Below are 60948 nucleotides of genomic sequence, written 5' to 3'. Positions count from 1 at the left end.
TCTAAGCCCCCCACATTCTGGCTTCCTGACCGCTATTACAGATGAATCATCTGTGGTCCTGTCAAAGCCCAACCCTCTGCTCATGACCTCGATCCCATTCCCCTCTCATCACTCGAGGATATCACTCAGCAACTTGCCCCTCTCTCTGCTACATCCATTTCTTGCTGTCTGCTAGATCATCCTCATTAGAATACAAGTAAGACAGTTTTTCTTCCACCTTTGGCCTTCTGTTGACCACACATTACGTGTTATATACTCCCCCATTTCTTTGCTCCCTTTTGAAGCAAAACACTTTCAAAAGAATGGTCTGTACTTTCTATCTCCAATTCCCTTTCTCCCATTCTCTGTTTAAAAAAAAAAATGTAGGGCTTCCCTGGTGGCACAGTGGTTGAGAGTCCGCCTGCCGAGGTAGGGGACACAGGTTCGTGCCCCGGTCCGGGAAGGTCCCACATGCCGCGGAGCGGCTGGGCCGTTGAGCTTGCGCGTCTGGAGCCTGTGCTCCACAACGGGAGAGGCCACAACAGTGAGAGGCCCGCGTACAAAAATAAAAAAAAAAATTAAAAAAAAAAAATAAAAAAAATGTATTTATTTAGGCTGCGTCTGGTCTTAGTTGTGGCACACAGGATCTTCATTGCAGCATGCAGGATCTTTTAGTTGCAGCACGTGGATTCCTAGTTGTAGCATGCGGGAGCTAGTTCCCCCACCAGGGATCGAACCTGGGCCCCTGCGTTGGGACCCCGGAGTCTTAGCCACTGGACCACCAGGGAAGTCCCTCTCCCATTCCCTTTATTTTTTTCCCCCATTCCCTTTTAAATCCACTCCAATCTCACATTGACTCAATCTCTCCACAAAAACTTTTCCTCTCCAAGTCACCATGAACTCCATGTTACTAGAAAGAAAAGTCAGTCCTCTGTCCTCCACTTTCTTGATCCAGCAGCAGTATCTGAGACAACTGACCACCACCTCTTTCCTGGGCAGCTAAGATCCCACAAGCTGCATGGCCAAAAAAAATGAAAAACCTGAAGCAAATATGAAATAAAGAACATTTTCAAAATCTATCTATCTATCTATCTATTATCTCCTGTACTCAAGGAGAAGTTTTGTTTTGTTTGTTATTGTTTTGGCTGCCCTGCATGGGATGTGGGATCTTAGTTCCCCAACCAGGGATCGAACCCGTGCTCCCTGCAGGGTAGGCATGGAGTCTTAACCACTGGACCACCAGGGAAGTCCTCAAGGAAAAGTTTTTAAAAATATTCAAAGATGGGGCTTCCCTGGTGGCACAATGGTTGAGAGCCCGCCTGCCGATGCAGTGGACGGGGGTTCGTGCCCCGGTGCGGGAAGATCCCAGGTGCCGCGGAACGGCTGGGCCAGTGAGCCGTGGCCACTGCGCCTGCGCGTCCGGAGCCTGTGCTCTGCAAAGGGAGAGGCCACAACAGTGAGAGGCCCGCGTACCGCAAAAAAATAAATAAATAAATAAATTTTTTTTTTTTTTTAAAGCCACTTTCTCCTTCTCCCAGCACTCAGTTTACAAAGACCTTTTCACCAGTAGAGATAAGCTCAGCAACAGATAAGAGAAGTGACAAGTGCCCTTCCCAGTCAACAACACTTCCATTTGCTTTGCATAGGATCTCAAAGCTGAACTTAATGGGATTTAGGATCCAGTTTAGGAAACAGTTATTTGAAATGTATCCCTGTTCAGTATGGAGAAATTTTCATCTGGCTTCAATCCCCATGAAAAGGCTTTGGTATCAGTGCTTCTAATCACCCCGGGTGCACCGTTGACAGCTAATACCTTCAGTTTATATCACTTTTTTAAAACTGATATTTTGACCTTTGAGGGTAAGTATAAACATCTATAATTCAAAAAAACGGTACTCGTGGAAGTAAACACAAATGATACAGCAATGGGGTCATTTTGTCACGGCTGTTGGCACTGATCTAGATCCTCAGGATGGTGTAAACATACAAATATCGTTAAACGCAAGGTTAGGAAAGTACAACGTTAACAGAAGCCAAGTACTTCAAATCCATTAAAATTTAACTTAGAATCTCATCTTTCATGACAGTAGAATCCTCACAATCACCTCGTCAGACTCTCTGGTTTCAGAATCTTAAATATTATTGGTGACTGTTTTGGGTTGAATTGTGTCCCTCAGAAAAGATATTGAAATCCTAACCCCTGCTACCTCCGAATGTGACCCTGTCTGGAAGAAAAGGTCATTGCAGAGGTAACTAGCTAAGTGAGATCATACTGGAAGATACTGCTTTGGGAAAGATCTCTGGTGTTCTCCTTCCTTGCTGTAAGTACTAATAAATCCTTCCTTCTCTTGGGGAAAAAAAAAAAAGTGAGGTCATACTGGAGTGGGATGGGTACCTAATACAATATGACTGATGTCCTCATAAGAAGATGGGGCCACGTGAAGACACAGACACTCAGGGAGAAAGCCATGGGAAGATGGAAGCAGGGATCTCATGATGTGTCTACAAGCCAAGGATCCCAGGGATTGCTGGCGTTCACCAGAGCTAGAGAGAGGCATGGAACAGAGACCTATCACAGCCCTCTAAAGGAACCAACCTTGCCAACACCTTAATATTGGACTTCTAGCCTCCAGAGCTGCAAGAAAATAAATTTCTGTTGTTTTAAGCCACCAGTTTGTGGCACTTTGTTGCAGCAGCCCTAGAAAACTAATAGAATGACCCCAAGAGCTTTTGTCTAGGTGGGTTTTTACCCTCTGATATTTATTGCATTCGGTGTCTTTGAAACACAAGAATGTACAAATGCACATTCCACTGGCTGTCAGAGCGGTGGCATCGTCACAGGTCACGTAGCCTCTGGAAAACTCCACTGTACACTCATGGCAGGGAGGGAGTGAAAAAGGCAAACTACATCTAATTTTGTTGCAGAAATAGTTTTGACCCCACAGACCCCAAAAAGGGTCCCCAGACCTCACTTTGAGAACTGCTGACTAGTACAAATTTTGTCTTTGTTACTAGAGGAAACTGAGGCTCAATGATGGGGAATTGGCCTCCCTCCTCTTGGCCTAAATAGAGTTCCAGCTTCCAGCCCCAGCTTCCCGAATCCAATGTGGGTGTTCCTAGAATCACAGAGCCATGAACAAATGTTTACGGGGGGTCGGGGGGGAAGACAAGTAACTGGTGTGAAGCCAACTAGTTAGTCCAGACTAGATGCTGCTCTAGACTTTGTTACATCACTAAGCACAGACTCTTTTTATTTTATTTTATTTATTATTATTACTATTATTATTTTTGGCTGAGTTGGGTCTTCATTGCTGCACACGGGCTTTCTCTAGTTGTTGCGAGTGGGGGCTACTCTTCGTTGCAGTGCGCAGGCTTCTCATTGCGGTGGCTTCTCTTGTTGCAGAGCATGGGCTCTAGGCAAATGGGCTTCAGTAGTTGTGGCACACGGGTTTCAGTGCTTGTGGTGCATGGGCTCAGCAATTGTGGTTCGTGGGCTCTAGAGCACAGGCTCAGTAGTTGTGGCACACAGACTTAGTTGGTCCACGGCACGTGGAATCTTCCCAGACCAGGGATCGAACCCGTATCCCCTGCATTCGCAGGCAGAATCTTAACCACTGCGCCACCAGGAAAGTCCCAGCACAGGCTCTTAACTTTTTTTTTCCTTTCAATTTTATTGAAGTATAGATGATTTACAATGTTGTGTTAATTTCTGCCGTGCAGAAAGGTGATTCAGTTATGCATATATTCTTTTTCATCTTCTTTTCCGTTACGGCTTATCACAGGATATTGAATATAGTTCCTATGCTGTACAGCAGCACCTTGTTGTTGATCCATCCCATATATAATAGTTTGCATCCGCTGACCCCACACTCCCAAGCCCCCCCTCCCCATTCATAACCACAAGCTGTTCTCTATATCTGTGAGTCAAGCACAGGTCCTTTAAACGGGCTTGTGCACAGCACTCATTTATTTTAAATAGTGATTTAAAGAGCATGGTCCACATTTTAAGCCAGGAGCAAATGCTTATTCCCAACATTGAAGGACACATCTGACTCTGATGCCATGGAACTCCCGAGATTATATGAAGAAAATGTGTGTGTGTGCATGTGTATACACATGTGTGTGAGCACCTGACACCTGCACTTTTTGCAAGGGAGGAGTATCCATAACACTCGTTTCAAAGGGGGTCCAAGCCTCAAAGAAGGTGACACACCGCTGCAAGAAGTCAGGGCTTCCCCGGTGGCGCGGTGGTTAAGAATCCGCCTGCCAAAAAAAAAAAAAAAACAAAAACAAAAACTCGGGGCTTCCCTGGTGGCGCAGTGGTTGAGAGCCCGCCTGCCGATGCAGGGGACACGGGTTCGTGCCCCAGTCCGGGAGGATCCCACGTGCCGCAGAGCGGCTGGGCCGGGGGGCCGTGGCCGCTGAGCCTGCGCGTCCGGAGCCTATGCTCCGCAATGGGGGAGGCCACACCAGTGAGAGGACCGCATACCGCGAAAAAAAAAAAAAAAAAAAGAATCCTCCTGCCAATGCAGGGGACACGGGTTCGAACCCTGGTCCAGGAAGATCCCACATGCCGCGGAGGAAGTAAGCCCGCGCGCCACAACTACTGAGCCCATGCGCTGCAACTTCTGAAGCCCGCGCACCTAGAGCCCATGCTACTCAACAAGAGAAGCCACCGCAGTGAGAAGCCCGTGCACTGCAACAAAAAGTAGGCCCCGCTCACCACTACTAGAGAAAGCCTGCACACAGCAACGAAGACCCAACACAGCCAAAAAATTTTTTTAATTAAAAACACAGAGGGAAAGGTCATCCAAGGGGTGCTGACTCAGATGCTTTCTCTCTCCACTGAGTGAGGACTTTGAAATCAAGCTGCTTCTCCCTTTTCTGCCCACAGGACAAGGCTTTCTGCACGGCTCTCCACTATGTGTGGATGGGACCTCCCTCAGTCTTGACCCTTTCACTCCACTCTCATGACATGAAAACAGCTGTGCATGAAACAGCCAATTCATTAAAAAGTCATGTGAAGAATGACCTCCACCTGCGGTAGCCATCAAATAACAGAATAATTCAGGGCTGGAGGGGAGGGAGGGGGGAACCAGGAGGCAGAGACTCTGCCCCTTTTGCTCCTTCAGTTTGCCCCAGAATGACAAAATGTTCATATAAACATGAATCCTGGAACAGTGACATTTACAATTCTAAATATTTTAATACTTGAACCCATATATGGTGGACCTTGATGGACTAAATTCAGCTCTAGGTAACTAAAGGAAGCTTTTTCTAATTGGAAATGAACAGTAAATATATATATATATTTAAATATATGTAAAATATATGACATTTACAAATGCTTGTCTTTTTCCCTCCAACGGTGTAAAGTTCAATTTCATGATAATCAAGTATCAGTCATTTGTCTTTGCAAGTTCATTCATCAGCTGCACTTCTCCAAATCACTTTTTTTTTTTTTTTTTTTTTTTTTGTCTACGCTGGGTCTTCTTGCTGCGGATGGGCTTTCTCTAGCTGCGGTGAGCAGGGGCTTCTCTTGTTGTGGAGCATGGGCTCTAGGCACATGGGCTTCAGTAGTTGCAGCACTCAGGCTCAGTAGTTGCTGTGCGTGATCTCTAGAGCGCAGGCCCAGTAGTTGTGTTGCATAGGCTTAGTTGGTCCGCGGCATGTGGGATCTTCCCGGACCAGAGATCGAACCTGTGTCCCCTGCATTGGCAGGCAGATTCTTAACCACCGCACCACCAGGGAAGTCCCAAATCACATTATTTTTGGAGGATTCTGAGCAGTGAAAATTAGCAGCTTGACTTCTCATCTAAACACCAAACTATGCAGCATAAAAACAATTTTTTAAAAACTTCAGTTGAACAAATGTTTGAAATAACGCATCATTTATTTTTGTATATTTTGTGGCACAACAAAAAGAGGTCATGGCTGTTTCTGGAAAAGGAAATTTCTCTTCCAAGAAGTGTATTGGTTCACGTTTAAATTCACAAATGCAGAAACTGCTTCTGGCCAATAAAGGTCTTTCCCCCTGAGTGGTATTTAATTGCATATCCCCCCAGATTCCCTACTTATGAATTCTGTTTATATCTTAAAGCAATAAAAAGTAGTTCATTCTTGGTTTTTATCTGGTAAAATATTACCATTTAACTAAAGTATTTTGGTTTGAGTCCAAAACAGTCTCTTTACAATGTCATGGAAGTTATAGGTTTTCTGATGGATGCCAACACTATTAAGAATTGAACATTATGATCATTATCCATCTCTATATTATGGTCCCCTCTATTTTATAGTTCATTATTTAATAGTGCTTATCTAAAAGGTTAAGATCTTTATAGGATCATTTGGTCATTCTTAACTTGGTTAATTTACAAATAATTTCACAAATATCTTTGTGTCACCATTATTTGTTTACATACCCCACATCCAATCTGTGCATAAATCCTACCTTCAAAAGAGATATAGGGCTTCCCTGGTGACACAGTGGTTAAGAATCCGCCTGCCAATGCAGGGTCCACGGGTTCGAGCCCTGGTCCGGGAAGATCCCACGTGCCGCAGAGCAACTAAATCCATGTGCCACAAATTCTGAGCCCGCGCTCTAGAGCCCACGAGCCACAACTACTGAGCCCATGTGCCACAACTACTGAGCCTGCGCTCTAGAGCCTGCAAGCCTAGAGCCTGTGCTCCACAACAAGAGAAGCCACTGCCACGAGAAGCCCGCACGCCACAACCAAGGGTAGCCCTTGCCGCAACTAGAGAAAGCCTGCACACAGCAACGAAGACCCAACGCAGCCAAAAATAAATAAATAAATAAATAAACATTTATTTAAAAAAAAAAAAAAAGAGAGAGAGAGAGAGAGATAGGCTCTGACCACGTCTAACCACCTCCAGGGCTTCTGACCTGGATCATGGTGTTGGCGTCCTCATATTTGTCTCCTCACCTCTGACAGTCTATTCTTACCAGAGCCACCAGACTGATGGTTTTGAATCTTGTCAGATTTTGCCTTCCTCCCCTCAAACTCCTCCACTGGCCTCCAGGTCAGTCAGAGAAAGCCCAGAGGGTTTACCAGGGGCTGACAAAGTCCTCCACGGTGTACACGCATTTTTTTCTCCAGCTTCAGTCCTTGGTTCTCTCATCCTGGCCCATTGCTTCAGCCACGCTGGCCTCTGGGTTTTTATGCACACAAACCCAGCCCGTGAGATTTGGCACCCCAGGATGTTGGCATTTGTCATCTTCTGCCTGAAGGGCCCTGGTGGGGACTAAGTTGTGTCCCCCCAAAATGTATGTCCAAGTCCCAGCCCCCAGCGCCTGTGACGTGACCTAGTTTGCAAATAGGCTCTTTGCAGATATAGTCAAGTTAAGATGAGGGCATACTACCGTATGATATCGTATGTGGAATTTAAAAAAATGCAACAAATTAATGAATATAACCAAGAAGAAGCAGACTCCGAGATATAGAGAACAAACTAGCAGTTACCAGTGCAGAGAGGGAAGGTGGGAGGGGCAAGATAGGGGCAGGGGGTTAAGAGGTACAAACTGTTATGTGTAAAATAAGGTAAAATAAGGATATATTGTACAACACAGGGAATACAGCCCATATTTTATAATATAACTATAAATGGAGTATAACCTTTAAAAATTACAAACCACTATAACTGTAACTTATACAAGTGCACCTGTAACTTACACAATATTGTATATCAACAGTACTTCAATAGGGCTTCCCTTGTGGTGCAGTGGTTAAGAATCCGTCTGCCAATTCAGGGGACAGGGGTTTGAGGCCTGTGCCGGGAAGATCCCACGTGCCGCGGAGCAACTAAGCCCGTGAGCCACAGCTAGTGAGCCTGCGCTCTAGAGCCCGCGAGCCACAGCTACTGAAGCCCTCGTGCCTAGAGCCCATGCTCCGCAACAAGAGAAGCCACTGCAATGAGAAGCCCGCCCACCACAACGAAGAGTAGCCCCCGCTTGCCGCAACTAGAGAAAGCCCGTGTGCAGCAATGAAGACCCAACACAGCCAAAAAGAAAAAAAGAAAGAAGGAAGGAAGGAAGGAAAGAAAGAAAGAAAGAAAGAGAAAGAGAAAGAGAAAACAAAAACCAATATTTCAATAAAAAAAAATCTTTAGCGACTTTGCTGGCGTCCAATGGTTAAGCCTTCGCCTTCCAATGCAGCGGGTGTGGGTTGGATCCCTGGTCAGGGATTTTAGATCCCACGTGCCTCGTGGCCAAAAAAAACAAAACATAGAACAGGAGCAATGTTGTAACAAATTCAATAAAGTCTTGAAAAATGGTCCACATCAAAAAAATCTTTTAAAAAAATCTTAAATTTTTTTTCCTTTTTTTATTAGTTGCTTCCCCCACCTGCACCCCAATCCTTAAAAAAAATTTTTTTTTTTTTAATGAGGTCATACTAGAATAGGGTGGGCCTTAAATCCAATGACTGGTATTCCTGCAAGAAGAGAGAAATTCAGAAACTCACAGAGAGGCCGCGTGATGAGGCAGGCAGAGGCTGGGGCGATGCAGCTACTCAGCACAAGCCCAGGATCGACAAGGAATGCCAGCCACCAACAGAAACTGCAAGAGGCCAGGAAGGATCCTCCCCTAGAGCCTCGAGAGACCACGGCCCTGCCGACACCTTGATCTCAGACTTCTGGCCTCTAGAACTGTGAGAGAATACATCTTTGTTGCTTGAAGATACCCAGTGAGTGGTCATTTGTTATGGTGGCCCCGGGAAAGTACTATACCCCTCCCCCGAAAGGCAGGCGCTTCACACTGTCACTTGGGGTGGGGTGGGGGAGGGGCACTGGTCGCAGGGCGGGCTCCCGGGGCTAACCCCCTCTGCACCTCTGCTGCACCACCTCTTTGCAGGTCACCCCCAGCGCCATTCTTCCTCCCTGCCCCAGCCCAGGGGACTCTCCCATGGTCTGGGCAGAGGCAAGGGTGATCCTGTTTCTGATTCTCTCCGTGTGACATAAACTCTGCTGCTTCCCTAGCTTTTCCCTGTTGAGTCCCCCCCACCAAGGGGCTATCGATTGCTTCTGCACCTTTACATTCTTACCGCACCTCATACTGTTGAAGCAACGTGGACGCCTTCTCTTAAGATAGGAGGCGCCAAGGAAGCTGGAAAAGGAAAAGCACACATATTAATAGTAGTTCAAGATTTTCAAGATCCTGTCTTGCTTCCTTAACTAGCGGACACGTGGAGCTCACCCGAGGGCAGTGCTCGAGGAAGCACAAGCCTTAACCCCTTGTAACTAACTTAACTCCTTTGTAATTCAACTCCTTTGGCCAATCCTCCGTGATAAAGAAGCAAAAATGGTAGGGATGGTAGGTGCTACTGGTGGGATAAGAACAGGTAGTGTCGTGACTGGGCTTTGTGCCCTGCAAAGATCTGAACAAATCTAAGTCGCGCTTGCTGCTATACCGAGCCCAGAACGTCAAGATCCCTGCTCTGATTTTCATACTGTGTTGTTTCCAGCGTGGTGCCATGGCCTTGCATTCCCACGCCCAACTGCAGGCTGATGACTCGGGTGGCAAAGGGTTAGTGGCAGGTAACCGACGGAAAGCCGAGAAGCCGGTCCCAAGACCAACAGTCAGAGGGACAGAGGGCTGAGTCCTCTGGGAGCCGTATTCCAGGGTCAGACACAGAGCTCAGCAGAGCAAAGACCACTTAGTGGCTGGAATGAGAAGGGTGGTCAGTTTTTTCATTTCTTTCTTTCTTTTTTTTTTTTTAAATTGTGGTAAAAGTCACGTAATATAAAACATACCGTTTTAACCATATTTAATGGTCCAGTTCAGTGGCACAAACACATTCACATTGTTGTGCAGCTCTCAGCATCGTCCATCTCCTGAATTTTCCACCTTCCTAAACCGAAACTCTGTCCCCGTGAAACACCAACTCCCCATTCCCCCTCTCCATCCTCCCCTCCTCCCGGTCCGTTTTTTCTTACTGCAAAATGGTTTATATTACCATACATTTTCTGTTCCATTTTCTTTCTTTCAAAATAAATTTATTTTATTTATTTATTTTTGGCTGCGTTAGGTCTTTGTTGCGCGCAGGCTTTCTCTAGCTGCGGCGAGCGGGGGCTACTCTTCGTTGCGGTGCGCGGGCTTCTCATTGCAGTGGCTTCTCTTGTGGCGGAGCACGGGCTCTAGGCACGCGGGCTTCAGTAGTTGTGGCTCACGGGCTCAGTATTTGTGGCGCACGGGCTTAGTTGCTCCGCGGCATGTGGTATCTTCCCGGACCAGGGCTCGAACCCGTGTCCCCTGCATCGGCAGGCGGATTCTTAACCACTGCGCCACCAGGGAAGCCCCGTCTGTTCCATTTTCAATCGTAGCATGATGGCTTATGACTGCGCAGGAAAGATGGCTCTGCTATACTTTGCGTTTAAAACTCTGTGGGAGGGGAGGGATAAATTGGAAGATTGGGATTGACATCTACACACTACTGTATATAAAATAGATAACTAATAAGGACATACTGTACAGCACAGGGAACCCTACTCAACACTCTGTAATGACCTATTATGGGAAAAATAAATCTAAAAAAGAGTGGATATATGTATATATATAACTGATTCACTTTGCTGTACACCTGAAACTAACACAACATTGTAAATCAGTTATACGCCAATAAAAATTTAAAGACAAAGCAAAACAAAACAACTCTGTACAAAGCTGTGATAAGCATAACAGCCAAGAAACCCTTCTTCTGTAAGTGATGCCAGGAAGAACAGGGCGAGTTTGGGGGGAGTAGCTGGAAGGATCTGGGGCTTTATTCACAGGTCCAGGCAAACCGGTTCAGAGTCACTGGGAAACAGAAGGAAGGACTGGCCACCCTTCACCTCCGCTGAACCAGGATAAATCCAGCCTGGTCACCGGCAGAGCGGTGGCCAGAAATAGGTCAGCTGTCGGCTGCACACGGACCAGCCTCCGGCAGCGCCCTCGGGGCTCCAAGGGAAAGAGACTGCCTTGCATAACTGTGCTCGGACCCTGGCTGTGGATGGGTCCCTGAAATCAACCTGCCGCCTTGTCCAGATGCTGTAAAAACAGGTAAGGACCCCTTTGCTCCAGCCTTTCCCGGAAGAACAGAGGGCCAGGTGGAGGTGCCCGACTCCGTCTCTGCTCAGCCCTGACTGCTCCAAGGCCCCAGAGGGAGAATTGAGGCTCCAACACAAATTCAGACAGGCCAGGACCTTGACAAGGCTGCCTACTCCCCCTGTGCCCTTGAGCTGGGCCTCCTCCTCACCTGAGCTCCACTTCCTCCTTCCCTTTGCTGAACACCTTTAAAGAAACGTAAGGGAAAGCACACCCTGAGGGGTTTACCTATGCCAGTATCATTATTTTCCATTTCTCTTCCTCATCCTTTGCTTATCTGGGCTAAAGGAACTGAATTCTTAATAAATCACCTCGTAATCCATTCCAATGGAAGTTTCCAATACAGTAGGAGCTCCAGGATACCTCTGCCCCATCCCTGTTTTTATAAAGGAAAGGACATTAAACCTGAAGCAAGTTGTGTTTCCAGCTGAGGCTCAGAGAAGTTAAGTGACCTGGACAAAGCCACACAGCCAGGAGGTGGCAGGAGTTGCTGCTCTGAGAGAGCAGGTATGGAGTTTTTGTCTGACTATCATCCATTCACCCTTTTTCTAGTTGCAGCATCCCCGTTCTTCTTTTGGGAAATGTCCCTTCCCTAATTTTAGTTCATATTGTTGAGTGAGGCTAACCTGGCCCCAGAATCTGGGTGTAAGCATGTGACCCAGGCCTAACCAATCAGTGATTTCATCCCCCTTGGCCACAGTGATTGGTTCGAGGATGGGCACGTGACCCAGTTCAAGCCCATGAGAGTCAGGTTTAGGATTTTGGCTAGAACAGTTGTGAGAGAGAAGCTGGGGCAGCTGAGCTGAACATAAAGAGGTGGGGAGGGGCCGCCAAGCCTGGAGAGCCTGCCTGTGGGTAAAAGCCAGCACAGAGGACAGCAGAGTGGAGAGATGGAGAGATACGGAGTCTTGGTGACAGTCTTTCAGCTTCTGGATCCAGCCAGGCCTGAAGCTAAGTGCCAATAAATGTTCTTTTTGGTTTAAGCCCACTTGAATCGGTCACTGCCATTTGCAAATGAAAAGTCCTTAACCAGGTGGACCCCAAATCCATGCCCCCTCCCGACACCAAACTGCCATCAGCCAGTCCTTCAAGCCCCCAGAACACCATTCCAACCCTCCCTGGGGTTTCTACCCCGGCAGTACTTAGCCTCAGCTTGTCTCTGCTCTGTAAACTGTGTTCACCTTTAAAACCCGGCCCCTGACAAGGTCCCAGCCCAGGATAGGTGCGGGCGGGGACAGGGGACCAGGAGGCTGCTGCTTTGCTCTTGTCCCCTCCTTTGGATCAAATTAGCTCCAGGGAGAGTGGGACCCTCAGCAGGGCCCAGGATGCCCTCCGTGCATTTCCTTCTGCCTCCTTTCCAGTCACCCTATGGGCTCTTCATCCTTCTAAAAAGGAGATAATTCGAGACAAGTGAAATGGAAGCTTCCATGTACCATCTCAAAGGAGGCAGGAACCAAGATGGGGACCCATATGTAAAACTTTATAAGCTTTGTATCTTATAAACTTCTGTTATTTTTATTTCACAGATGTTTCCTCATAATATCTGGGGGTGGGGCAGGAGGAGGAGGAGGAGGAGGAGGAGGAGGAGGAGGTGGGAGAAATCCCTTACAGGGAAAAAAAAAAATCACGGTAGGGAGCTAGTCTGTGCCAGTGTCGGCATGAATTTCCAGCATCACTGTTGGTGTGACAAATGCAGCTGCTCTGCTGTGGGCTCATGGGTGACAAACATGGTTTTTGGCAAGAGCTGCACCCCGAGATCTCAAGGGCTGTCTGATGATATGTCACCCCCAGTCTGTGTGCAGTTTCTGGGGGATTTTACTCCAAACGTCACGTGCCAACACCCCTGAGGAAGCTGCGTATCCCCACCCTTCCTCGTGAATGGGGCTCAGGGCACGACACGATATTGTGAATACAGAGGCTGTCGCGCTATTGGGCAGGCATGGTTAGGACAGGGGACACCCACGTGGGCAGGGGCATTTCTTTTTAGCTGCAGCACTTGAGGTCAGTGGTTAATTTCTAAGTCTCCGTACTCAGGGTCACTTGTATTGAGGTGATACGAGTATGGAGACATTAGTCCTGGTGGATCAAGCTGAGCGAGTGGCTTTCTTTCAGGAGCAGGGGCCGCACCCCACAGTACACAGCCTCCCCTGAGGTCGGAGAAGCGAGGGCCAAGCCCTTGCTCTTTCAGCCGGTGTCTCTATTTCTGCTCTAGGATTCACACGCCTCCAGTACTGATATTTCTAGAGCTCCTGGAGGTGCTGGCCAGAGTCTTTTAATGCCACAGTCTCTTTCTGCCAAATACTTCACCTCTGCTCTGGAGGCTGGCTGGATCTGATGCTGGCAGATAATACAGGGCCGACACTCCAGAACAGCAGGGAGAGGCGTGAGCATGATGCCACAGAGGAGAGGCTCGAGGAGGTGATGGCTGCCCCCCGCCCCATCTCGGCCATCCCTCCCCAGACCAGGCCTGCCTGCCTTTCGGGCAATTGCTGACTCTCCCTGGATGGAACCAGAGCAGAACAGAGGACAGGGCAGAGCCAGACTGCAAGGCCAGAGAGCCGACCCCAGAGCAGCCCTGGAAACGGGTGCTGTCACCCGGGGTGTGGGAAATTCCCAGCTCGAGTGGCTGTCTGAGCGCAGAGGTGTCCAGCGAGCAGCGGTGTCCTTGGGAGCAGGGGGCATGTGGACTCACGCACAGCGATGCAGCCGCCTGCGCCCTGCTCCTTGAGAGTCCGCCGGGCCGCCTCCCAGGAAGAGCCACGCCGGCCCTCGGGTGCGGGACCGAGCCCCTGGGAGGCTGGGCAGGCGAGCTGAGGCCCACTGCTTGACCCCAGAGTGTGGTTTTAGGTGCAGCGCAACCAGAACAGGAGGCATGTCCCCCTGCCAGCTTCCTTCTCCTTCCCTTGGTTCCTGGAAAGACTGGACAAAAGTCCTCAACGTGCAAGAAACTGAAGGGCGGGATATGCATCCTGAAAGGCTCAGAGAGCAAAGCAGGCCAGGACCAGCTCCCCTGGGCCATGTCCCCGTGGTGCTGTGGTGGCCTCTGCAGTGGCCGCTTCCTCTGTGCCTCGACACGGCGTCTGTGCGACAGGGGAAGAGCAGGTGTTGACACTGGCCAGGAATTTCCCTTTGTCCTGTGACAGCTCCACTCATCTCACCGAGCTTTGCCCAGAGTTCTGGGCCGCCTTGGCCCTGGCCCCGAGCCCCTGAGAACCACAGGTTCGTGTCAGCTGGGGCTGGAGGGGAGGGTGGGAGGCTGGGAGGCTGTGCCCCGCAGGCAGGGCGAGGCCGGGAGGCCGGGGGGCTCAGGGCAGCTCCCACAGCACCCCCTGGTGGCTAAGGGCTGCCCTAGCGGCCCCGACCCCCCATGAGCCCAGACTGTTAGCCGCTAGCTTACCTTCTGCCCATGAGTAGACAGGACGAGAGAGCCGGAGCGCGCGTCTCCTTACATTTCGTGCCCCACAGGCTTCTCTTGCATCACCCCAGCCCTGGCCCCGACTTTCACCCTAGGATGGTGGACGGAGGGGCACCTTGCTCTCATGCCAGGGCTTGGGGTCCTTCCTATCCCTGTAGCCCCGGGCAGTGCACGCCTGGGGTCCTAGTTCCACATCAGCAGACAGACTGAAGGTTTCAAGCCGATGGGAATTTCGTTTTCCCAGTCCGAGCCAGGTTTGAGCTCAGCTGAGGCAGCAGTTTTGACAGCCCTTACTGTACGCTAAGAGTTCATTTTTTTTTTTTTTTTGAAAGATAGCAAGAAGCACAGCAAAGGGTGAGGCAGGATGCTGGGGGTGACCGTGACATCTGAGAATCAGGTGAAAAGGACATCTTTTCAACAAATGGTGCCAGAACAACTGGATATCCACATACCACAGCTTACACAAAAATGAACTCAAATAGATCACAGACATAAATGTAAGAGCCAAAAATATTAAACTCTTGGAAAGAAACATAGGTGTGAATCTTCAGAACCTTGGATTAGACAATTGTCTCTTAAATATGGCACCAAAAGCACAAGCAAGAAAAGAAAAAAGATAAATTTGACTTCATCCAAATTAAAACATTTTGTGTATCAGAAGACACTATCAAGAAAGTAAAACACAAACTACAGAATGGGGAAAGATATTTGCAAATCATATATATGATAGTAACCAGAATATATAAAGAATTCTCGGGCTTCCCTGGTGGCGCAGGTGGTTGGGCGTCCGCCTGCTGATGCAGGGGACGCGGGTTCGTGCCCCGGTCCGGGAAGATCCCACGTGCCGCGGAGCGGCTGGGCCCGTGAGCCATGGCCGCTGAGCCTGCGCGTCCGGAGCCTGTGCTCCGCAACGGGAGAGGCCACAACAGTGAGAGGCCCGCGTACCACAAAAAAAAAAAAAAAGAATTCTCACAACTCAACAACAGAGACAAATAAAGCAATTAAAAAATGGGCTAATGATCTGAATAGACATTTCTCCAAGAAGATATACGAATTGCTAATAAGCACACTGAAAAGATGTTCAACATCATTAGACATTAATGAAATGCAAATCAGAACCTCAATAAGATACCACTATTCAAAACACCAGAAAGTAAATGTTGGTGAGGATATGGAAAATTCCCAGTTTTACTTTCCCAGTATTGGTGGGAATGTAAAATGGTGCAACCACTGTGGAAAACACTTTGGTAGTTACTCAAAAAGTTAAACATAGAGTTACCATATGACCCAACAATTCCACTAGTAGGTATGTACCCTAGAAAATGGAAGACATATGTCCACACAAAAACTTGTACATGAATGTACACAGCCAGCATTGTTTATAGTAGCCAAAAAGTGGAAACAACCCAAATATCCATCCACTGATGAACAGATAAATATCCACATGCAAAACCTTACACAAAAATTAACTCAGGTGGATCAAAGACCCAACTACAAGAGCTAAAACTATTAAACTCTTAGAAAGAAACAGAAGTGTAAACCTTTGAGACCTTGGATTAGGCAATGGTGGTATATCTGTACAATGGAATGTTGTAAAAACAAGTGACATACTGATACAAGCCACGACCCAGATGAACCTCGAAAACATCACTGCTCCCTGAGGGCCCCAGCAGCCCCAGGCTGACATTTCTTGCCTCACAGCTCAGGGAAGCCCCAGCCTGCAGGATCCAGGAACTCAGGTACTCTCAGGTCCGAGGCGCTACCTTCCTCCTGATCTCACCTTTTGAAAACATCTGATTCCTGGCTGACACCATTCTCCAGGTTTTCCCTCTCCTTCAGCTGATTGCTTCTGAGATCATGCTCTTGGACTTCAACCACTAACTTAAAAAAAAAAAAAATCTCTGTAATTAAAAAAAGTTTTCCTTTCCTTTTTCATCTTAAGCACCCAAGCTTCTGAGCTCAAAGGTCCTCTCAGCAGAGGTGGCTACATTCCTCACATATGGCACCTGGTGTGGCCTGTGTGGACCGCAGGTCTGGTCCACGCACTCATTCACGCCTGAGGCACCTGCTATGTGTCAGGCACTTTTCTCGGCCTCAGACACACTGCAGTCAGCAAAACTAAGTCCCTGCAAGATAAAGTCTCGTGGAATTTACATTCTGATGAAGGAAGACCAAAAAGCAGATGCCGGATATTGTAAGTGATGTCATATACTTTGAAGAAAAATTCAGCAGGGTAGGGGGTCGAGGGTCAGCAGGGGCAGGTGTGTGTGTGTATGTGCGTTTTGGGGGAGATGGCAGCACCCCCTCGTCTTGAAAGTGTTTCTCAAAGTCCCAGCATCCTAATAGGCAGGGAACTCACGAACAGACAGACATGCCCAGACTATAGAGCAGGTCAGAGGGAAACTTCCTTGCAAGACCTGCCCAGAATCGTGGCCAGAGAAAGCAAACCCAAACAGCTCCAGGGTCTCCTTCTTTTAAGGAAAAATTTAGCTGGGGTGCAAAGAGGGCAGCTTCAGCCCTTTGGGCAAAGGGAGTTGGTAAGCAGCCATCTCCAGGAGGGGATCTACGGCCTTTGGGGGGAAGGACCTTCTTGTCCTCACCTTGATCAAAGATGCTCAGGATCACTTTCTTCCTCTTGAAATATCCTGGCTTTGGATCCTAGTTGCTGAAGGCCTGGCTAGACATCACCTGACTATGGAAGTTGTTTTTAAGGTCAAGATACAAGAATTCACTGTTTTTGTATGTCTGTCAACCTGGGAGCACTTGCAATGTCACCTTGCAAAGGATAATACATCCACCAATTTTGTGACGGAGGGTAAGTCACCCTAACCTTTTAGGCCTGACTTTACCCAGCAAGAATGATTATATAATGCCTACTTCAGAGTGTTTGGTGAGGAAGAGATGAAGGGATGTACGTAAAAGGCCAGGTCATGTCCTATAAAGTGAAAGTGATTGCAACAGTGTGGCGTGGCATAAGGACAGACATACAGACCAATAGAATAGAGAACCCAGAAATAAACCCGTATATATAGCGAACTGATTGTCAATAAGAGTGTCCAGACTACTCAGTGGGGAAGAGACAGTCTCTTCAACAAATGGCACATGCAAAAGAATGAAGTTGGACACTTACCTTATGCCACATATAAAAATTAACTGAAAATGGATTAGAAACCTAAATACAGGGACTTCCCTGGTGGCGCAATGGTTAAGAATCCGCCTGCCAACCCAGGGGACACGGATTCGAGCCCTGGTCTGGGAAGATCCCACATGCCGTGGAGTAACTAAGCCCGTGTGACACAACTACTGAGCCTGTGCTCTAGAGTCTGTGCACCTCAACTCTAGAGCCCGCGAGCCACAACTACTGAAGTCTACACACCTAGAGGCTGTGCTCCGCAACAAGAGAAGCCACTGCAATGAGAAACCCACGCATCACAACAAAGAGCAGCCCCCACTTGCTGCAACTAGAAAAAGACTGTGTGCAGAAACGAAGACCCGACGCAGCCAAAACAAAACAAAACCTAAATACAAGGGTTAAAACCATAAAACTCTTAGGAGAAAACACAGGGGCAAATCTTCATAACCTTGGATGTTTAAAAAAAATATTTATTTCTTTATTTAGGCTGAGCTGGGTTTTAGTTGCAGCATGTAGGATCTTTTTTTGTTGTTGTTGTGGCATGCGGGATCTAGTTCCCTGACCAGGGATCAAACCTGGGCCCCCTGCATTCGGAGCATGGAGTCTTACCCACTGGACCATCAGGGAAGTCCCCATAATCTTGGGTTTGACAATGGTTTCTTAAACATGACACCAAAAGCACAGCAACAAAAGGAAAAATAGATAAATTGGACTTCAAGTTAGAAACTTTGTGTATCAAAAGCCACTACAAGTTGGGAATTCCCTGCTGGTCCAGTGGTTAGGATTCCACGCTTTTACTGCTTAGGGCCCAGGTTCAATCCCTGGTCTGGGAACTAAGATCCTGCAAGCTGCGTGGCCTGGCCAAGAAAAAAAAAGTTTAAAAGAGACTACAAGAAAGTGAAAAAACAAACTACAGAATGGGAGAGAATATTTGCAAATCATATATCTAATAGGATCCAAAAAATATAAAGAACTCTATGCCTCAGGAACAAGACAACCCAATTAAAAAAATGGCCAAGTGACTTGGAAAGATTAAAAAACGGCCAATAAGCACATGAAAAGATGTTCAACAGCATTAGACACTCGGGAAATGAAACCAAAACCAAAGTGAGATATCACTTAACACCTACTGGGATGGCCATAATTTAAAAAAAAAAATGGAAAATAACAAGTGTTGATAAGAACGTGGAGAAATTGGAACCTTCATACCTTACTGGTGAGAAGGTAAAACGGTGCAGCTGCGGTGGAAAATGGCTTAGTAGTTCCTCAAAAAGGTAAACATAGAATTACCATGTGACCCAGCAATTCCACTGCTAAGTACATACCAAAAAGAATTGAGAGCAGGGACTGAAACAGATATTTGTACACCCAGGTTCATAGAAGCATTACTAACAATAACCAAAAGGTAGAAACCACCTACGTGTCTATCGACAAATGAATGGATATATGTGGTATATCTATACAATGGAACATTATTCAGCCATAAAAAGGAATGAAGTATTGACACAGGCTCCAATGTGTATAAACCTTGAAAACATTACACCAAGTGAAATAAGCCAGATGACTACTGTATGAATCCCCTCATATAAAATATCTTGAATAGGCAATTTTCACCCAGAGACAGAAAATAGAATAAAAGTTACCAGGAGTTAGGGCGGGGGAGGAGAATGGGGAATTATTGCTTAACAGGGGTAGAATTTGTTTGGGATAATGAAAAACTTCTGGAAATAGATAGTGGTGATGGTTATGAAAGCTTTGGATGTACTTAACGCCAGACAACTGTACACTTAACAATGGTTAAAATGGTAAATTTTGCCACCAAAAAAAAAAAAAAAAAAGCAAAAGACTAAGGCATTGTCTTTCACAGTAACTTGTCCATAATAGCATCAGGGGCCCAACAGAAAGACGGAGCATCTGGGGAAGTAGTCGTGGGGGCAGTCTGGGGGCCAAAAGCGGGGGCCCGAAGGTGACAGTCATTAGCTACAGCCGGTCTCAGAAGTGGTGGCTGTGTGACAGTGACGTTGGAGGGTTTTAATTGCTCCTGAATTAATGTGCTTACTCCTCACCCCTGGGGCACCTGGGTTTAATTACTGTCTTAGGTCACATATGCAAATGAGTCTGCTATCATTCCTGGTCCCTGTGGATGGCAGCCCTGATTACCAAGCCCTCACACTTTGCAGCAAGATGGGCAGGAAGAAGGCCGGGCTGGCCTCCCCCTAGAGCAGAACTGGATGAAGGTGGTGCCTTGCTGGCCACATTTATGGGCCTAGATGAGCTGACGCGTTCAAGGCTGCGTCTGAGGAGTCGTTACTACCTGGAGGCACCGAGAGATGAGTTGTCAATGGCAGAGGAGCCCTGGAGGACCTGAACTCTGGAACCCTTGAGGATAGAGGGTTCTTACAAAAAGGAAAGATTTGGGAAGATGTCGGCCTGCAGAAGAGACTGTGGACCGGGGGGGCCAATTCAAAAGCCGTGGAGGGCTGGGCAGGCATGTAACTAAGGGAAGCAGGAGGCGGGGGGCTGCCTTCAGAAGAATCCGTGGCGGTCCAGGGGTTAGGACACTGTGCTTTCACTGCCGAGGGCCCAGATTCAATCCCTGGTCGGGGAACTATGATCCCACATGCCGCGGGGCAACTAAGCCCACTCGCTGCAACTACTGAGCCTGAGGGCCACAACTACAGAGAAGCCCTCGCGCCGCAATGAAAGGTCCTGCGTGCCACAACTAAGACCCGACGCAGCTAAAAATAAATAAATAAATATTAAAAAAAAAAAAAAAAGATGGTGGCCAACTGTTTTCTTCTAGCGATGCGGGCCCAGTGTTGGCGATTTTCCAATCCATCAGAATGCAGAAAGTGGAATTAAAAAAAAAAAATGTATGTATTTATTTTTGGCTGTGTTGGGTCTTCGTAGTTGCACACGGGCTTTCTCTAGTTGTGGCGAGCAGGGGCCACCCTTCATTGTGGTGCGCGGGCTTCTCATTGCGGTGGCTTCTCTTGTTGCAGAGCACGGGCTCTAGGCACGTGGGCTCAGTAGTTGTGGCTCGCAGGCTCTAGAGCGCAGGCTCAGCATTTGTGGCACACAGGCTTAGCTGCTCCGTGGCACGTGGGATCTTCCCGGACCAGGGCTCGAACCCGTGTCTCCTGCATTGGCAGGTGCGGATTCTTAACCACTGCGCAACCAGGCAATATTTCTTTTTTTTACAAGGAATCTGTTTTTTAGATTTTGACAACTCATTTGAACTAAAAAAAAAAAACAACACTAGGTTGCCTGCGTTTGGGGGCCGGGGGTGAGGATTAGCTGGGAAGGGGCTCAAGGAACTCTTGGGGGTGTTGGAAACGGTCCATAGTGGTGGTGGTGCTGGTTACCCAGGCGTATATGTGAAAACACATCAAACTGTGTACTTAAAACAGGTGCCTCTTACTGAATGTTAATTACACGTCACTGAGGTTGGTTCAGTGGGTCCCCACACTTCTCCCAGGTTGCTGTGAACTTTCCACTCCAGACCCTGTCCCCTTTTGTTCAGCCATGGCCACAGGTGCTTTATATGCTCTAAAGACCTTCCTCTTCTTTCCCTATGCCCTGTACCTCTTCCTAGATAAGTGTATCAGCACCTGATGGTTTAATTCATTCCGTGCTGGGTGGGAGCCTAAGTTGTGTATTTATAATACTTACTCGGTAATAAGGCATGAGGTAGCACTATTGGAGTATTATCCTCACCGTACAGATTTGTTCAGTTGTCCAGTGGGAGGGCCAGAATCCAAACCTAGGTGGTCCAGCTCCTGCTGTGCTCTCAGCCACTTCACTGCATGAGCTTGGGCTGCTGTAGGGCGCAGGATCTCCACTGCTGGGAGGAGAGCTGACTGTACACAGAATTCTTAGTCAAGAGCCAGGCTCCTGTCCGGGCTCCCTCCCTGCAAATGGCACAGCTCGCAGCTCTGTGACCTGAGTTGACTGCCTTCGGACGCCATCTTCCGGCCTCAGCTGCATTCAACAAAAATAAAATTACCAGGGCGGGCGGGTTTTTTTTCAGGGGAAGCCTGGCGTTCTACGCCTGCCTGGTCATCACCACGCCTGCAATCCATCTCCTGTACTCTAATGCTTCTCAAGCCGAGCTGCACATTGGAGTCAGCTGGGAAACTTTTAATACTGAGTCTTTGGTTTCTACTCAGAGGTTCTGATTTACTTGGTCTGGGCAATAGGAGACTTAAGGCTTCAGAGGTGATTCCAATGTATGGCCAAGTTTGCAAACTACACCGTTTCAACTTTTCATTTGATCTTTGTTCTAATGTTGCAGGCATCTGGAAGTTGGAAGACAACCACAGATGAAAAGTAAATATTTTGCGGGAAAGTATTTGTATTACGAGGTTAAAATTTAAAAAGAAAACACATAATGCAAGTCCAGAGACTACTACCAGAGATGTTCCCTTTAAAAACACTTTTAAGTTCCTGCAGTTGTGATGCAGAGAAATGTTTAACGTCATAAGTCATCTTAAAGCCCAAGAGTGGCTTTCCGGAAACTCAGAATTAACGCTGCCTGTCCTGCTTCCGGCAGGGTCCCCAGGAAGAGGCCCGTGGTCCGCAGTTCCTCCTGGCCTACTCCTGCCCATCGCATCAGGAACATGCCGCGTGTTTGTCTCTGCTGGGTCAGAGCTGTCAGCCATCCTCCCCAGGGGCTCAGCGTCCCCAGGGCCAGGGAGGCCCCAGCTGCCGCGTGGAGATCTGAAAGGGTTCCTTGCCCTTTAACCCAAGAGTGATAAATGCGTTTAACTGCCAGTCATTGTTTTAAAATAAAAGTGTCAGGAAATGTTGACATGAAACCAAGTTTAGAGACACCAACGCTAACTTGCTGCTTTAAAGCTTGGATGAACAAACATTCTAGTGAGATTGTCTGGGCGAGTTCGACTCACTTCCTTGCAGAGTGTTTTGAGATGGAAACCAGTCATACAAAGCTGGGACAGGTGAGTGGTCGTGGCTGTACACAGGAGAGCTGTACCACATTTGGTGAAGAAGGGTTTTGTCATTATTTGGAGATTAAGTTATGGTTTAAGACGTATGTGTGTGGTTGCCAAGTTCAAAAGGGGTGGTGGCTTTGTGACATGACACGAGTCCTCTTGTTTAGTCAAATACGAATCCAGGTATTACTGTGAAGCTATTCTGCAGACATAATTAAAACCACTTATCTGCTGACTTGGAACAAGGAATGATCTTGGATGATCTAGGTGGGCCTGAATCAGGTGAAAGGTCTTAGAAGCAGGGCTGACCCAAGAGGAATTTCACCTGAGTCCTGGTCACCCTCCCTTCTGACTGGCTGCCCTCTGGATTGTGGATCAGCTTAGCCACAATCACAGGAGCCAATTCCTTGTGATAAATCCCTTAATATATGTACCTTCTACTGGCTCTGCTTCTTGGGTTAAACCCTGATACAGATGAGCAATAACAACAATGTCCACTGGGGGGGCCTCACCAGGTATAACAACACAGTCCAGAGCAGCCACAGTGTTTCACGTCTCGGCAGCGCCACCGCTTCACACCCGTGGCGCCCAACTCACTGGGCATCAGCCACGTGGCGCTTCCCAGCACTTGAAATCAGGTTAGTGAAAATGAGGAAAGAAATTAAATTTAAAAAATTTTTCTTTCAATTTTTAGGCCATGATGTGCAGCATGCGGGATTTTACCAAAATTAAATTTTAATGTATCTAAACAGGGTTCTCCAAGACCCTCTGGATGCCCTCCTACCGCCCCAGAGCTACCGCTAACCATTCTTTCACCGGTTTCCCCTAAGGATGGAGAACTTGCCCCCCAGCCTGCCCCGGACGCTCAGCTTCCCTCTGGTTTGGACTCATGGTGACCTGGAAGCTGCTGTCCTTGAGGTAATCTGCGTGAGCTCTGCGTTTGTCTTTTCTCCCAAATTAACATGTCTGATCCTGAAGTTGGGCCTCTGGACTTCGGGACCTCTTCCCAAACCTGCCCTTCCCCAGGGCTTACGCGACGTCCCGCACAAACTCCTCCCCCCCTCTGTCATGACACAAAGCCTCAGCTCTCGTAGAGGTGCTCCATGAATACTCAAGACGTGAGGACAGACTGACGGACCACTTCACACACACACAGAGCGTCCCTATGCGTCACTGAGGCCTTTTTATTTTGTGCGCAAAACCACCGGGGATCTTGCCTGTGGACTCCTCGGAGATTACAATGCAGATACACATGGCTCCAGACACTTGGTGGAAGTGAGGTGAGAAAAACAATGATTTGGGACAATTATATGATTAGAGAGCTAGGGTTTCCAGCAGGGTTCCAGACGGTCAAGCTCGGCTTCTGCAGCAGGTCTAAGGAAGCAGTTAGAACGTCACAGGAAGGGGAGAGGGCAGTTAACTATCAGAGGCCCCTCAGAGCATCGGCGGGGGCCTCGAGCTGCCCAGGTGACATCAGGAGCAGGTCTAATTAGCCAACGAGTGACCGCAGGGCTCACCCGCCCACAGCTTACTTGGCGAAGGGGTTTCTGAAGTTCCTGCCAGCAAACTTGGCCTTGCTGCCCAGTTCCTCTTCAATTCTTAGGAAACAGAAAGACAGAGAGACAGGGAGGGAACGAGAGAAGTCACACCTCAATGCAGTAAGTTTTCCCACCCAGAGAAGTGGTCAGACACACTTCCTGCCAGGAAGCTGGGGACCCAACCATCGGCCAGTCTGTCCAACTATTCCCCTAAATTTGAGCTTCCTGGAGATGCCGGGAATAGAAGAGCTTTCGGCTATCTCCGTGCAACCAATTCACCCAACAAACTGTCCACTGGCCGCCCCCGCCTTCCTTCTCTTCCCCGCAATGTTTCTGAAGAACAAAGGAGAAGAAATGGTAGGACTGCTATTTCTTAGAATATTTAAGAAAATGTTTCTTCAATGAAAGGATAACCCAGTTTCTGCAACAAATGGCACAGGGAAATGAGGAGGGGGCACTCATTAGTGTGAACTGTTTGGATCCTGATATCAAAAACCAAAGGGTATTGATATTACCACTAATCATGGGCAGCATCACTGTAGAGTGGTTACGTTAAAAAACAAAAGTCTTTATCTGAAAGAAATATATACAAGTGAAATCATAAGGTACCTGGAATTCGCTTTAAAATTCTCCAGGAACAAAGGGTGTAAAGAGACAAAACATGGAGGAATACAGACAGCTGGTGTATCCGGGTAATGGGGAAGTGAGTACATTCTACTGTCCACTGATTTTTTTATATGCTTGAAATTTTCCAGAATAAAGTTTTAAAGACGGGGTACGGTGGGAGGACTTATAAAATGGAAGTTCCTTTTCCCTTCAAGACTGGAATAAAACAACAAAAGGGCAGGTCTCCCTGTGTTTATAGGTGCTTCCCAAGGACACACTGAGACAAAAAGGGGAGGGACCAGAACATCAGAAGGCGCTGAACAGTGGAAACCCTGCTGTGTGCCCTTTGGCAATTTTTCTTCCTCTCTGTGAGCTCTGGTACCTTTGTCCACAAAACAAGGGTGTAAAATGAGAGCATCACTAAGGCTTCCCTGCAGCTCCCTGACTTCTGATTCCCTTGTCTGAAGGGGAGCCAGTTCCTTCTCCCACCAGAAGATGGCAGCATAGCGTGGACCAGGCCCCGTTCCGGGCCAACGCTGCCAGGCACCCAACCGTCCCAACCTAACATATGGGGCCAGGGCCCCTGCCCCAACCCTTGTACCAGCCCCACAGGGCCAGGGGCTCCTCCTGGAGACCAAGCAAGCCCACACACGCAGCGAAGGCAGCCTCTTTACCTGAGGATCTGATTGTACTTGGCCAAGCGCTCGGATCGGCACGGTGCACCAGTCTTGATCTGGAAGGAGAAAACAAAGGCCACGGTTGCTTACAGTTGACACTGAATCTTCATGGGCATTTGGGGCAAGGGGAGGGTGCCACGGCAGAGAGCCAGCAATTTCTTAAAGAGGATCCCTGGTCCTAAGAAGGAGGGGATAAAAGGGGCACCCAGGACCCCATTCTGCCCCCTGCCCCCCCAGTCTGTGCTCAGGAAGTTGAGGTCAGAGACAGAAGCAGGGAGCACCTTTCACCCCAGGGAGCTCTTTACCTGCCCAGTGCACAGTCCCACCACCAGGTCGGCGATGAAGGTGTCTTCAGTCTCCCCGGAGCGATGCGACACCATGACGCCCCACCCATTGGACTGGGCCAGCTTGCACCTAGAAGCCAGGAACAACCAGACGGCATGGCTCCACTGCCTGGGCACTGTGGCCCCTTCTGGCCTCCTGAGGCCATGACTCATCGCTCCCGGTGGGGGACCAGGGGCAGCCCTGAGCTCCCAACTGCTGGGGAAGAGGGTAACCCTCACCCTCCTCTGAAGGGCCCGAGGACCTTTCTCTGCCCTCTAGTCACGTTTGAAAAACTGGGTTCAGCCTCCTCGAGGGAGAGAGACGTGTGTCTCCTGACTAACGTGCTCCGTGTGATATTAAATCAGGAGTGTAGGGTCACCAAGTGGTCAGGATTAGAACACAACTGCCCAACGCCCTGATCCCCTTGGGGCCACCAGGAGTTCCAGCCAGGAGGGCCCCCTCCCTCCATGCAAGGGCACTCACGCCTGCAGGGACTCGGTCACGGAGCCAATCTGGTTCACTTTGAGCAGGAGGCAGTTGCACGACTTCTCGCTCACGGCCTTGGAAATCCGCTTGGGGTTGGTCACGGTGAGGTCATCCCCCACCACCTGGATTCCCGCGCTGGCAGTGAACTTCTGCCAAGCTTCCCAGTCATCCTGGTCGAAGGGGTCCTCGATGGACACCACTGAGCAGAGCAGGGCAGAGCGTGTTCCATCAGCGTGGCCTCCCAAGCTGCTGACCCGCAGCACCCCAGAGCCCCCTCCCGCCCGACCCACCTGGCCTCCCAACCCCCTCGTGGGACAGGGCCTGCAGTCACCTGCAATCCTGCAACCCCACAGTTGTTAAGTGGGAAACTCGCTGCCCAGGGCGCTTTGAGTTTAGCACCACCGAGAGTAAAAACAGAGCTGTGGACCCAGAGGGGTGAAGACTGGGCTTCGTGTCCTGGCTCCGCTTCCAACAAGTTAGTTAACATTAAACTCAGGGACTTACAGGCGCTTCCTGGTCTGAACACCTGCTCCACCATTTGCTGTGTGCCCCTGGGCAAGCTCTAACCCACTCTGTGCCTCTGTGTCCCCTCTCCCGTGTGCATCAGGTGACGCAGAGCCTAGGAGCACCCCGCAGTCCTGGCTCTCAAGGCTCCTCTCCTCACTGTCAGTGGAGCCAGGACCACGTTTGCTCAGGAGGCCGTTGCGACAGCGACAGGAGGTGATCACACAGCACCACGGCCTCCCGGCTGCCCGCTCTGCTGCACCAGGCAGCCCAGTGAAGGCTCCACCCACTCGCACCCCTGCAGCCGCCCCGGGAGCACCCACCTGGGTAGTCCTTGATGAAGGACTTGTACAGGCTGGCCAGCTCGTCGGGTGTGATGTACCTGCTGGGGTCATCGGGTGACTTGAAGTCCAGGTCATACTTGCCCGACCTGAAGAACTCGGAGGCAGCCACATCCATGCCAATGACGACTTTATCGGTGTAGCCGGCCTTCCCGATGGCGTTCTTCAGCAGCTCCAGGGCTGGAAAGAGATGGTGGTGAGAGTTTGGAAACCAGGAGGATGGAGATAAAATTCCCCTTTAAGTCTGCCAAATGGGAACCGTAAAAGAAGAGGAAGAGGTGCTCTGGCCCCAAGCAGCAGTTTCAAAGAGTCCAGTTACTCTTTTCTGCTCTGGGGCAAGAAACCATTGGTCAGGGCCACCAGTGCACGGCCACGTTGGAAATGGACTCTAAGAGGCTTTTTCACTGACAAATGCTCCCAAATTTAGCACCAAAGAACAGCTGTGCCGGCCAAGATACAGTGACCAGCTGAGATCAGCTGTCCCGCAGAACTGGCTTTAAATAGAGCCAAGGCTGAGATCCAAGAGGGAGCCCAGTGGACGGGGAGCCCGCACAGCAAGGCCCCCGCTCCAGCTCTGCTGTCCAGCCCAGGCTCAAGGTCGGCCTCGCTCGGCAGCGCTGCCGGTAGGGAAACTGACAGACAACGGCCCCTGTTCCAGTGTCCCCAAGATCCCCGAGATTCAAACTGCGTGAAGGGCCACTTTTTATAGGCTAAAATAGCCAAATGTCAGCAGTTTCGTATGACTGACCCAACGAGCAGGACGGACATTTTCTTTCACTAGCCATCCTTGAAGGCAATGAAATATGCTTGGAACCCTACTTTTTCTTCTAAAACAAAAAATTCATCCGTGAATTCTTTTCCTAGGACTTCTGTATTCTCTACTCAACTCTCACATTTAATCCTGTGCCTAAGGACTCAAAGCTAAATAAAGCCTGTGCAGCATTACGGCGGCTGAATGAGCTGAAACGGTTACTGACAGCAGTCCTCATCACAGCCAGCACCCCTGAACACGGAGCAGGTTGCAAACCTTTGCCATCGCTGGGGGAGCACGGACAACAGCAAGAAAACAAAGCACCTCCCGACCCCCGCGTCAGCCCTGTTGAAGCAAATCGCCAGGCCGCTCAGAAGTCGAATTAATGAGAAAATTTCTCATGATTTGTTTTCCCACGTGGGCAGGGTTTTGCATTTTGCTACTTAATGAACGGACGGTGGAAAGAGCAGCGCCCTTGAGGGCAGGCGTGGAAGGCTCGTAGACGCTGGGGGCGGTGCTCAGAAACCCAGGGGCTTCCTCCGGAGCCTCTACCTTCTTTGTTCTCCAGGATGTTGGGAGCAAACCCGCCTTCGTCTCCCACGTTGGTGGCGTCTTTCCCGTATTTCTCCTTGATCACGTTCTTCAGGTTGTGGTACACCTCCGCTCCGATGCGCATGGCCTCCCGGAAGTTTTCGGCCCCGACAGGGAGGATCATGAACTCCTGCATGGCCAGCTTGTTGCCAGCGTGAGAGCCCCCGTTGATGACGTTGAAAGCCTGTGGGGAGAGAGACAAGTACAGCTCCAGGCCCGGGGGATCCCGCCCCTCAGCAGCTCCATGACACCCAGGTGCGTGGCTCCCACGTGGGGCCCGTGGGGCTCTGAAGCCACCAGGTCTCTCTGCACTGCAGTCACTACCACCACAAGTGCACACAACCCGACAAGGCAGGTACAATTTTCGTCTCCCATCGACAACTAAGGAGATGGGTGCAGGGCGGCCGAGTCACCTGCTCAAGGTCTTAGCTGGCTGTGGAGGAGTTATTTGCAGCCGACACCCCCAGAACCTGCTCCTACCCGTGTGCTGGAGAGTGATGCGTGGATGAGGTCAGGAGGTGGGAGGTCTCAGGACCCCATGAGAAAGCGAACACTCGCCACTCACCGGAACTGGCAGGATGACCTCGGCATTGCCAGCCAAGTCGGCAATGTGGCGGTACAGGGGCACCCCCTTCTCAACAGCGCCAGCCTTGCACACAGCCAGGGACACGCCCAGGATGGCGTTCGCACCAAACTTGGCTAGAACAGAACAGGTTATGTTAAGGGATTTCTTACTCACCAGCCTTCCTCCTGCTGGCCTCCCCGCCTACACCACTGTGTGCACCCTGGACTGTATTCGGAACCTTTTCCTTTCTATCTCCTTTGCATATTCACACCAGAAATGCAATAGCCTTCCACGTAGGCTGCTTTTCCCCCCAAAGAGAAAGCCCTTTCTTTGGTCCATGGGACTCTGGAAAATTCCACAAATTGCTCGATTATATAAAGCACGAGCCTCTTCTGAGTAACCCTACATGCCTGCTGCTGAAGCTGGCTATGCTCCTGATATTAAAAAATGTGATTTATTAAGAGTCAGGGGAGGACTGCAGACAGTTACGTAATTCATCGTTAGGGACGACACGACCTCTCCTCAAAGGACTTCAAAGGTCTTCAGGAGAAGCCACAATCTTCCCGGCAAGGACCCCACCTCAGGCCACTCACATTTATTTTCCGTGCCATCCATCTCTATCATCAGCTTGTCGATCTTCTCCTGCTCCACGACGTTCAGTTTCTACACGGAGAGGGAGGATGAGCTGCTTGGGAGGGAGGGGTGCCTCTACCTGCAAGCCCTGTGCCCTCCTGTCACAGAGCCACCAACCCGTGGAACCGTGGGAAGCCCAGATCAGTTCTGTGTTATCCATGTGTTCGGCAGGCAAAAAAAGGGGGGAATGCCAAGAGAAAACGGGCAGACAGAACAATGCCCTTCACTTGCTTTAAGAGCATCAGGCATTTCTCCAAGCACGAGGGATCTGACGATGCACGGTCCTCATGTCATAAAGCAGAGTCTACCGAGGGAGTCCGAGGTCACGTTACACATGAGGCAGAATTGTCTGGTTCATGCTACAGAAGGAATTACTCCAAAGCAGTGTGACTTTTGTGGTAGCAAATAACAGAATTCATTGTTCTTTACCATCAAAGTCAGTTTCTGCCATCACTCGGCTGCCCTCAATGACAGCAAACTCCATCATCTGATGGGAGATACGAGTTTTGTATGCAGTCCACAATCATTTAGCAAAATGTGTGGCGACTGATGAAAATGACTATTTTTGGTGAGAGTATAAATAAAACTGGTGTCTTAAAATCCGGCTCAAAGTAATGTAATAAACGTCGGCATTACTGTAAAAACCCCATAAGTGAATGATACCAGCATATTATTTATAATGTTTCTTATATAAAAGCTAAAATATGAAAGAAAGCCAGCATCTGTAAGTCCATCATGCCATGTTAACAATTTGGCATCTTTTGCTTTCGTGACAAGGCATCTTTGGGTAAAGTTAGAAGCCACCCCAACAGATGGCTTAAGGCCAACCCTCATCAAGAGTCAGACCGAAGTTTGCCTCCAAGTAAAGAAAAATGTCCAGGAAAGCCCTGCTCACTGTCAGGCCAGGTGAGGGCCCCAGGAGGCGGGGACGGAGGTGTGTGTGGCCTGGGGACCGATGATAGCCAGCCACAGCAGGCAGGCGGGGGAGAGGATGGGCAGAGGAGCCGCGTGCCACCCGCGTGCAGGGCAGAGCCGGGACGGGGGCCGCACCAAGGAGGACACACAGGCCGAGGCTGGGTCTGGACCCGAGAAAGGGCCATAGTTACGGAGAGCGGGGCCGGAGGGAGGATGGACGAGACCAAGCTGCAGAGCAGGTTAGGCGGTGGGATCCCCAGACCCACTTCACCTACAGCAGCTCCACTTTTATCTGTTTGACACTTTGAGGCTCCAAGTAGGATTTTATATAATGGGAGTTCTGCTGTTTAAAAACACAGTAAATAATTCCACAGTTCATGAAAAATGAGTCAGTCGCCACGGATACTACATTTAACGCCCCTGAGAGCCTCTCTTATAATCTGGATCTTAACTCCCCGAAGGTCAAGATGGTTGCGGGGAAACATCTAGGCTCTAAGAGCCTCCCGTCCCTCAGATCCAATTCCATGCACTGTTAGCCATGGACACATGGACAGGCAGAGGGTGGGTTAGGAAAGGCGAAGTTATTCGCAAGCACGACAGGGAATCCAACCGGCTTCTTTAGCTCTCAGAATAAGCTCTTCCATGAACAGGAAAGCCTCCTGGGCTGGCCTGGGAGGCGCTTTGATAGCATTAATATACATTAGTTATCAGGAGGCAAGTCCTACCTTGCTAACCAGGGCAGGCGCAATAGTTTTATTGATGTGCTCAACAGCCTTTGAGACACCTAGAAGGAATAATCAAATCAAATTACCGACACTCATGAAAGACAGGCTTGAGCAGCACCGCTGGAGAGAACCACTCACCACGCTAACCCAGATATGCAGGCCCCACCGAAGACCTTCAATGGGACCTCCTTCAGATCCCCATCGCCCTCTCCCCCTGGAATCGGAGGGCTTTCTGGCCCAGTCTGAGTGCTCTTACCTAGGACCCCCAAGGGTTAGAGCCGCACACAGAGCAACCATCCAGAACGTCTGAAGGGAGGTTAGTTGGCAAGACCATGCACTGGACGGGCTGCAGAGACTAAAGGACGCCCAGTGTATGTATTACCTGTGTGCACAGGGCTGGTGCCAGGAACTCATTAATATACTTAACGGGTCTGGAGACACCTGACCGGTAGAGATGGGCAGAGAAGGAAAAAAGACAGACTGAGAAGAGAACAGGCTGCGAAGGAGGCTGAGTGAGAGAAAGAGAGGAAACAGGAAGACAGGGAGAACGCTGCAGGGACCGTGCATCTGTCCTCATCACAGCCAGGGCACAGCACTGTCCTGCTGCTGTAGGCACGTACTGCCTGGGCCGCCAGCAAGGCCCCTGGGGAGAGCTCTCTGCACAAGCTGCCTCCCTACAGTGGGGCGCTGTGACCCCGGCCCAGTGCCCCCAGCCCCACCTCGCCCTCGCCCTCGCCCCCTCCCCTGCAGCGTTTTTGGACTCTTTCGTAATCGCCCTCCCTGGAGAGTTGGCAGCACACGTGCCCTCCACCTTGTGGCCCTTCGGAGGGCCACAAACCATGAACTGTCATGATATGTTTTTGCCTCCTCTCCTGAACCAATTCTCGTCCCTGTTGAGAATGCACAGTCTAGCCCTATCTGCTTTTCTGGCGTTTGGCCACACAGGTTCTATCTACAGAAAGGTGAGCACTGCCAACACAGTATGCAGCCCATCTGCATACAGCCCAGAGGAGGCTGCCTTTGCCAAAGAGACCGAAAGACAACGACAGCCCATCAATGGTAAGCCATCAGCCAGGCCTTCGGGAGCTCTTCTCCTCCGCAACTAGACCCCTGAAGAGGCCTGATGGCCCGGAAGGCCCTCAGAGCCCTCCCGGAGGATGGGAGGCTGCTCCTTAGTATTAGATAACTTGTCTTCTTCTCCCACATCCCCTGACCCAACCAGGAGTTCTTCACAGACAAACCGCAGTAGAAGTAAGTGTTACAGCGCCTGCCCTGAGCTACGGGGTCGAGGTGCTGGGACCCATCAGCCCGCTCTCCCCGCTCCTCCACGTGCGGCACCCACACTCGCTGCCCACACTCTGGGCCAAGTCAGAGGTCTGCTACCCTCAAACGCAAGCCACGGGGAGCAGGAGGGAGGCTGTGGCTGCCGGGAGGCCGGCCTGGGCTCGGCCCTTACCTTTGCCCATGTAGCGCGTCTTGTCATTGTCCCGGAGCTCCAGGGCCTCGTAGATACCAGTTGAGGCGCCACTGGGCACAGCGGCTCTGAAGAGACCTGGATGTTGAGAGAGGGAGGGTGAAAAATAGTTAATGACTAAGAAATAGCTCCCGCCCTCGCCCAAGTCCCTCCCCGCTCCCGGAGGGCAGCTGCCCTTGGGAAACAGTTACTTCCTCCCAGTGAGGACGGCTCCGGACGCGCAGGCTCAGCGGCCATGGCTCACGGGCCCAGCCGCTCCGCGGCATGTGGGATCTTCCCGGACCGGGGCACGAACCCGCGTCCCCTGCATCGGCAGGCGGACTCTCAACCACTGCGCCACCAGGGAAGCCCCTCATGATTTTATGATCCTGCGCTGCAGACACTAGAGCAGAGCTGATGAATTTCTCTAAAGAAAAAGGTCTAGAGCAGAGCTTCTCAGATTTTAACATGCACACATATCACCTGTGGGTTGAAGTGCAGATTCCAAAACAAATGGGAGGTCTGAGCCCACACCTCTCAAAGCTCCCCACTGGTGCCCCGGAGCTGGGCTGTGGACCACCCCCAGCAGCGCGGCCTAAAAGAAATACAATGCGAGCCACCTACGGGATTTAAGGTTGTCTAGCAGCTAGTAACCCACGAAAACACTGGGCTGTTTTAGACAGTCCAGCTCTAGAGCACCGTGGCCAAGCTTCCCTTAGACAAGTGAGATCAGGTTGCTAGCTTTCAAGCCTTGAAAGCGCTGGCTCAAGAGGAATCTCTACAGCTGATCTGCCTCAGCTTAAGGAGCAATAAATGCTATTTGGGGGTTCTCTGCATAACAGGAAACCAGAAAACAGTTCAGACTGGAAGAGAAAAGGAATAAGCACAATAACACTAGAACCCAATCAAGCATGCACTGTGCAGTCCTGCAGATATAGAAACCAGCTGCCTGGCTAAGCCTAGACTGTGGAGCAGAAAAACGGCAAATCTTGGAGAAGGACAGACAGTGCCAAGAAAGGTACTGCAGAAATCCGGTTACACGGGGCAGAAGGGTTAGGGGAGCAGGAAGTGTGGGCAGCCTCTTGAATCTCCTTGAAACCGTTAGGGATTTCCCCATCTGAGGTATGCCAAGAACTGGGGGGTGCGAGAGATGTGAAGGCAATGAACTAAGAGGAAAAACCCAACCAAGTATTGCAGTCATACTTGGTTGCACGCCTGTGCCACCGCACTGACTGTGTGACCAGCAGGACACACGTTCTTCTCGACACAGGCCCTGGCTTTCCCTGTATCTATCAGGCGCTGGACCAGGTGAAGACATGAGGAAAGCAAAAGTGACCCTAAGGTCAACTATGGACTTTGGGTGATGATGTGTCAACGCAGGTTCGACTGTAACAAAGGTACCGCTCTGGTGGGGATGGTGATAGTGGGGACAGGGGGTAGACAGGAATGCTCTGTACCTTCCACTCAATTTTGCTGTGAACCTAAAACTGGTCTAAAAAATAAATTCTAAGAAAGAAAGAAGGGATGAAAGGTTCTTAACAAATTTATGACTTCCTGTTTTGTTTTTTCTTTTCTTTTTTTATTTTATTTTATTTTATTTTTATTTTATTTTATTTTTTTTGTTTTTTCTTTTCTTAAAAGGATTAAGACACATAAGAGAGAGTTCCATTCATTTAAATGTCAAAAGACATTAATTTTAGTCATTTTAAAGAGTTTCAAAGAAAATTCCCCCTCCCAACAATCTCCTACTGTCCTGGGTCTTTTTTCGTTGTTCAAAGTCCATTAATTTCTAAGTGGAAAGTTCCACTCTCTGACTAAGTGTGCCAGTTTTATAAGCTGAAAGGAAATTGTTGCCATCTTCTGAGAACACACGGCATTTGCCACAAGGCACATGCCCAGAAGGAATCGTGATCTGAGGGCACCCCGACAGTAACCAAAGGCAGACTCCCACCCAGTGAATCTCGACTCGAGGGGCCTTCATTTTCTGGGCAAGGGGGAAGGGAGGACAGGAAGGGAAGGTTCCACAGCCAAGCCTGTGATTCAGACCATGACTCAGCTCTGACTGGCAGGTCTGTGCTCAGCACCGCTGGGTGATTCTGCCTGAAGCTCCTTTTCCAACTTCAACCATTTAGAAACAGCTAAGACATTGCTGGAGGTAATGCAGGGCTAGGGAAGCACTAGATTTTCTTAAAGTAAAAAAAGAAAAATGGGGGAGCTTTTAAGGGTTCCCATTCAATTCTTTTCTCATGTGGGCAAATTCTTCCTACGGGGACTTACAGCCAGGTAAAAATATGAGCCTCTGGAATGTTCCAACACCCCAAAGTAAAAACTGTCCCGGATCCTCTGTCTAAGAGTGATTTCTGGAAACGGAGATAAGAGTGCTATATATACCCTTGTACTCCCCTAACCTCTTTCCTTTTCAAGGAAGAAAGATCCATCCTATCACGCCATATCTACGTATTTGGTCACAGCAAGCTGTGGAGCAAACTAGTGATAGGCCCTTTTAGGGACAAGGTTATCACATTACTTCCCCACCTCACTGACCTAGCAGCCAACCTGTGTTCTGCTCTACGTACCAAGAAGCACCAAGACAAGGACCTCTTGCCTTAAAACCCTCCCAACCTTCCCCCAGTGGGGAACCACAGCCTACCGGCATGTGCAGACCAGAAAGAAAGGCTTTTACCATAACAGACGTTTTCTTGCCTAAGGCTCTGTCATTTGAAGTTTTAAAAAATGGAGTGTGGTGCTAGGGACTATAGAAACAAAGGTGGCCCATACCTTTTGAGGTGTAGAGATCAACCTCAACAGTGGGATTCCCACGCGAGTCGAAGATCTCTCTGGCGTGGATCTTGAGGATAGACATGGTGAATTTCTGTGGGGAAGCACAGTCCATATTTTCCATAAACCATAATGCAGCCTCAACTCATTATACAAGGGGTCACTTCTGAGGATCCCTAGACTAGAAAGTCTGCATACACTAAATGCATAAACTAAAAACTGCATGTAGGAAGGCTGACTGGAGTGGGAGAAAATGCCTGCTGGAGAATACTGGGAATTGTTCCTAAAAAGTAGGTAGGGGCAGCTCTGCAAGGCCCTAGTAGTTCAGGTCTTGTCCTACGGGCAAAGAAAGCCCGGCAGTGCGCGTGCTGGAGGGCAACATTCACACGTTGATGGCGTGCAGACTGCCTGAAGAGGGGAGAGTCTGAAACTGGCTGTCATTAGTTACCAACGAGGGTAGGTGCGGGGCCATGGGAAAGGGACCAAATCATGGGAAAGGGACCAAGGGGACGTGAAGGCCACAAGCAAACCCATCTAGGATTTAAAAAAAAAGGGGGGGGGGAGCGACCAGGAGGAAAATCTGGTTTGTAGAGGAACAGTGAATTAAAAGTTGGCAACACAGTTCATCAAGTAAAACCTGAGGTAGCAGGAGAATGCTCAATTGGTCGATGTTGGATAATCCGTTAGAAATTCTGAGTTTGGATGGCAGGAATGAGCTCCTTGGTCTATGTGCTGTGATCTTTGCCAATTTCTGAGCCTTTCAAACCTCACAGTACTTGGGTCTTTAGCAAGACAGGGCACACAAATAACATTATCTAGTCAGTGTTGCTTTCAATGGGCATTTCACCCCATTAAAAAAACTTAATTATGAAATGTCATGATCTGTAACTAGAGAAAAGATTCTATCTTTGAGCACTAGGATACGCCAAGGGAAGAGCTTTCCTTTGAAAACACCTTTAGAAAAAAGGGGAGGAGGGTGGTTTGCAGCTACAGAGAACAAATCCAAGAGCTCAAAGAAAGTCCCTTTCTTGCTTTTTCCCCCAGAGGCTCTCTCTAAGGAACAACAGAATTGAACAACTTGGAGGACTGAAGTGGAGGAGAGGAACCAAATCAGCGTTTGGAAGCCATTACCTAGCTGGGCTCCTCTCCATTATCTTCTCTGGAATGTTCTGAAGCAGCAAATGGCATCTTTTTAAGTTTCAAAATTAGATACTTAAGTCACTTCTGTGGTTTTGTTTTTTCTTTGTAACAACGCAGTTTTATTCACTAGCCAATAAACAGGTATCTAGTTTTTATCTCAAAAAGGCAAATTTGTTTAAAATTTCTTAGTTTTAAAATTTTAGTTAACTTTGAGTTTTGGTAAATCATATACCCGTGTAACACTGACCACCCCAAAAAAGTCCCCAGAGGCCATTTCCAGTCACTGCTCCCCCTGCAACCACTGATTTACTTCACAGATTTTAGACGCACTTTAAAGCACACCTTCATTACGCTTCCTCATCATACAGATGTTGAGATTTCATTTCTGGTTTTATTTTAGTGATATAAGACAAGGCAGTCGACTGATTTCACGATGTGAAAATAAAATTCAACTTATCTTGAAATTAGATAGAAAAACTTTCCTCCGAAGTCATTAAAATGCAGGGGGCACAGGCAGAGCGGAAGGTGGGTCTGACTAGGAACCTGCACCACCTTTTATCTGCCTGGGCTGAAGCCCGGACCACGGGCAGCACGAGCACACCGGGCTGCCGGGGCCTAGGTGTGCCCCGGAAGCAGGTCAACCGGCTGCCCACACCGCCCAGGGGGAAGACCACACTGCAGAGGAAGCAGCGAACAGGAAGTTTTCTTAAAGTACATCCTTTTATGTCAGATCAGGGGCCGATTGTGGGTGGCCAGCCCGGGAAGCAGGGAGCGCCTCGTGCCCGACTTGGGCGAGGTCGCCTGCAGGGCTTCCAATGACCCCACGGCTCCGCTGCAGTCCCCCAGATCAAGTGCCTTCTGAAGGCAGATCAGTCCCTGCTCATTCCGGAGCAGCGACGGGCTGGACACTCATGCGCCAGGCCGAGGGCCACCACCGGGAGGCAGGGGCGCGGGGCCGGGGGTGGGGTGGGGTGGGGTGGGCTGCAGCTTCCCGGGCACCTCTCCTTTTCCGGCCCCCTTTCTCCATTCTCGGAAGGGCCTGGCTTTAATGAGCACGCGGGTTAGGCCTGGAGCGCTCGCCAAACCTTCCACCCTCACCGCCTGCTGTCCTGGTGACCGCGTGTTCTACCTCTAACCTCCAGGGACAGTGACGCAGCCCCGTAACTCGTAATCACAGACTGAGCTGCACCTTCCCCTCTGGAGAAACCGGGCGCCGCGCCCCGGCCTCGGGCCGCGACTCTGGCCCGGGGAGGCCGCTCGCGCGCGCCGACCCGCCCCTTCCCCGCCGAACCCCCGGGCACGCCGTCTGAAGGGCAGGAGGGCCCGGGGCACCCACGCGCCGCCTGCCCGGGCGCTTGCTCGGCAACTCTTCCTTGAGTCCTCACCCGGCCGCCTGAGGTCGCCGCCCGAGAGAGAAGCAGAGGGTGCTGCGGACACCGAGGGCGAGCGTTGAGGTGCAAGGTCCGGACGTTCCAAGTACCGCGAGGTCGTCTCCGCTCCGCCGGCCTGGACTTCCTGCCCAGCTCGAGGGGACCCCGCCCACTTCCCGCCCCTCAAGCCCACCCCCTCTGCGCTGCCTCGCCATTGGCCCGGCGCGCCGTCACTCGGGCCCTCGCCTCCGAGGGAGGGGTGGGACTGCGGGCGCCGGGAACTGGAAGAGGGGGCGACGTCCCGGGGAGTTGGGGCCTGGGCGCCCCAACTACCCCGCGGCTATGTGGGGATGTGGACGAGCCCCCGTCCCCTTTCGCTCCCGCCCGCCGTTGGGACTCGAGGCTGAGCCGAGTCTGTGGCGCCGCGGCCCCGGGGGAGGGGCGGGGCGGCGCGGCCGGCATGAGGGCTCGGGGCTCCGTCACGTACTCCGAGTCCCGCACGCACGCCGCGTTGCCCCGGCGCCGCACGTTCGGCCCACGACCTTGGTGACGACCTTCGCGTCCCGCCCTTCCCGGCCTCCCCACCCATCGCCCCGCAGCGCGGTGCCGGACACCCCGGCGGCCTGGAGACGTTGGCTGCCGTGCGCCCGGACCCCGCTTCTGGGTCGCGGAGTCGCGAGCTCGGCCACGTGCGCTCACCCGCGCCTGCGCCCTGCGCGCCCGGCAGCCCGCCCAGGTGACCCGGTCCCCTTTGTCCTTGCGTCGGTCACACAGGAGTTATTAGGCCAAAAGCCGAAAGGATGTTCGCTTTCCCTTAATTACAACTAATATTTTTTGAGCGTTTCCTACGTGCCAGGCACTCCACGTGCGTGCCCAGGGTTAGTTCATTCTTCGGCTCTTGTTAATGTTGGATCTTGAAAGTAAGCTTCTATACCTCCCTTTCCCATAACATGTGAACCATACTTGTAATGATTTGGGAATGGAATTTCACACAGACTCGGGGAATTTCTCAAAGTTCAAAACAGGTAATATTCCACAGTAGTCTGACAAATGAAAAACAGGCAAGAAGGGGTGCTGTTATTTTCCCCTTCTGATGAAGAAAGAACTGATACCATTTCAAATCATTTCTGCAGCACATCTACCCCCAACCCTGCAGCACACACTCAAGGGAGGGCTTCGTTTTCTAATAGTTATTTTTGTATTTTCTTAGTGCTCCTCTTGGTCTGTAAATCTGAGAGCTAAAACAATGTCGTACTTCTCCATACTTAACCCTTTACCTTGCATGGAGAGATTCGAGTGTATATTTGATTTTAATTATAATTTCTTCTGGTCAGCTGCAAAAACTGCTTTTATTCCTTAATTCCTAGCCTTGGGTAAAGCTGAAGGCCTACTGAGTCCACTGTATTTGTTTTCCATAGATTAAGAAGAAAGAACTTTAGGATTAAATTCAGCAAAAAAAGCAACAAGGAAATTGTGAAATGTTTCCTAAAGAATTATGTGAATTTTGCAAGCAGAGTTTGTGATTTCCCCAGCAATACACTGGTGTTTCAGACTGATTAAGACTAAGATCCCAGCCCCATGACTCAGCAGCTAAATCAACAGCCACCATCTCCTAAACCTTAAGAACTCAACAGAAATCAGACACTTAGAGCTCTTATTTTCAGAGCAATTCTAAGGTGTGGCCTTGAAAGGGCTCCAAAACAATCTCTTTCATTTTATGTTAAAATGGTTAGAGAGATAAAGATAGAAAGACAAGGCTCTTATAACGGGCTTCTGGCCACAACCAGTGATTCCTAGCAGGAAATCAGATGTAGAACATGATCTCAGACAGCTGCTGTTGCAAGATTCTTGGAGGCCACAGCACAGTGTTCTGGGCCAGCAGTCTGACCTCAAATTGTAGCTCAACTGTTAATGAGCGGTGCCCTCAGATCCTTTCCAAAATCCACAAGCTGCCAAATGCCCTGCCTGTCTCCACAGCTCCTGAGGCTTTGCTAGCAGGCTGTGGGACTCGTGTGTGCCTTCAGTGCAGTGCAGGGGCATTTACCTGGTTACAGGCATTTAGTTGACAGTATGCTTACTGAGCAGTTTTAGTGCAGTGGCATACCAAAGGCTGGTGGGCAGGGAGGGGAAATGCATGTGTAAGGCTATTATCAGAAGACCACACTGCAGGTAGTGCCTGCATGGCATTTGCAGGGGGACATCAGAATTGAGGGAAGATGAATCTGCAGCAGCCTATGACCCACCTGGATTACTGATTCTATCTGTGGTCTGCGCACCCCTGGTTGAAAACTGCTGGTTGGTGGAAAAAGTGACATACCTCTTTTGGAAGGCAGGTCTTTAGACAGATAGGAAACTTCTGGGTTGGAGAAGCAGCCCAAGGGAGATGAGATGAGTGAGGAAGGCCCTCAGGGGATCTAGGTGGATCACTCCTCCCCTTAACAGACTAGGAAGTGTTTGTGTTTGTTTACCAGTGAGGACAAAGAATGTCGCCTGCCTTATCAGTAAAAAAAGGATGTTACAGCCATCAAGCCATCAGCCACTGCAGCCACCTCCAGCACTTTGTGGGGATTCAGGATGGAGAAGAATAAGATACTGGTCCTAGATAGTTATGGTGCATCTCAAAAGAATAATTTCATTTAGCCCGGATTCTTGTATCTTCCCATACACAGAAAAGTACTAAATTCATTAATTTGAGATGTATGATTTTTCTGTAATTAGCAGTAATCTCTTGCTGTTCAACTACCTGGGTCCTTTTTTTTTTGCAAAAACTTCTATATATCCTGGCTTATCCCATACCTCTTTGGAATAGTCCCTCCGAGCTATCTGAGAGGCTGTATCCTGTGCTTAAGCCCTCAGTAAGTCCACTGAATAAAGCATAATCCTCAACTTTTAGATTGTGCATTTTTCCCCATTCTACACCACTAAGTATTTAACATATACCAAAGACTGCATAAAGTATATCTGATGTAAAAAATAATAAACAGAAGGTGCACCCAACTTGCCAGCTTAAGAAGTGGGATAATGGCAATGCCATTCACGTGCCCTGTGTATTCTTCCCTGGCCCCAGAGGTAACCACTGTCCTGTATTTTGTGTTTATTTTCCCCTCACTTTTCTTTGTGGTTTTAAAATATTTTTTGAACTTTATATAAATGGCATCATACTGTTTCTAGCCTTTGCTACAATTTTTTTTTTTTTTTTGCTCAACTTAACATTTGTGAGCTGTAGATGGTTTGTTTCAGTGCTGAATAGTATTCCATTGTGTGACTATCACACGTTTTCCTATCAATGTACATTTGAGTTTCCCAGTTCTTTTTTTTCTTGTTAATACCAACACTGCAGCTATGAAATTTGTTGCAAATGTCTCCTGAGTACAGGTACAAGAAAGAGTTTCTCGGGCTTCCCTGGTGGCGCAGTGGTTGAGAGTCCACCTGCCGATGCAGGGGACACGGGTTTGTGCCCCGGTCCGGGAAGATCCCACGTGAGCGGCTGGGCCCGTGAGCCGTGGCCGCTGAGCCTGTGCTTCCGGAGCCTGTGCTCCGCAACGTGAGAGGCCCGCATAGCGGGGGGGAGTTTCTCTAGGGCAAATACCTAGGACACACACCTGGACATGGAATTCCTGGGTCATGGGTATAAGCATCTTCAACTTTGTTTTCCAGATTATTTGTATCTTTATGTACTTCCACCAGCAGTGAATACGAGTTCTGCCCCTGAATGTAAAAAAATAAAATTCAGCTCTTCCTTTGCAATTATTTTCTAGAAATTTGATTGATTTTTTTTTTTTTTTTTTTCCGCACAGCATGTGGGATCTCAGTTCCCGGACCAGGGATCGAACCTGTGCCCCCTGCAGTGGAAGCGTGGCGTCTTAATCACTGGACTGCCAGGGAAGTCCCTACTGATTTTCAATTTAACATCCTTTCCAAGTCCTTTGCTTAAGGAAACCCTCGTGCCCTCTGTGTAAGTTACAGTCAGCATTCTACCCTTATGATGGCTTTGAGGGCACCTCTCCGGGCTCCCTGCTGTCAACAGCCCCTCACAAAGTCAGCTGTAGAAGTAGGGACCGGGCAAGGCAGAGGCTGAGAAGGCAGAAGGGAGAGCACAGTATGGTTTTTCAACAACATCATTGCTAGGAGGGCATTTATCAGGGGTGCCCAAATGAGGGGAGTAAGGAGGAGCGGGATTAAAGAAAGAAACCCCAGGAGTCTCAGGGAAACCAGGAGCTTCCTGGAGGAGCTAATGAAGAGAGGGCAAATGGGGACTGAGAGGGCTCTGCACCAGCAAGAGAAAATCTCAGGGAAGAGTTGCTGTCCTGCGTCAAAAAGCTCTGTGTGGATGCTCTGTGCCTCAGCTCCTTAATTTCTGAAATGGGTGTGAAAAGACCACCCTCCGGAGGCAGTTTTGAGCCACAACAGCCCTCTTACCATCAGTTTGGAAATCATTTTTTACAGCTGGAATGGAGGCCGGCGAGGCACTGATATCTCTAAATAGCAGCTACATTCGGCCCCCTTCCCCAGCAGTTTCCCTTTTAATCTCTATCTGTCCCCATCCTCTTTTTCTCACAGTTCTTAAGGTTGTCTCTTAAAGGGAGGCCCAGGGCAGCTGCAGCCCGGGGGCCAAGAAACCCCAATCGGCAGTCACCAGGCTGGCAGGCCTCCTAGAGGCTGGAGCAGCAGACCCTCAGGCGGCCTGCTCCAGCAATGCCAGTCACTGTGAAGGAAAGAAAAGTCCTGTAATAGGGAAGTCTCCATATTAGATCTGTTTCTTTTACTTTAACCCTTGTATTCTATTGCTTTTGCTTTGCGTTAAGAATGTTGCCTACAGCGCATTCCCTGGCGGTCCAGTGGTTAGGACTCAGCGCTTGGTGCTTTCACTTCTGGAGCTCAGGTTCAATCCCTGGTCCAGGAACTAAGATTCTGCAAGCCTCGTGGTGTGGCAAAAAAAAAAAAAAAAGAAAGAAAGAAAAAGAATGTTGCCTATAGCCTGAAATATACAGGATAGTTCATTCTCAAGGCTCTGACCTTTAAGGGTATAACACTTTCCCATTTATATAGAGATTAAAAGTTGCAGAACAGAGAATAACATTTGTCTTGTTGGAGGTTTACGGGAACATCGTGACCTGACCTAGGTGGACGGCTACAAGAGCAAAGGAGTCTGACACCAAGAAGTCTGCAACACAGCCAACCATGCCCTCCCTCACCTGGCCTTAAAAAATGCTTTACTGAAACCCTTTGGGAGTTCCGGGTGTTGGGGGCATGAGCCACCCGTCTCCTTGCAAGACCCTGCAGTAAACCTTTCTCTGTTCCAAACTCTGACGTTTCGGTATTGCTTGGCCTCAGGGTGCGCTGGGCACACGAACTTGCTTTCGGTGAAAGTCAGAGGATGCAGTGTGTGAGCTCCAGATGGAAAAACAGGAGCCGGGTTCTTCCTTCAGAAGGAAGGGGCCCCTTGTGATTCGCTGAGAGTAGGGTTTCCACGGAGGCTTTGCATGGAGGCCTGATAATGAGAAAGTCCTCCCTCCTATCAGCGACCGATAACGTTACCGAGGCCATGTTACCTGCCAGGTGTAACTCATTTAATCCTGCTCCATGCGGTCATCTCTGCTTTTCAGAGCCCGGAGAGGTGAGCTGAGCTGCCCAAGCCTGAAGCTAGTGAATGGAGGCGCGGGGTCGGGAGTGGGGAACCAACCCAGGCAGCCTGCCTCCCCAGGCCTCGCCCCCAACCATTCAGCATCCTGCTCTTCTGAGATGAAGTTCACTTTGACCTTGGATGTGGATGAGATGCCACGACACTAAACTTAGCCCAAAGAGCCCTCCCTGAATTTGCACCTCTAAGCCGTGACTATGACCATACCCAGAATTTCAGTGTAGCAGCATCAGGATTGGAGAAGCAGGACTCAGGAAGGTTTCATAGCTGCTAGATACTGTGTTCTCTCTCGAATAAATTTGCAGCTGGAAGATGAGAGCAGCCCACAGAACGGGAGTGTCAGTTACATTGCATGGCAATTCGAGTTCCAATTACAAAATGTCCCCAACGCCACACTCGTGGTGGCATTTGCTGGCATTTCCTAAACCAAAGGGTAGAAACTCTGATTTTCTACAATCTTTGACAGTTCCCTTGAAGCAAGATCCCTGGTCCTCCTACGTTGGAATTCCCTGACTGATGTGGTGTTTCATTTGTTTGTTTCCTGGTGGCCAGGAAAGTGAGGAGGAGAGAGTGGATTTCAGCACAGCGTCTGTCAGAGTCCTTCGGGATGTTCTTGTGGCCAGAAGAGCAATGCAGACTGCAGCGGCGGGGAGGGGATTAGACCTGGCTGCGTGGGTCTCTTAAGGGGCTGAGCCCCCACTGAAGGCTCGCCCCTGGGCGAGTGTGGCGAGGACACGCAGCTGTAAATGCACAGATCCGCAGAGCTGGGCGGGACAGCTGCCCTAGTGAAGCGCTGACTCAGGATTCACACCAGAAGGGCCAAGCAAGGTGCCAGGACGATGAAGTGCCCCCTTTTCAGAAGCTTATGAGTGCCTGCCACTTTCACAGAGCCTTTGGAAGGATTTTGCAGACTGGGCAGTCCTTGGCCACCTCCACACAACTGACTGGACCGAGGATTAGCACCATCTCTCTCTCTCTTCATAAGCAAGTCACATTGGATTTAAAGCCCACCTTAATCTAATATGACCTCATCTTAATTTGATTACATGTGCAAAGACCCTATTTCCAAAGATGGTCACATTCACAGGTTCCAGGTGGACATGAAGTTTTGGGGGACACTGTTCAACCCAGTCCAGCCTCCCATCTTGCAGAGTATCTCCCTGCAGCCCCTCATCATTCAGCAGTCTAGCCCAGGGGTTGACAAACTATGGTCCATGGGCCAAGTCTGTTTTTGTAAATAAAGTTTTATTGGAATACAGCCACGCCCCTTTGTTTCCATATTGTCTATGGCTGCTTTCAAGCTACTGTGGCAAAGTTGAGTAGTTGCAACAGAGACCATAAGGCCTGCAAAGCCTAACCTAACCCTTTTTCTTTTAAAATTAATATCTATTAGAGAATAGTTGATTTACAATGTTATGTTAGTTTATGCTGTACAACAAAGTGAATCAGTTATACATACACATATATCCACTCTATTTTGGATTCTATTCACATATAAGTCATTAGAGAGTGTTGAATAGAGTTCTGTGCTATGCAGTAGGTTCTTATCAGGTTTTGTGGTTTTTTTGGCCATGCCACATGGCATGCGGGATCTTAGTTCCCAGACCAGGGATCAGACCCATGCCCCCTGCAGTGGACATGCAAAGTCTTAACCACTGGACTGCCAGGGAAGACCCTTAGTTATATATTTTATAGTAGTTTGTATATGTCAATCCCCAATCTACCAATTTATCCTCTCCCCCTTTCCCCCTTGGTAACCATAAGTTTGTTTTCTACACCTGTGACTCTACTTCTGTTTTGTAAATACGTTCATTTGTACCATTTTTTAGATTCCACGTATAAGCCATATCATATATTTGTCTAAACCTAATCCTTATAGAGAAATTTTGCCCATCCCTTGGCTTTGCCTGTCCCAGCTTCTCTCATGGCAGTGGTAGCCCAAGAAGCATCCATCCAAGAGGACAAGACTCAGTGTGCAAGAGGTGATGGAGACGCCTCTTGCTGATGCCCTATTGGCCAAAGCGGGTCACACGGTCAAGCCTAGCATGAGTGTGGGAGGGGCTACCCATGTGGATACCAAAAGGTTGGCTCATTGGGGCCACCAAGACCAGTCTTCCACAGGGGCAGGGCTGGAAACAGGAGGCCTGTCTAGGGGAGAGACCATGGTGGCTCCGTAGGTTCCTAGGGTGGTAGCAGTGGAGGTGTGAGAAGTGACTGGATTCCAGATATAGTTGCAAACAGAGCTGATGTTTTTTGCAGATGGGCTGGATATGAGCAAAGCACAGAATTCTTTATTTCTACCCCACCTACTTTTAAAAAAAGATCTGGGATTCCTCGAAGGAAGTTTGCGATAAAATCAGTACATACTAAATCAAGACTGGAAAAATAAGCACCAAGTATCAAGGGAGAGAGGCAAACAGGCATAGGTGGGGCAAAGCCCATGGGAGCAGGGCTGCCCTTGGGCCAGAGCGCACCTGTGTGGGGATAAGAAAGAGCCACCTCTTCCTCGAGACAGTTTGCTTCCATCTTAGGAGTTCACAATTATAATAAAAATATCAAAATGTCAAAATAAGAAAGACGGCCATGATGGAAATGATGCCTCTTTAGAGGCGCCCTTGGGTGTTGCATTCTGAGGGCGTGTATGTGATGACCCTGCTTTCAAACTTAGTTCACTGTAAGCGTTGAGGGGGTGTGTGATCACTCATCATAATAGTGTACGTATTATAGAAGATTTGGAAAAGACTATGATGAGATTGCTTCCATTAAAGCCAGGAACGTAAAATTATAATCAATCTTTTTTTTTTGGTATAAGTAAAATATTTAAACTTAAAATAACGTGAGTTTTAATACACCTACTTTTCAATTTTTAATATTTTTTCAACCATTTTAAAGTTCTGAAAAAAATCAACTATTAAAAAAGTACATAAAAATGTACGGGGGGGCGCCATACATCTTTCCTTTTGCTTCAGGTTCTTATTTAACATTTTGATATTTTTGCTTCTTGTGGATTTTTGGTGTAAATGTTGATGTTTTAAACATGATTTCTCTCAGTTCCTGAGGTTTTCAGCACCCTCTTGAATTTTTTTGCCCAAGGCGAGTGCCTCACTTGCCGCATCCTAATTCCTGGCGCAGGGTGATGTGGCTGCTAATATTTAATATTTAATAGAAGAAGATGCCCGTCCAGTGTGAAGGTCAAGCTCTGGAGAAGGGTGCTGAGTTCTGAGTAGCAAGCCCACATAGGACCTCTCTAGGGAGGTAGGATTGGGGGGGGTAGGTATGGAGGACCATACCCCTCTGTGGAGGATTGCAGACCTGAGGGGGTCTTGAGAAGCAAACAAGAATTATTGAAGGATTATTAGGCAGTAAAGGGCATACATTTAATTTTTCTGGCTCCAGAAATGAGGAGGAGGACTACGGGACGGGGAGAGCTACTCAATTTAAGAGAAAATAGGAAGGAGGAATCTTTTCCAAAACGACACACAGTTCCTGACACTGCAAGTTGTTCAGGGAGAGCCTGGGGTCTGCAGTTGCTCGTGGTGTGTGTGTATATATATATATATATAAAATATGGTGAATTAAAATTAATTTACTTTCATTCCTTTTGAGATTTTTAGAGTATGTGAAACTTACTTTGGGATTAAAAAAAAGATAAAATCTGAAGGCTGATCGCAATTAAAAAAAAGACACACATCATAAAAACCATAAGAAATAGTTGAAAAAACAAGAAAACCAAGGATTAGAATTAACATTCCAGTATCCTGCCTCTTCTTCCATTAACTGCAGATAGATTTTTGGATCCAGGAAAGACAAAGATGATTCAGCAAAGACAAAGATGCTTCTGTTACTTTTCAATTAAAGTCTGCCCCATTTGGACACTGTCCCAGGCCTCGCTAATGTGATGCCAGGGTCCCTCTCTTGGTCCCATCCTAATGGTGTCTTTGGGCTCACACTGGACAGAGCCTTTTTTTTTTTTTTTTTTTGGACAGAGCTTTTACTCCTGCCAGATCCACAGATACCAGCTCCGCAGGCAGGAGCTTACGTCTTGGCAGTGCTTCTTATACTGTAAGTTTGATTCTCATTCCTCAGAGGAGTCAATATACTAAGTCTCATTTACTGCAAAGCACAGTTTCTTAATCTGGGCAGGAGTCCCACGAACAAGCTGTGAGAGGTCCAAGGAATGCCCCAAACTGTGTACAAATGTGGTGTGTCTGTGCACATTTTCTGTGGCTAAGCGTTCTGCTTTAAATTCCTAAAGGGGTCCACGGCCCCCAAAGATTAAGAACCACTGCTCTGGGACTTCCCTGGTGGTGCAGTGGTTAAGAATCCGCCTGCCAGTGCAGGGGACACAGGTTCGAGCCCCGGTCCAGGAAGATCCCACAAGCTGCGGAGTAACTAAGCCTGCATGCCACAACAACTGAAGCCTGAGTGCCTAGAGCCCCTGCTCTGCAACAAGAGAAGCCACTGCATTGAGAAGCCCACGCACCACAACGAAGAGTAGACACCACTCGCTGCGACTAGAGAAAGCCCGCGCATAGCAACAAAGACACAACGCAGCCAAAAATAAATAAATGAATAAATTTATTTAAAAAAAAAAGAAGAACCACTGCTCCAGGGCTGCCCTGATTAATTCTGTCTTTGCGTATCTGTATCATTGGAACAAATGAATTAACTTTTCTATAAATTCTGTTAAATGTTGCTGTGCTCTCTGACCTCAGATTCAGAGTTTGCCACTTTAAGCTCAGGAACTGTGTTACATGAGCTGCAGAGCTCTCCACACACTCTGAAGGAACTCATTCATTTTCTCTCCTCTTCTACCAGCTTCTCAGGAGATGTCCTTGGAAACAGGAGGCGAGACGCCCCTCACGTGTGTTTTCCGGGCTCCCAGTCTTTTCCTGTGCTGCTTGCACCTGTGCTGTGTATTGGGTATGTTTCGGCACTAGGGTACATCAGAGTCTTTGATTCTGGCATTTTACTCCCCAGAAAAATAGTCAGAAGCTTAGCTCAGCATCTTATGGAGGGAGAATTACCCCCTGCCAATTTAATTGGGAGAATCTATGATAAATAGATTTAAGAGAAGAATATAACCAAAAAGGAAAAAAAAAGGCATGAATTTCTACCAGACAAATTGGTAGTTTTTACCTTTCACAGAGTGTTTTATACCTTTTATGAATTTGGGGTTCTCGCCCAATAAAAAAGTACATTTGTGTGTAGAGTCACGCAGTTTTGGGTTGTTCTTAGATGTAAGTAGGGGAGAGGGCACCCCCTTCTTGCTTGCTTTACGCATGAGCTATTCAGAAAAGTTTCTCACACAGAGATATTTATTAAATACCTTCCACCCACTAGCTCAGTGCTGGGGATTGCAAGATGAGTCAAATACAGTTCCTGCCTTCAAGACACCTGGGCTGGCTGAGTGGACAAAAGCATACACAGCTGTGATGCAAAATTAAATGTTGATGGGGTCCGGAATATGGTCCTGTGGCATGAGAATTATTTTGAGCTGAAGGCATTTGAGAACAGGATGATTTTTCTTCTGAACTCCCTTATCTGCCCAAAAGCAGAACTTCCCAAAAGAACTCAATTTTTCATAAATTTCTTCTCTGGGATAAACCAAGGAAGATTGGCTCCTGTTTAAATTGTTTGTTTTTGGCCCCATGTTGCAGTTTGTGGGATGTCTATTCCCCGACCAGGGATTGAACCCAGGCCACGGCAGTGAAAGCGCCACATCCTAACCACTAGACCACCAGGGAACTCCCTTGGCTCTTATAAACAGACATTGTCACAAAACTGTCCTATGTCTCATCTGTTCTCCTAAGGGCCCTTCCCTCCCTTCCCTTCCCCTAGTAAGATGGTATAGAAGCCTCCAATTCTAATCATCCCTAGTTACATTTTTCTGTGAACTCCCCTACATATGTGAATAAAAATCTTTTTTTTTCTTGCTAATCTGTCTTTTGTCAGTTTTAATTTGCAGGACCCCAATGACAGAACCCAAGAGAATAGAGGAAAAGTTTTTCCTCCCTGACAATGTCATAACTGGGGAAGGAATACCTTTAGTTTCTGATTTGTGATGAAATATACAGGATACATACTCTAAAGTTACCGTACTCTTCCTCTGCTGGTCAAGGCTCATTCAACAAATACTTACTGAGGGCCTGCTATTACCAGGAACTGGAGATAGAACAGAGAACAAGGCAAATTTCTTGCCCTCGTGGTGCTTATAGTCTGGTGCAGAAAACAGACAATAAGCCAGTAAATATATAGATTCTCAGTTGGTGGTATAAATCCTACAGAGATCATTAAAACAGTTCTCGGGGGGAAAGGGACTGCTGTGTGTATGAATAGTATATGATCCATATGAATATTCTCAATATAAAATTCTAGTAGTTTGGGCTTCCCTGGTGGCGCAGTGGTTGAGAGTCCGCCTGCCGATGCAGGAGACACGGGTTCGTGCCCTGGTCCGGGAAGATCCCACATGCCACGGAGCAACTAAGCCCGTGAGCCATGGCCGCTGGGCCTGTGTGTCCGGAGCCTGTGCTCCGCAACGGGAGAGGCCACAACAGTGAGAGGCCCGCATACCGCAAAAAAAAAAAAAAAAAAAAAATTCTAGTAGTTTATATCTCTAAAGATGCTTCCTTTTTTTTTAAAAAAAATATTTATTTATTTCGGCTGTGTTGGGTCTTAGTTGCAGCATGCAGGATCTTTTAGTTGCGGCGTGCGGGCTTATTAGTTGCAGCATGCAAACCCTTAGTTGCGGCATGTGGGATCTAGTTCCCCGACCAGGGATCAAACCCGGGCCCCCTGCATTGGAAGTGCGGCGTCTTACCCACTGGACCACCAGGGAAGTCCCTTTTTTAAAAAAAAAAAAAAAAAAAAAAAAAAGAGCAGAAAAGAAGCAGTTGAGTTTCTTGCTACTTGCTTTTTAAATAACAAAAGTACTCTATGCTGGTTATAAAAAATGTGAAAACAGAAATATACTCCTTCTGTTTCCTCTTTATTTTGCTTCCCACTGTTAACAATCTGGTGTGTGACCGTCCAGGTTTTTTTCTATGCATGTTCCAAGAAACATATACATATTCACATAGAGATGGTTACATACTTTAAAAAAAAAAACTAAAATGGAATAATGGTAGATACATTCTGTAATTTGCTGTCCTCCCCATACTGTTATATCATGTGTGTCTTTCCAAGAACACCGCTGCCATTTAGCTGTCCTTGCTCTTCTAAAGGCTACCTTGGATGTCATTGTTTAAATATCACTCAGGATTTAATTAGTGTCCCGCTGATGGACATTTAGGTTGTTCCCAAATTTTCACTCTTATGTGTAGGGCTAGGACAAACATACTGAGTGTGCAAGTGTTTCTGTAGGACAGATTTCTAGAATTTGCACTGCTGGGTCAAACGGTACGAATATATAACATTTTCATAGATATTGCTCAAGTGACGGTACGAATTTCCATGGTCCCACAGCCAGCAAAAGAGAGCTCACGTCTCCATGTCTTTCCCAATATTTGATAATACCAATATTTTAATTTTTGCTAGTCTGTGAGATGAAGGACATTATCTTGCTTTAATTTGCATTTGTATTTATGAGTTTAGGCTAAATTGAGCTTCTTTTCATGTTTATTCTTTTTAAAAATTTAATTTTATTTATTTATTTATTTTTGGCTGTTTTGGGTCTTCGTTGCTGCACGTTGGCTTTCTCTAGTTGCGGTGAGCGGGGGCTAGTCTTCGTTGAGGTACGCGGGCTTCTCATTGTAGTGGCTTCTCTTGTTGCGGAGCACGGGTTCTAGGCGCACGGGCTTCAGTAGTTGTGGCACACGGGCTCAGTAGTTGTGTCTCGTGGGCTCTAGAACGAAGGCTCAGTAGTTGTGGCACATGGGCTTAGTTGCTCCACGGCATGTGGGATCTTCCCGGACCAGGGCTCGAACCCGTGTGCCCTGCTTTGGCAGGCAGATTCTTAACCACTGCACCACCAGGGAAGTCCCTGCATACTTTTTAGAATCAACTAGAACAATGTTATGTAAATTTCATACTTAAAAGAAGCACCGTAAGCCAACTATTAAGCCCATCATTAAAACTTTAAGCTTGTTATCTGTAAAGTTAGCTACCAATGGAGGTAGAGGCCGGTGTCCCCAGTAAGCCTTAGGGCAAGTAGAGTTAGTGGCAAATAGAGTATATGGCAAGACCCAGTAAGACCTTAATACATGTTTATTGACTGGTATTACATGAAAAACAAAATTCCCTTGTTTTCTGAAAGCAGTCTGAAGGTTGTGAACCATGGTCAGAACAAAAGGAGCAAAGCAAGAATATTAATATACATAGTCACTGTGAAACATAATCTTTTAAAAAATAGCCCTTTTCCTTTTAAAAAGTAGTCAGAAATTTAGAAAATACAGATGAGTGAAAAGAAGCAAATTATACCCACTCATCATCCCATAAACATCATCCCATAAGCAGTCCTATTAACAATTTGCAGGTTGCTTTTGTTTTCCTTCACAGCTTTATTCTATTGAGGTAGAATTCACATAATAGAGAATCCACCCATCTAAAGTATTTGATTCAGTTTTTTTTTTTTAGTTTGTTCAAAGGGTGTGCAGTCACTACCATAATATAATTTTAGAATATTTTTGTCCTCCCTAAAAGAAACCCTTACCCATTAGCAGCTAATTCCCATTTTCCCCAGTCCTAAGCAACCATTAATCTATTTTCTGTCTCTGACAAAATTTGCCTATTATGGATGTTTCATACACATGGCATCATACAATATATGCCATTTTGTGTCTGGCTTCTTCACTTACCGTAATTTTTTCAAAGTTCATCCATGTTATAGTATACGTCAAAACTTCGTTTCTTTTTAATTACCAACTAATAATCTACTGTATGGATATACCACATTTTATTTATCCGTGTAACAGTTGGTAGACATTTGGGTTGTTTCCACTTTTTGGCTACTGTGAGTAATGCTTGTATGACCATTCATATTCATGTTTCTGTGTGGACACGTTTTCATTTCTCTTGGGTGTAAACCAGAAGTGAAATTCTTATGTCATATTCATCTTTTTTCTTTTGCTTACATATTGATATAGGGGTTCCCTTCCCCTACAAATGGACTCATTTTGAACATACTGTTAAGTAGCTTGCTTTTATTTTTTTACACTTAAAAACATACTCTGAAACATCTTTTCATATCATTAAGTATGCCCAAACTCTAATCTCAAAAACAAATGCGTGTTTTGGGCAAAACACAACCTGTGTCTAGAAAGTAATATTTAGGGGGTGGCATTGTAAGCAGCTCCCCAGAGGGCCCCATCCCAACTTTTCTGGGGTTTATTTTATTTATTTATTTATTTATTTTTTTATTTTTATTTTTTTGTGGTACGCGGGCCTCTCACTGCCGTGGCCTCTCCCATTGCGGAGCGCAGGCCCCGGACGCGCAGGCTCAGCGGCCACGGCTCACGGGCCCAGCCGCTCCGCGGCACGTGGGATCCTCCCGGACCGGGGCACGAACCCGTGCACCCTGCATCGGCAGGCGGACTCTCAACCACTGCGCCACCAGGGAAGGCCCTGGGGTTTATTTTGATAATAAAGCCAAACAAAACACAAATTGTCTGTTTTCGTGGAGTGATGCATAATTTTAAAATATCAATAAAGCTCTAATAGGGAATCATAAGAATTCCTTACTGTTGGGAGTTTGGGCCATATACTTCCACTTGGATGCCTTCAGCCCGGGGTTCCTTCCCCAACAAAGGCCCTGCAGGAGGGAGGGAGGCCATTGCTTCTGCAGGGAGAGGCTTACTGTGTGGCTAGCAGGGGCCGGAGTCCCCTGGGGGTTTCACACTGTCCTCAGCTCCTTTGTGACCCGCTGACCTCCAAGTGTTCAGAGAGCTCTGAACTGACAACAGCATGCTTCCTGAGAAGGATTTTCGGGATTTTTCAATTCAATTTTCAAACATTTTGGGTATAAAAAGGACTAACACCAAATACAGAAAATGTACCTAAAATGAAATTCTGGGATTAAAAATGATTAGGACTTCCCTGGTGGCACAGTGGTTGAGAATCTGCCTGCCAATGTAGGGGACCACGGGTTCGAGCCCTGGTCTGGGAAGATCCCACATGCGTGGAGCTACTAGGCCTGTGAGCCACAACTACTGAGCCTGCGCGTCTGGATCCTGTGCTCCGAAACAAGAGAGGCTGCGATATGGGCTTCCCTGGTGGCTCAGTGGTTGAGAGTCCGCCTGCCGATGCAGAGAACACGGGTTCGTGCCCCGGTCCGGGAAGATCCCACGTGCCGCGGAGCGGCTGGACCCGTGAGCCATGGCAGCTGAGCCTGCGCGTCCGGAGCCTGCGCTCCGCAACGGGAGAGGCCACAACAGTGAGAGGCCTGCGTATCACACACACAAAGAGAGAGGCTGCGGTAGTGAGAAGGCCCGTGCACTGTGATGAAGAGGGGGCCCCCCGCTCGCCGCAACTAGAGAAAGCCCTCGCACAGAAGCGAAGACCCAACACAGCCAAATATAACAATAAATAAATTAATTAATTTTAAAAAAAAGATTAAAAGTTAAAATGGTCCATTGGGACGCAATACAGGACACAGAAGGCTCATACCTGAAAACCAGCATGTCTGGTCATGTCCCAGACGAGGAGACAGAGGTGAGGCATGAAAAGAAAGAGCAGGAGTAGCAGAAAGGAGTTGGCGATTCAGACTTAACCTGGCACAGGCTTACCTCTCTTGTTTTTCGTCGTTTTGAGTAAAGTTTGGATTAGACACAAAGTGATATTTTAATTAATTAATTAATTAATTAATTTAGGGCTGCATTGGGTCTTTGTCGCTGTGCACGGGCTTTCTATAGCTGCGGCGAAGGGGGGCTACTCTTCTTTGCAGAGCACGGCCTCTAGGCACACAGGCTCAGTAGTTGTGGCGCACGGGCTTAGCTGCTCTGCGTCATGTGGGATCTTCCCGGACCAGGGCTCGAACCAGTGTCCCCTAGGTTGGCAGGAGGATTCTTAACCACTGTACCACCAGGGAAGCCCCACAAAATAATATATATATGTATTTTAAATTTATTTATTTAATTTTATTTTTGGTTGCGTTGGGTCTTTGTTGCTGCGTGCGGGCTTTCTCTAGTTGCGGTGCATGAGCGGGGGCTACTCTTTGTTGCGGTGCGCAGGCTTCTCATTGTGGTGGCTTCTGTTGTTGCGGAGCATGGGCTCTAGGCTTCAGTAGTTGCAGCACATGGGCTCAGTAGTTGTGGCTCTCGGTCTGTAGAGTGCAGGCTCGGTAGTTATGGCACACGGACTTAGTTCCTCCGCAGCATGTGGGATCTTCCCGGACCAGGGCTCGAACCCATGTCCCCTGCATTGGCAGGGGGATTCTTAATCACTGTGCCACCAGGGAAGTACCAAAATGATATTTTAAAGGTCAGTTATGCTACAAACGATAAATGCTGGAGAGGGTGTGGAGAAAAGGGAACCCTCCTACTCTGTTGGTGGGAATGTAAATTGGTGCAGTCACCATGGAGAACAGTATGGAGGTTCCCTAAGAAACTAAAAATAGAGCTACCATATGACCCAGCAATCCCACTGCTGGGCATATATCTGGAGAAAAACATGGTTTGAAAAGATAAATGACCTCAATGTTCATTGCAGTGCTGTTTACAACAGCCAAGACATGGAAGCAACCTAAATGTCCGTTGACAGAGGAATGAATAAAGAAGATGTGTTACATATATAAAATGGAATATTACTCAGCCATAAAAAGGATGAAATAATGCCATTTGCAGTGACATGGATGAACCTGGTGATTATTGTACTAAGTGAAGTAAGTCAGGGAATGACATATATCATATGATATTGCTTATATGCAGAATCTAAAAAAAAGATACAAATTAACTTATTTACAAAACAGAAACAGACTCACAGACTTAGAGAATGAACTTATGGTTACCACAGGGGAACTTGGGTCGGGGGGAGAGATAGATTGGGAGTTTGGGATTGACATGCACACACTGCTATGTTTAAAACAGATAACCAAAAAGGACCTACTGTATAGCACAGGGAACTCTGCTCAGTACTCTGTAATAACCTAAATGGGAAAAGAATTTGAAAAAGAATAGTTACATGTGTAGGTATAACTGAAACACCTGAAACTAACACAACATTGTTAATCAACTATGCTCCAATATAAAATTAAAATTAAAAAAGAATAAAGGTCCGTTATGGGTGATGGAGATACACCGAACACCGGGACCACCGCCCACTGGAGAAAAAGCACATGGGGCTGTCTGTGAAGACCCCTGGTCCTTCGACTCCAGACACCCCTTGCCCTCCTCGGGGACGCCCATCGTCCTGAACTGTGTTTACGGTTCCCTTGCCTTTCTTTGAAATTATATTACACGTGCTCGTATCCCTACATAATGGATTGTATCATTTACATGTCTTTGAACTTCATAGAAATGGAATTATACTCTGTTTTCCTCTCACTCTGTCACCCCCTTCCTGCCCCCTGCCCCTGACTTCCAATATTTCATACCTGAGATTACTGCAAGTGGTTCTAACCCGTTCATTTTCACAACACAATCGGGCCCTACTGTAGGAATAATCCAGCTTTGTGTTTCCAGTCTACTGGTGATGGATATTTGGTTTTTTTGTTTGTTTGTTTGTTTTTTCAGTATGCTGGCCTCTCACCGCCGTGGCCTCTCCCGTTGTGGAACACGGGCTCCGGACGCGCAGCCTCAGCGGCCATGGCTCACGGGCCCAGCCGCTCCGCGGCACGTGGGATCCTCCCGGACCGGGGCACGAACCCGCGTCCCCTGCATCGGCAGGCGGACTCTCAACCGCTGCGCCACCAGGGAAGCCCTGGTGACGGATATTTGAACACTCCTTTTTAAATTTTATCGTATTTTATTTTTGGCCGTGCCGCGTGGCTTGTGGGATCTTAGTTCCCCCACCAGGGGTTGAACCTGCACCCTCGGCAGTGAAAGAGCCGAGTCCTAACCACTGGACCGCCAGGGAGGTCCTGGTTCCTCCGTTTGATGTTAGCAACAGAACTTGGATGAACATTGAACACTCTTGTTCTGGGGGCCACGTGTCTGTCCTTTGATTTCTCACGATGGCAATCTCTCCCATTCTCAGCCTCATCACCTAGTCCCGTTCACCTGCACCCAGCTGTTGCGGCAGGGTGCTGCGGGAACCCACCTGAGTGAGTTTTCCAACCACCTTTATCGTATGTCTGGTTTCTGCAGAGCTCTGTCCAGGCCTTTCCTAACTGGGGCCCGTGGGCAGCTGGGTTCTGGACCCCTTTGAACCAGCCTTGGCGTAGTGATGGTTTTCCTTCTGGGAACTAGCTGATGCTTGTTGTCAGGGGTTGAACCCCTGAGCCTGCGGCTCTGGTCCTGCCCCTACTCGGGACATACCTTCTGACTTTCAGTACCTCAGTTTCCCAATCCGCTCAATGGGGGAAGAAGTACCTGTCCTGCCTAACTCAGAAGGTTGTCACAAAAAGGAACTGTTGAACACTGGCTCCAAAAAGTATCACCAACGCAATCTGCTGAGAAGACCAAGTTGAGTTTTTGCTCACCAGGAAAGGAGGAATCCCACTTGGCGAAGTTTCCCCAGGGCCTCTGAAGGGGCAAGGCAAGGTCAGAATTGACTGAGAGTTGGAAGTGTGGCTTCAGGCAAATCGTTCAATGAGGAGACTTGATTAGGTCTGGGTAAGAATCATGACACAATGGTCCAGGATTTGCGGGAACGGTTAAGACGAGGATTTTTTTTTTTTTTTTGGGGTGGTATGCGGGCCTCTCACTGTTGTGGCCTCTCCCTTTGCGGAGCACAGGCTCCGGACGCGCAGGCTCAGCAGCCATGGCTCACGGGCCCAGCTGCTCCGCGGCATGTGGGATCTTCCCGGACCGGGACACGAACCCGCGTTCCCTGCATCGGCAGGCGGACTCTCAACCACTGCGCCACCAGGGAAGCCAAGACGAGGATTTTGAAATAAGCCAAGAATTCGAGGGATTCAGAGAATCTTAGGGAGCAAACTGTCTGTTGGTGCTTCCCACTGAAGACTTGATGGGTCTTTCAGCAATTTCTTGTGATTATCAAACCATTTTCCTGGACAGGAGACCCTGGGCGGCCCAGAGACTTGCTTCGGAAGACAGGGGAAGAGTGAAGTCACCTTAATGCAGACGGTCGGGTGTGGTTCTCAGCCGAGTGTTGGCGAAGATGGTTTCTGTTTCCCAAACCCAAGCATGGACTGGAAAGAATAAAGCTCTGTACAAAGTCAGTGAATTAGTGATATTAATAAATATGTCTTTATAGAGAACAGACTTGTGGGTGTCAAGGGGGAGGAGCAGTGGGGGAGAGATGCAGTGGGGATCTGGGCTTAGTGGATACACACCGGTGTGTATAGGATGGAGAAACAACAAGGCCCTACTGTACAGCACGGGGAACTATATTAAATACCCTGTGCTAAACCATATGGAAAAGGATATAAAAAAGAGTGTATGTATGTGTATAACGGAATCACTTTGTTGTACAGCAGAAATTAACACAACATTGTAAGTCAACTATGCTTTGATTAAAAAAAATATCTCTTGGGCTTCCCTGGTGGCGCAGTGGTTGAGAGCCCGCCTGCCGATGCAGGGGACATGGGTTCGTGCCCCGGTCCGGGAAGATCCCACGTGCCGCGGATCGGCTGGGCCCGTGAGCTGTGGCCGCTGAGCCTGCGTGTCCAGAGCCTGTGCTCCGCAACGGGAGAGGCCACAGCGGTGAGAGGCCCGCGTACCGCAAAAAAAAAAAAAAAAAAAAAAAAAAAAATATATATATATATATATATCTAGCTTTCTGGAAAGCACTGATGTCCAGATGTGGAGTGAGATGACCTTAGTTTGTACAACCCAGAAATACAGTACCCGGGGAGGTAGAATTCCAGGTTCAGGGCCAGGGAGCCTGAAGCTCAAGGATAAGGAAGCATGATGTCCCAGGCCTTGTGCTCTGGTCACACCTTGTGCTGGTTGGTAGGGTCAGGAGACGTGTGGGGAGGTCTGCAACAACCTGTGTTTCTGTTCGTGGGGTTTCTTCCACCTGGGGTACCGACCCTCTTCCTCTTTGGCTGGCTGGTAAAAATGACAGAACACCAAAGGCGCTTATGTTGCTTTAAACAGAGCCCCTATGGAGGACTTGTAAACCAGCTACCTCTTCTTCCAGCTTCCCAGCGCTCCTGACCCCCCAGACTGCGGAACGGGTGCTCCCTCCTCTGGGCTCCAACACTGCCTGCTCACAAGGGTGTCTCCCCCATCAGACAGGGCAGACCAGGCTGGGACTCCTCCTGTTCACCGTCATGTCCCCACGTCCAACCCAAAGCAGATGCTCAGTGCGTTTTCTTTGGATGGATGAAGGGCTTCTCCGTAGGAGATGTAGGATTCCATTTTCTAGCTTCCTGAGAACCCCTCTCTGAGTCTTGGATTACTCACATTGTCCTCTCATTTTCTCATATCATTGTCTCAATACTGAGATTCGCTGGTGACCTTCTTCAGGAATCTACCTGCACCCGTGAGCATCTGAAGGAGAATGGGATCCAGGCTTTGCAGGCATCCAGATCCCCTTTCCAGTGGGGACTGGCTGTGGGGATTGCAGGAGGCCCCTCCACCTTCCCGTGGCTCCAGCAGGGTCTCTCTGGACTCTGGCAGGTACACGGATTAGTGGGCCAGCCACCTCTCTCCCCAGCTACCTGGACCAAGAGGATGAGCCCAGTTAGCAACTCAGCTCAGCAGGCTGCCCGAGGCAGCATTAGCCAGGCATCCATGACATGCTGGTTTTGGCACCGGTCTGCTGTTTGCATAATGTTTTTCTCCTGTAATCAGCAACTGACAAAGCACTCTGGCTCCAGACACCATGTCAAAGAGGGGGCGTGGAGCAGGCTGAGAAAACGTCAGCTCCAGGCCGGGCTCAGTACCTCTCTGAATGGAGGGAGGGGTACTGATTTCTCTGCAGCTTGTGGACTGACCTTAGTGGGGGCCTCAACAGAGGGTCTTTAGCTTCCCTACAATCTCCACCAGCACCTCTCACAAGTCATCTCCCCAGACACGATCTAGATAAAAATGTGCGCGGGTGCAGTTTTAAGGCAAATCTTTGAGTCTCTCTTCTGACCCAGATGCTGTATTACCCAGAAATTCTGGAGCTCCTGCTCAGCTTGTATCAGTGTCCTTTAGGCTGAAGTTCTGTTTCCTGGCTGAGTTTATCCAGTCAAGTTAGCAAGGATTCCAAAGAGATTGTATGTGGTAACATTCCTGTGTGACTGTGAAAATAATTTTTTTCTAAAGAAAAAGGATCTCACGTGACTTCATCACACAACTACCCATTTCTTTCACTGCCTTTAACACCCATCTCAGATGTTTTCTCTCTTTTCATCTCCTCGGGACACTTAGTGCTTCCACAGTGTTAGACCACCAGGCATTTTATTATATATCATTCACTGCTTTTCCATTTTGTAGCTGACTGTGTCACGTTACTCTTCTCTGGAGGAAAGTATCCCAACTTAGCCCTCAGGATTACACAGACTAAGTTCAACTAAATACAGGCTCATGATACACGATTTCCAAACACATAAGGAAACCAGCCATCGTGAGAATCAGCAGAAACTATAAACAACAGACTTAGATCACCTAAGATTTCAGATTGTGGAGCAAACAGATGCAAAACACTAAATAATGGTATGTGAAATTTTTTTTAAAAAAGTTTAAAAAATGAATAATCAGAAGAGACTTCCAAAAATGACCAGCTACAATTTTGTTGTTGTTGTTGTACGCGGGCCTCTCACTGCTGTGGCCTCTCCCATTGCGGAGCACAGGCTCCGGACGCGCAGGCTCAGCGGCCATGGCTCATGGGCCCAGCCACTCTGTGGCACGTGGGATCCTCCCGGACCGGGGCGTGAACCCGTGTCCCCTGCGCTGGCAGGCGGACTCTCAACCGCTGCGCCACCAGGGAAGCCCCAACCAGGTACATTTTTAAAAGAACCAAATAGAATTTTTAGAAATGAAAATGAATGGATTAAAAGCAGACAATTAGACACAATTGAAGAGAGAATTTATCACCAGGAGGACTGAGTGTAAAAAGTTAGCCAGTATGCAGCACAAGGAGGCACAGACAAAACCCACAAGAGGTTAAGAAACACAGAGGACTGAATGATAAAGTTTAACGTAAGTTTCATTGGAGTTCCACAGCAAGAAGAGAGAATGGGGAGAGGCAGTGTTTGAAAAGATAATGGCTGAGAGTAGTCCACGACATACATAGGTTACAGGGAGAAATCCATATGATGATCTCAATAGCCTGGAAAAATCATG

At 48.4% G+C, this 60948-nt stretch overlaps 1 protein-coding gene and 1 non-coding gene across 4 annotated transcripts; both read right to left on the bottom strand.

Annotated features, from left to right (window-relative positions):
* Positions 1–18179: 18179 nt before the first annotated feature.
* TRNAS-CGA (transfer RNA serine (anticodon CGA)) lies at positions 18180–18252 on the bottom strand. The gene has a single exon. It is a non-coding gene; the product is annotated as a tRNA-Ser (tRNA).
* A 5485-nt stretch (positions 18253–23737) lies between these two features.
* ENO1 (enolase 1) lies at positions 23738–38677 on the bottom strand. 3 transcript variants are annotated; one of them, XM_059052419.2, is made up of 12 exons: positions 37990–38677; positions 35465–35558; positions 32690–32785; positions 31234–31292; positions 29554–29623; positions 28961–29094; positions 28357–28579; positions 27036–27233; positions 26206–26407; positions 25704–25812; positions 25396–25454; positions 23738–24175 (listed from the first exon to the last, which is right to left on the bottom strand). In XM_059052419.2, exons 2-12 carry the CDS (start codon positions 35547–35549, stop codon positions 24106–24108), a joined length of 1305 nt encoding a protein of 434 aa, XP_058908402.1. In that variant the 5' UTR covers positions 35550–35558; positions 37990–38677; the 3' UTR covers positions 23738–24105. The 3 variants fall into 3 exon arrangements, with proteins under 3 accessions (XP_058908402.1, XP_066874220.1, XP_058908413.1); XM_067018119.1 differs by having other exon boundaries at positions 31234–31674; positions 37990–38675; XM_059052430.2 differs by lacking the exon at positions 31234–31292 and adding an exon at positions 31616–31674 and having other exon boundaries at positions 37990–38143.
* Positions 38678–60948: the final 22271 nt, after the last annotated feature.

Source organism: Kogia breviceps, chromosome 1 (assembly GCF_026419965.1).
Source record: "Kogia breviceps isolate mKogBre1 chromosome 1, mKogBre1 haplotype 1, whole genome shotgun sequence".
Lineage (NCBI taxonomy): Eukaryota > Metazoa > Chordata > Mammalia > Artiodactyla > Physeteridae > Kogia > Kogia breviceps.
Note: the sequence above shows the minus strand (reverse complement) of the source record. Positions and strands in the feature narration are given on the sequence as shown.

Bases quoted from the DNA above. Each gene is read 5' to 3' on its own strand.
- ENO1 (XM_059052419.2), bottom strand. From the start codon at position 35,549: ATGTCTATCCTCAAGATCCACGCCAGAGAGATCTTCGACTCGCGTGGG. The intron at 26,408-27,035 runs GTGGGTGCTCCC...TGCTCTGCTCAG, and splicing joins CTTCATCAAGGACTACCCAG to TGGTGTCCATCGAGGACCCC. The intron at 24,176-25,395 runs GTAAAGAGGCTG...CTGTTTCCTAAG, and splicing joins AAGTACAATCAGATCCTCAG to AATTGAAGAGGAACTGGGCA.